This window comes from Botryllus schlosseri, chromosome 2 (assembly GCF_051294905.1).
Source record: "Botryllus schlosseri isolate E-star chromosome 2, Bs_hap1, whole genome shotgun sequence".
Taxonomy (NCBI): Eukaryota; Metazoa; Chordata; class Ascidiacea; order Stolidobranchia; family Styelidae; genus Botryllus; species Botryllus schlosseri.
This window is the reverse complement of record NC_137237.1, coordinates 14,962,504-15,034,120: the sequence shown is the minus strand read 5'-3', so window position 1 is coordinate 15,034,120 and position 71,617 is coordinate 14,962,504. Positions and strand designations below refer to the sequence as shown.

Genomic DNA, 71,617 nt, shown 5'->3' with positions numbered 1-71,617 from the left:
TACTACGTCTTTCTTTTCAAATGTGACCAATCGTCTTACTTTTGTACCACTTTTATAGATTCTGCCGGATCAAGAATCTGAATTCGTAATCGCGGTTCACAGCATTTCATCCCGGCTGGTTACTAAATGATATTACGATCTTATGAATTAATTGATCAAAATTTGCTTTTGATTCACAGGTAGAGGATGCTGTGAACGACGCATTAAACGAATTAACCGAACCATTGGAACAGGTAAAAATTGATTTTATTTTCTGTAACTTGTTATAGCTGTTGTTTAGTGGACAATTTGTTATGATTTCAAGTCCATCGGAATTCAAAGTATTTCAATTTTACATATCTTTTGACGGTGCTTTCATGCTTTGTAATTATCTAGTTATTGGATGAGCCGTTTCGAACCCTTCCGCACAAACTATATCAACTTTTTAACAAATCAGTTTTGTTCACAAATTTTCTGATAACATCGACTCAACTTGATAATTGTATAATAAAGCCGAAGGCTTTGAAATTCCGTTATTTGATACTTGGAAATCGCTTATATATTGAAGTATCCCTTTTCAAATTGGACCAATCATCTTACTTTTGTGTCACTTTATAGATTCTGCCGGATCAAGAATCTGAGTTAGGAATTGCGATTCACAACGTCGCTTCAGAGCTGGTTACTGAAATAATATTAAGATGCTATGAATTACAACTGATCGAAATTTACTTTTGATTCACAGGTAGAAGATATTGCGAACGGTGTAATTTACAAATTCGCCGAACCATTGAAAACGGTGAGAGTTGAGTTTATTTTCTGTTGACAGTTTATCGTTCTAACTATTATTATAGTAAGCAGTTTTTTTATCGAATCAGTTTCCGATCAAAGGTTGTCTGATAACACGGACTCTATACTTAATAACTTCATAATAAACTGAAGGATCAAGGTTTGGAATTCCATTATATTCGTTTATATATTATTATATTTATATATTATTATCGTTTATATATTGAAGTAGTCCTTGTTAAATGAGAAATTGCGATTGACAACATCGCTTCACAGATGATCTGACATAATATTACGACGTCATGAATTGAAATTGATCGAAATTTGCCTTTTATTCACAGGTAGAAAATGTTGTGAACGTTGACGCACACAAATCTCCCGGTCCTTTGGAACAAGTGAGAATTGATTTATTTTCTGTAAACAATTTATCGTTCCAACTAATTCTTGTCAATGATTGTACGGCCGACATGTTATGACACCCCGTCCTTGCGAATTCAAATAGTTGCCGTCTCACGTACCCTTTGTCGATACTTTGAGGTTTTGAAACGATGTAATTATCGGTTAAAAGTTTCTCCCTGGCCTTTTCTACTGCTCACACTATATTTACCGGTTAACAAATCAGTCTTTGCCCGAAACATGTTTTGATAAAATATGGACTGACTTAATACTTCATAACTTAAGAATCGACCAAACGCTGAATGTTTGAAATCCCAGTGTTTTGTTATTAAGCAATCGTTTATGTATTGAAGTATTCCTTTTCAAATGTATGACCAATCATTTTACTTTTGGGCACTTTATATACTTTACAGATTCAGTCGGATATGGAGTCTGAAATCAGAATCGGAATTGAAATTGTCGCTTCGGAAATGGTTATTGAATTAATGATACGGTGGCATGAATTGCAATTAAATGAAGACAAATCTTTGATTTACAGGTTGACAACACACTCAATGTCGAGATATTTGGAACAGCCGAACCTATTGAACGAATAACGGTATATTTTTATATTGCCTAGACAACTTAATGATTGTAAGGTTGACATATTAGATTATCTGCAGTCCTTGCGAATTTGAATTATTGCCGTTTCACATATCCTTTTGGCGTTACTTTGAAGCTTTGAAATGAACTAGTCATCGGAGAATTTTTTCCTTACCCCACATTGTATTAGCGATTTAACAAATCTGATTTTACTCGTAAATTGTCTGATAACACGGGCTCACTTCATAACTTTTGAATCAGCCAAACGTTGAAGTCTTGAAATCTCATTCTTTTCTTAGCAATGGTTTACATACTGACGTCTTATTATTAAATGTAACCAAGCATCTTACGTTTGTGTAGATTTATAGATTCCGTCTGACACAGATTCCGAATCGGAAATCGACATTCATAAAGCTGCCTCAAAAATGGTTACTGAAATAATATTACGATTGCTTGAATTGCTATTGATCAGAATTTTCCTTTGATTCTGTTAAGGACATTCTTTGCGTCGAAAAAAGCAAACCACCCAACGTTTGGAAAGAAGTCAGAACGGAATTTTATTTTCCATAAGCAATTTCATTTTCTGGATCACATTATAGTGATTATGTGATTCGCATACTGGAACATTTAATTTATATGATATTACGTTGAGGCGTTTAAACTTTTTGTCATAGATGTCCATTGCCCATTGCTTTACACAGAAATTTCCAATATCGCCCTACGTTTTATTGTTTCAGAATTACCCGTCCACAAGTCAAACTCCGCATCCAAGTAGCGGAAACTCTTCAATGGTAATACTTTGGATTGATTACTTTTATCACTTGCACTGTTCCGGATTTATTTCATTGTGCGGCTATTTAACTATTCTATTTCATGTGTGCCGAATCACATTCAATGACATACACCATCCGCCTTATCCAGATAGTCGGTATAATGAATTAGAGACAGTACGGTATCAATCTTATCAAAAGTAATTGGGATATGGAAGTCTAGTATAGAGCAGTGTTGGGATCAAGTCACTACCTTTGAGCCACAAGTTATTTCGAGTCATCGCAGATTTTGACTCGAGTCAAGTCAAGTCAATCGATTTTTGAAGTTCACTTGAGTCAAGTCGAGTCAAGTCAAGTCAAGTCACGAGTCAAGTCACAATTGAAGTCAAGTCAAGTGTGAGAGAACAATGGAGTTTCAGTAAAACGTACGATCATTGAATGGTTGGTCGCTTTGACGGGTTACACCAGCGTTTCTCGAACAATCCGACGATATGCAAGATAGAGTGATTTTATCGACCTCGATTGCTTGATGACTTGAAATTGACTCGTGAATTTTGCTCCGAGTCACGAGTCAATCCGCTTTTCTGATACGCCGAGTCAAGTCAAGTCAAGTCATTTTAGCAAAGTGACTCGAGTCAAGTCAAGTCATACGAAAAAGGTGACTCGAGTCATCCCAACACTGGTATAGAGTAAAGTAGAGTAGAGGTGGTAGAAGAAATCATTGCTGGCGCTGATGTAAAAGTAGAAGTACCGTCATAAAAGTAAGTAAACAGTTAGTATACTAGGCCTAGTTTTACATAAACAAATGAAAACTGTGAAGTAGAAATAGAATGATAACCACAAGTGTGAAAGTAGGCAATACCTAATGAGTAATCTGAAGGAGTAGGAAGACATCGTTACTGACTACCTCTCGTAATTTGTAACAATGCTATTTTGCCAGTGTCGCGAGTTATTATTATGATTCACATCAGTGGTGCTTATAGCCTGTTTAAGGCTTTGTGCTTCACGGCATTACATGTTATACGGTACAATGAATGCATTTCTTCGTCTCTCGAATGTTCATGCACTCTCTCAGGCACTCTTCTCTTCAGGCAGTCTCTGTCACGCTCGCTTCTTCATGGTCTCTTGTTGTTGCCGACTTATATAGCTCGGCCCACTTTTTGCCTGGGCTTTTCAAGTCACTGGAACTGTAGTGACGTCGGCGATGAGGAGCTCATATAACCTCCGACACGTAGAAGTTAGTCCGAACCGGGGTACGAACCACTGCCATTGATGTCGTGACGCTGGCGCTTAACCAACTGCGCCACTCGCTTCTCAAGTGTCGCGAATAAAAACTGGTGGTCCTTGCACATATTAGCATGTGACACAATAGCAAGCGACACTTGAGCATGCGACTCGTGGGCATGTAGACACATCAGCACAGCATGTTCATGTGTTCCTGTGCTCCTGTTACCATTCTAATGCATCCTCCTGCTATAGCGTCGCATGCTTAACTGTCGTTTTTCATTGTGTCGCATGCTCATAAGTCGGGCAACCATTTTCTTTGGTAAAGATACTGGAGTCACATTGCTGTAGGGCTGGGCACAATGATTCGAGTACTCGAATCTGAATCGAGCATTTATTTTAATGATTCGAGTCGAGTAGTAAAAACGATTTTTTTCGAGTACTGAAATTATACGCTCCTCGATACTGAAAGCAAATTTTCTAATGAGAATTATAGTTTTGATGCTATTTTCCACTGAGGAAGCCCTGAAACCTTGATTGGCCGTATCGCAGCATACAAGACAGGGATTTCTAGACTACTAGTCTAGATATCCCTGATACAAGACATAGTACAAAGCTACGAACGTTACTGGAAATAACACATTTCCGAAGTCATGAAATCGGCATGGTCGAAAAAATACCAAAGTATCTTTAATGTGATGGATAACAGACATTGAGTCCTTTGTGGTGACATAAAAGGTACATATTTGAACTTTGACATAGTACATACTGTTATGACGTCATAATGAGTGATACTCGAATACTCGACTTGAAGCGTAATACGTGATTCAGAATCGAATCACTCAGGTACTCGATTTTGCCCAGCCCTTGCTAGCAGCACCGCTCTATCATTTGTATAATGTTGAGTGAACAATTTAAGGATTCGATGCGAAAGAAATTGAAGAAAGCCTTTAAAGAAAAGAAAACAATAAAGAATTGCGAAAGAACGAGAAAAAAAGAAATCAATCAGAGCAGAATTTTCTTCAGGATGAGAGCTGTTGCATTAACAAAAGAGGATACGAAGTCCAGCGGCGGCTGTAACATTTTTAGGTTGCTGCGGCATCATTTTGTGCGGCCCACAAGAGGCAAAACAAACGCTGTAAAAAATAATAATGCAGCAACTTGATCAAAGTTTTATTAAAATATTTAAACACGATCTTCATGTTTTCTTTTATATACTTTGTTGCTGGCGCAGTAATCCGGCCTCAGGGCCCACAGTTTAAAGGGTTTCGGTTATTATAAACATCCTAGAAAGTCAAAACGGAAATGAAGTGATAATAATGACGAGTAGGGTTTTAAATTGGCAATTCCATTATGTTTATTACTTTCAGTGCTCTACCTGGAAGATTCGATTCTTGGGATGTTACGTTAGGTAAGTTCGTCGTCCATATGTGACGTTTAGCTACAACTAATTCTTAAATTTGGCCTTTACTCATTCATAAGAAAATATGCTATTACTCAACATTGCCTATTGATCATGACAAAACACGACCTATAGATGATAATAATGATAGTAAACCACAAGGAACTTCCGAAGAAGTTTCTCGCGAAAGTAGGAATATACACATCCATGTAGTAGGCCTACCTTAGATCGACCCGGTTTCTCATGGATTTGAGAAACAGCTAACTTCAGCTGTGTTCTGTTGTTTTCCAACGGTAAAAAACATTATTGTCTTCACTACGATACCAATGTTTCTTGCGACCCAAAAGGACGTTTTCCCGGCTTCACAGCAAAGTAACGTAATTTATTACTTCAAATGCCACTGCAATTGTCGGTTCGTAGGGAGAATTTCCAAACGGTTGCAGGCCCGTATAAAAGAACACATTCCACTATCTATCAAATCGTATATTTCGATGTCGCCGCAAAGTAATCGGTTTGTTCTCGCATACAACCAGGCAATGGGTCAAAAGCCTTCCGTCGGTAAACACTTGCTGGAAAATCCAACGTGTGTTGCCAATTATAATGAGGAAATGGGTCGCAATTTATTCCATTTGTCTGTGCTTAAGTCCACCATGAATACTATGCGTTGATCTAGGTCCTATAGTCTATGCCAAAAGAAGAATTTGTGCATCGCACATTATCTTGTTTTGTTTCGTTTGCATGTATCATATAGGAGTTTTATATATCGTCTGGGTTCCGTTATATAGACTTGTGCTGCTGTCAGTTCCGCCGTATTGTGTGAGATCGTTGAGCAGGCGGCAGTTGCAAACAGACGACGTCCCGCGAGCCCAGGAACACACCGTGTTCCCCTTACTGCTACGAGTATACGCCGTAACGGGGTCCTTACCTTACCTTGTTCCATTGTCAATCGATTTGCGCATATCGCTTGTTCTTCAGACGTTTCAAAATGTTTTTGCGCCAATTCCTGTCATTAGAACTTATGTTAGATCCTTGACGGGTTGAAAACACGGTAATATGCTACCAATGACTTACGTCTTCCATTGCATCCAAAGATGATACATTCAAACCCGAGTCTTGTGTCTTGTTACAAGTCAGATCCTGAAGTTGTGGAAGTAGAACGCACAAGTACAATCAACGCCGTAAATTTATACTTCAGTGCTAGTAGAAATTTACCAACTAATATCAAAACTATTTCAACTAGAAGTAGGAAATGACGACTTGAAAAGTATTCAAGCGAGTACTTTGATAAAGTAGATAAACCGATCGAAGGTCACTGGCGGGTGTCGAAATTGCTGGATGCATGGCAGTGTTGGGATCAAGTCACTACCTACGAGTCATTTCGAGTCATTGCACATTTTGACTCGAGTCAAGTCAAGTCCATCGATTTTCGAAGGCGACTCGAGTCAAGTCAAGACACTCGATTTTGGGGGGTGACTCGAGTCAAGTCAAGTCAAGTCACGAGTCAAGTCACAATTCAAGTCAAGTTGCCTTTTCGAAGTATAAGGGATGCTTACGTCATTGCATTTTGCTAACTGTCAGAAATAATGATTGAGTGGTCATTGATTCTGTACTCATGAACGAATATAGAGTTAAATATAAACGCAAGAAGGCGCTTTATTGCTCACATGTAGAAATGCTAAATTACATAAGTAGTAGCATAGCCTCGGATTATAGTTACCAGCCAAAATAGAGAATAGAGAAACAATACATTACCCAGTTACAAATTGATATGATACAATTCGGGCCTGCGCTAATGGTTGAGGACTATATAAAGTATATTAGAATTCAATTTCAATAAAACAAGTTTGGTTAAGTTAAGAACAGAGAACAGAAATAGACATTTTGCTATTAAATTACTTTACTATACTAGTTTACGACATCGTAAGCTGCAAGCTTCGATCACTTCGTTTCCGATCAATTCATTTGTGTGAGAACAATGGAGGTGCCAGAAAAAAGCACCATCATTGAATGATTGGTCGCTCTCATGGGTTACACCAGCGTTTCGCGTGCAATCCGAACTTATGTAAGACACAATGATTTTTATCGACATTGATTGCTTGATGACTCGAAATTGACTCGTGAATTTTGCTCCGAGTCACGAGTCAATCCACATTTTTGATACGCCGAGTCAAGTCAAGTGAAGTCATTTTAGCAAAGTGACTCGAGTCAAGTCAAGTCATACGAAAAAGGTGACTCGAGTCAAGTCATGACTCGAGTTATCCCAACACTGATGCATGTTCACGACTAACGTGAAACAACTGTTAAGTAAGCTGGGCACAATAATGGGAATACTCGAGAATCTGAATCGAGTATTATATATAATTTTAACTATTCGAGTCGAGTAGTGAGAGATGATTCTTTCGAGTATTGAAATCATGTGCTCCTTGACAATAACATGCGAACATGAAAGACTATGTTTGCGGCAGTGTTTGGTATAGGATGGGACATAAGTAGGCTATAGGCTATGTTCCCTCTAATTTTCGACGAGTCTGCGCACACTCCAAACTCACTGCGCAGACCCTTGGACAACAGTGCGTAAACGACTAAAAAATAGGTCATCACTTCAGAATTTTTGTGCGCAACTTAGATTTCCTGTGTGCAGAGACCGCGTCAGCACTGCGCACGTGCGCAGCTTAGAGGGAACATTGGCTATAGGTAGCTGATTAGCATTCTCCATTTATGCACGTCGTTGTAGGGAACTGGCGTGAGCCTAGCCCCCTCGGGTAAAGACCGTGAATGTCTGTAGAACTTTCATGTTTTAGTCATGTATTGTATCATTTCGTTGATATTGCTTTCCTCGAAGAGGGAAATAGAATGCAGTATCTTGGCAATGTGGGTAGCGGTCACATGAATGCGGTGCGCATGACATCTGTCGATCACACAAAAAGAATGTTGTGGCTATCTTTGCTGACTTTGCGAAAGCCTTCGACTCGGTCTCGCGCCCAGCCATGGCGAGGATCCTCAGACTCTATGGAATTTCTGAGGTGATAACGTGCGCCATTATGGCCCTCCTACATTGACACACGAGCGTGAGTCCGAACAAATGACGGCCTAAACGGAGAATTTACCACTTAGACTGGCGTGCTTCACGGCGACACCTTGGCACCATTCTTGTTCGTGGTCATCCTTGACTTCGTGCTACGAACGGCCTTCCCGGACAACTCGGACTTCGAACATTTAGTCACTAACCAATAACCATTATACACGCTCAACATTCTGGCCCCGTGGTAAATATCTTGGGGTTACCATAGGCTACCTCCTCTTTTAAGAGGATTTGTCCTTTTTTTGACGTTTTTGAAAGCGTCCTCGGAGGACGCCCTTTTGTCCTCTTTTTTGAGAATGTTGGTCAAATTAGCGTATTGACTTAATCCAGGCTAATGTAGTTTGGGAGATATATTGGCATAGCCTATATCGAGATTTTAGGGGGAATGAAAATTCCAATTTGACCAAGATTTCTCTATGTTCCCGTGGGCATATAGCTACAATTCTGGTATCAGATTGTATAGCTCCAATAGTTACATCGAATGAGCGCATTGACTTAATCCAGGCTAATGTAGTTTGGGAGATATTGGCACATATCGAGATTTTGCGGGGTATGAAAATTCAAGAAGTCCCGTTTGTTAGTTCAAGTAGTACTGTTTGTCTGTTGTTGAGCCTGACTTTGGATGGAAGATATGACTGAACCAGCTGACATTCGACAGTCGACGAGCATGTCCAGTGTCCACATTCAAGTCGAAATACAAAAGCAATTACTACTGAATGAATCCATCCTCAAGATTACAGGACCACGACTGACCTATCGATCTCGCCTTCCATGACATTCCACTCCATTCCTTGTTGTTTGCTTTTTTCTATAATATCTTCTTTACTTTTCGTTCAGTGTGCATGCCTCCTCTTTACATCGCCTAGGCCACGGTGGTTGTCTGATTCCATAGACTACTCCAAGTCGCTACGACACCTTCCTATCTTTTCATTGTATCGAATTTTGTGGTGTAATGAACTGATAAAAATTGCTAATAAACCAATGATGATGATGCACGTATATGCATGGCACTGGTAGTGAAGCGGGGGATCGAGTAATGTTGGAGTAAATAAATGATTGGAATAAGACTACACATAGACTGTGATATCGGACACCGGGTAGGTTACTATATGCAGGGGTGGGCAATTATTTTCTTCCGCAGGCCAAATGAGAAGTAGAAAATACGTTGGCGGGCCGAGTGAATTTTTTTAGCTATAGGCTATTCTCCAGCGTATTTTTATTTTATTTACAAGTTACATTGTTAATGAATGCTGATCAGTGGATGTGTTGATATTAAGTAATTAGAAAGTGACAGTTAATTAAAAGTATCTTTCTTTGGTCATGATTCGAAACAATGTTGAACATGATACATTTAATTTAAACCCCGTTAATCGTTTGTGGGTGATAGAAATGATGAGTCATATAGTACTCGCGAGCACTGATTGACATGTTTTACCAATTAGGGATTTGGAAACGTATCGCGTACCAACTTGAAGCACAAACCGTATAATGCGTAATGTAACAATGGCAACAAGGAAGTTTTGAACTAAATTATACGGAAAGAGTGATTTCTTGTGACTATACTCATACTTTGCCACATTGCCTATATTTTGAATCTTGATTATACATGCGAGGTAAGTAGGCAGCGTATTCATGACATAATAATGAACAGGCTTCAAAGAAAACGAATTTCTGTTCATTCAATACAGCCTATGGTTTTAGTCATGCTCTTGGAAATTCGTTTTCATGTTTTGAATTCCAAGCAACCTTTCGCGGCCGCACTTTGCCCAGGTCTACTATATAGGATCAGTGACTCACCAGTCACCAGTCGTGAACCTCACCGCACGTCATTGGTAAGCCTATCATCATCATCATCATCATTGGTTTATCAGCAATTTTATCAGTTCAATACACCACAAAAATGCGATGCAACGAATAGACAGGAAGATGTCGAAGCGACTTGGATTTGTCTATGGAATCAGACACCCACCTTGGCCTAGGCGATGTAAAGAGGAGGCATGCACACTGAATGAAAGTAAAGAAGGCAGTATAGAAAAAGAAAGCGACAAGAATAGGGCGGCATGTCATGGGAAGCGAGATCGATAGGTCAGTCGTGGTCCGGTAATCTTGAGGATGGCGAAACCAGGACCGAAACAGCACTTCGTCAGTCCCCCTCCCAAACGTTGATCTTGGGGCCCCATAGGCATGGTTGTAATGACTCGAGTCATGACTCGACTCGAGTCAGACTCGAGTCACGATTTTTTTATGACTCGACTTGACTCGAGTCATTTTCTTGAAATGGGAAAATGACTCGACTCGACTCGAGTCAATATTTGGATTGACTCGACTTGTACTCGAGTCATTACGCATGACTCGACCCAAGTCATTGACTCGGCTTATTTTATATGACTTGAAGATGAAGAAATTTGCGAATCATAATGGCTAGATCAACGCATCCGACGAATTCTGCCGACATCGCTATTTGTCACCACTGCTTTCATTGCACTTGTCTGATATCAGATATGCCGCCGTAAAAACAACAGAAAATGATACATAGTAGCAATGCATTGTACAAAATCGTCCAGTGATGAAGAGGTAATAGATCCTCCGCAATTAAAGTACTCAAGACTTTTCAATTATACAAGCAAACAATTGAATGAAAGTTCAATTAGAGCCAATGAAATGACTCAGATGATGAAGAGACTGATAAGCTCATGTGTAGATTTGAAGGCGATGATTCTTTGCATTTTTGGGCGACTAGAAAGAATGAGTATTCAATGCTCTTCAGTGTGGTTCAAAAATGCTTGTCAATTCCTGCATCTAGTGCACTAGTGGAACGTGTATTCAGTAGATGTGGATTCATTCTACGGCCATGCCGCTTTAACATATTTGAGGATCTCCTTTCCACATTAGTATTTTTGAGGTGTAACTCATTGATTTGATCTGCTTTCTGTGAAAACACACAATGCCCTTCGTCCATTTGACGTTTTGTTAGGTATGTGCATTGTGCACGTGAGTAATAATGAATGGCTAATGTTGTGTGATGTTTGTACAATATGGCTGTTCTAAAATAACTTCTTTTTTATTTTACTGGGTGGTTACTTGATAAAATTGTTATGTTGCATAAAAGGAACACTGAATCTGGCTTAATTTGAAAAAAGTGGAATCAATGATGTGAGAGGAGAATATTTTGGATTTGAAAATAAATGGAGTATTTTAGTGAGAAATTCTTTCATATAATATAAATACATAGTAGTAAGCCGACTATTTTTTCATATCCAAACCATTCTACTCTAATAACTTCACGTTTTCTAGTTGGAATTGAGTCAAATTTGCTATGAATCATATTTTACACAATGTAACAATATCATGAGATAGCCGGTAAAATTCGAAAATATCTATTTGTAATTAGTCAAAAATTTTCTTTCATAGCATTGCTTTCTACTGGTTGGAATTGAGCCAAATTTAATTTTTTAGGCAATCAAGCAATTTTAAGAAGTAGCCGGAAAATTTGAAAAAATGTTTTTGAACAGCCCCATTGTACAATTATTTCTCCAATGCTGTAACTGCGATGTAGTCTGTAATGCAATTGGGAAAACCTTTAGTATAATCAAAAGGTATCTGTTCTGTTGTCACTGCACTATATGCACATAGTTGCATGCACGCTTTTACAGCATGCTGGCCTGTTGTAAATACCTCTACATAAACATGCATCTATTGATTCTCTATCAACTAGTATCTTGACGTGAATTTGTTGGTTCTCTATATGTAGACGTGAATTCGTTGGTTCTCTATCAGCTATTCGTGAGCTATCGTCGATGTGTTCATAATAAAAACTGAATGCTTGTATTGGTGATGTATCAGACTGACAAGAGAGATATTTGATTTTAAATTCTAAGATTAGTAAAGTTATCTTTAGCATCGGTAAATGAGGTCAGGACCTGTCCGTTATCTGCCTAAATCAGTGGTTCTTAACCTTGCCACCAGCGCCCCCCAGGGGGCGCTGGCGATTTTGAAGGGGGGCGGAAACGCTCAGGGGGCGATATGGGAGGCGCTGGGCTCAGGGGGCGGTATGGGGGGCGCTGGAGAAAAATCGATTTGGCAGCAGATGATGTGGTGATAGGACATATCCTTAATGAGTATTCAGAGCAAATTAACACCGAAAACTTCGTTACATATAGCCTTCAAAATACATATAGGTTTAATTGTCCATGGGCGCCTCAATGACTGACACCGAATGTTCCTGTCTTGGCAATCTGAACCCAAGAAGACGAATTCCATCTGGCAGGGAAAAATTATATGTCAGTGATGAAATACCAATCTGAAATCGTGTGCGTCTTTTAGTTTGGTACGATTGGGCGACAGGGATATTCCTGTTGGGCGATATCCCCGTTGAGCGATTCTACATTTTTTGATATTGCAGACAGCGGGTCACGAAATAACATCATGCAACGAAGTCATACCAATGGGTTCGCCCGCCCGAATATGTTTAATTATTAGTAACGGGCCCTACAGTTTCCAAGACACCTCACAATGTTCGCTTTAAGTTTTGATGAGTCTGCGCACACTCAACAACTCACTGCGCTGACCCTTGGACAACAGTGCGTAACGACTAAAAAAAGGTAATAACTCCGGATTTGTTGTGCGCAACGTAGATTTTCTGTGCGCAGAGACCGTGTCAGCACTGCGCACGTGCGCAGCTTAGAGGGAACATTGCACCTCACTCAGCTCTACCGGTAAATGTGTTTACGTGAGCTGAGAGAGGATAAAAATTGATCTCAATTTACATGCAATTCCCGATGATATTGACCAATTCAATCATTAATTAGTGAAATTTTTTTGCACTTCGCGCGACTAGGCGAAAATAGCTGCATCAGTAAATGGACACCCAATGTAGATACCTAATAGGCTATCAGCAAATAGCGGACAGCCTAATGGGGGTCTGGGAGTGAAGTCCCCCGGAAGTTTGGTTTATCACCCGGTGGGGGCCCAGGACCAACGTTTTTTGTTTCGGGGGGGGGGGCTGACGAAGTGCTGTTACGGCCCTGGTAACGAATAATTGTACCTGCGGGCACGCCCGAATATGTTTAATTATTAATTACGTGCCTTTATTTTCCTATACAACAGCTCACTCAGTGCTACTGGTAAATTTGATTACGTGGGCTGAGAGGATAAAAAGTATATAGCGACTTATATATGTAATCACCACCTATTCATTCATGCATTATAGAAAATTTTGGTACCTAAGGCGACCAGGCCACACAAACTTTGCTGACCATCAAAATCATGATATGGGGTTCGTGGGGGCGAAGCCCTCAGAAGTTCGGTTTATCACGCAATGGGTGCGCAAGGCAATCGTTTTTAGGGGGCTGACGAAGTGCTGTTACGACCCTCCCTCTTACTCATTGTCTTTATTACATTCCTTACAATATGAAGTTGGGGGGGCGCTGGAGCACGATAATTTTTGAAAGGGGGCGCTGGAAGAAAAAAGGTTAAGAACCACTGGCCTAAATAAACACGTGCCAAGACTCTGATAGGGACAAAATGAGCATGTTTCGCAAACAGGGAATTCGATATCACCCAAGCAGGATTGAAAACATGAGTTGAACATGACTTCAATACTGTGACTTGGACTCGACTCGAGTCATAACACCATGACTCGGACTTGACCCTTTAAAAGGTGACTTGGACTCGGACTCGAGTCTGTGATGAATTGAAAATGACTCGACTCGACTCGAGTCAATACCACAAAAGTATGATTGACTCGTGACTCGGAACCATGTGACTTGGTTACAACCCTGCCCATAGGGTGATAAACAAAACTTCTGGGGGGCTTCCCCAGTGGCCTATACGTTTTTCCCGCTATTTATCGGAAGACTTGTTGTGCATGTTTAGGGAGTCAGCTCGTCTTGCCTAACCGCGCGAAGCGCAAAAATTATTATAATTCCACATTAAATCGGTCAATATGATTGGGAATTCCCTATATATATTGCTATTAATTCATCCTCACTCTGCTCACATAATCATATTTACCGGAAGAGCTGAGTGAGCCGTCTTAGAAAATGTAGGAACCGTCAATAATAACAATTATAATCAAACATATAATGAATTCGAAAATCCTGTCCGCTGTGTTACTATGAAATCGCCCAAACGTAGCCTACTAAAAATAAAAGACGCACACGATTTCAAATTGGTATTTATTCATGGACTTTATTCATTGGCAAATAATTTTTAACTGCGGGTACCATTTGTCTGACGGGGTTAAGATTGCCAGGGCCGGAACATTCGGGGCCTTTGGACAATAAAGCACACATCGAAGTTTTTGGTCAGCATAAGAGCAGTCCTTTTCGGCCAATGATTTTTGTAGCCGATCGTTCTAGCACACTTCTGGGAGTCGCATGTTACATGGCCTATAGTTCGTCATGGCGCGGTAATTGCCGTCGCCAAAATGCGCAAGTTTGTAAAAATCATGCATCATTTTTCTTGGGAAGGGTACACAATAATTAAGCTCAGGACCGTAACTGCCGCATCCCAAACCCCCCAATTGGGGGAGGCCGAGCTCGAAGGTGGCCCAAAATTATTTCGTATATATATATATATATATATATATATTCAGAGTATATGGGGTGCCATATTTTGAGATCCGTAAAAAAGGGTTACCATATTTTGAAAATCTGAAAAGAGGACACTTTTTACTTGCAATACCGGATGAAAATCTTGAAAAATGGTAATTTTTTGCACTTCAACTTTAGAAAGGCTATGGTAGCATAGTCGTTTACAGCATAGCAGTACTGTAAACGACTATGATGGTAGTATCTAATCTAGTTGCAATGTGGATTGTGCACCATTCATATTTAGTAGTTACAGATGTGACGTCATGTTGGGCCTGATTTGATTCATTTTGAACAGCAAGATGGCGCGAATTGCTCGTAGGTAGAGTGGGATAAAAGCCGGTAAGTTATTCAGTTTATAAGCTAGGGTTGGGTTGAATATTTATAGTTGTTTTTGGGTTTCAGTTTACGGTATGCGCTAGGCACGGCATCAACTTATTAAAGATTTGAGAGGCGCAAAGAAGGTTGTGCCCTGTCCAGACATGGGGTGATTACTTCACGAAAGTAATCGATTGCGATTACGATTACTTGTGAATCCCGCGATTACGATTACAGCAAAATCAGGAAGTAGTCGATTACGATTACGATTACATTTCAAAAGTAATCACGATTACATTTGTTTTGCCTCTTAGAACTAGGCTAATTTCAGAAGAGATATTGGAAGACAATATAAGGCTTGCGATGAAAAGGTCTAATGAGATAACAACTTTCTTCATAAATTATGCGTCATTTGCTTGTTACGTCATAATGTACCCATTGCCCAACTCAATGCAGGACTATTCGTCGCACCCAACGATTTGCATTCTTGCCAGGTCTGTAACTGCCACACCCCAAACTCCCCAATAGGACTGGGAGCGAGCTCTAAGGGGACTCAAAAGCATTTCGTAAATCAACATAAATTATTATAGAGTATTTTCAAGAGAGTTAATGAATTTGAAAATTTTCTTCGAGCTTTGGGATTTAATGTCTCTAAATAGCTTGATTTTGAAACGCATACCTCTCCCCCTCAAGAAAAAACAGCATACATGATTTATAGGAATAGGCATTTCGGTGGCGGTCATTACCCCGCCACGACACACGAAAAGACGTATGCAATTTCGATCAACATGCAACTCGACAAAGTGTACTACCAAAGAATGTCCTTGGCCAAAACTTTAGGTAGGCCCATGTGTCCATTGTCAGTAGCCGCGCTCTGTGGCTCGAGACTAGAACGGCCAAGACAGAAATTCCATGTAACTTCGAAGAATAAACTTACCACGTTATTTGTATTTCGACTATCAGTCCTGATACTTGAAAATAGAGCTGTAAACTGTGGAAACTGATGAAAATTACGATATTATGAATACGAGCCATTCTATATCACTCGAGCAGAGTTGAAAAAAGTGGGTTGAACCGGATTGATCGGAAAACTGATTTGTGAACATAACCACTTGGACTCGTACTCGAGTCAAACACTATGACTCGGACTCGACCCTATACTAGCTGACTTGGACTCCGAGCTGACTCGGGAGTGAATTGAAATTGACTCGGGAGTGAATTGAAAATGACTCGACTTGACTCGAGTGAAAACTATAAATGTGAGATTGACTTGTGACTCGGGACATTGTGACTTGGGTACAACCCGACCAATGCCAGCGCTTGGAATGGGGAACGAATTGCTTTTTGATCCCGATTGTACCTACAACCCACGCTAACATGGTGTATAAGCGGATGGCTATGTCGACAGATATAAATGTCGAGTGAAGAATTGTGAAATAACCACTGGCGCCCGTTTCAAGTACAGTCATATGATAATAAGATAAAGTGAACCTAAAATTCTACCTTCCACTTAATACAGATACTGCAAGCTGCGGGTACGAGCAACGGTAAAGAACGGCTCGGTTATGATGTATATCAGCAGCTGTTGATTTTAACCATGGTGATGTTTTATTTGACGATTACAAAATTTCAAATCTTTGTCCGGTGTCCGTACAATACATAGGCTACGTAGTACGTACGCTATATAGATAGGCCTACTGCTCGCCAAGTAGTAAAACGGTCAAACTGCCTTTAACTAAGCATAACCAAGCATCAATACATAAGTTACTATTTGAAACTAGGCAGACTGGTGATTATTAGGACGGGAGATAGCGTGGTGGTAACAATAAGCGCTCACCAATCTGGCGGTACCGGTTCGATTGCCGTCGGAGGTTTATCTGGGCTTCTCTTCGCCCGCCGTTGCCGTTGCCCAGAAAAAGACCCGACGAAAGCAAGCACTCACAAGGAATGGAAAGAACAGGTAGAAAGGACCGCGGCTTCAACAAGATCAAAATCGATAAGAACTGCGACATCGGGCACTCTAGGCCGAGGTGGATGTCAGATTAAAAGGATGGCAACTGCATGCGTGTCGTTCGACATCCTCGTATCTGTTCATTACATCGCATTGTACATTGTGTGTGACTTGATCAGATGAAAAATATAACCCAACGATTATTATTATAATCTTGCTGCGAGGTAGTGGCGTCTGGAGTGTATTGGTAACCTGATATAGCCTACAGCATGGCTTACACTGTTCTAACAATCACACAACAATGTACATCGAATATATATTTACTACGTGTGGATACTTCTTACGCAAGGACGAGCAAAGCTAATACTTCTGACGTAATAATGAGCAGTGGCGTTTGAAAATCAACCGTTTGCGCTATTATCAATAACCTGGTATAATATCTCTTCCTTGTTCACGAATGCTCGGTTATGTCATATTCATTGTACAAATAAAAAAGTAATCGTTTTTTCACAAAGAAATCGATTAGATATGTGAAGTAGTCGATTACGATTACTTTGGATTTTTTTCGAATGTAATCGATTGCGATTACGATTACTTGAAAATGCTGTAATCGTCGTAATCGATTACTAATCGCGATTACCCCATGTCTGGCCCTGTCTTGCATTACTTGTTGAACAACACCGGATGGCGGATACACCGTGTGTGACTGTGTGACCTACCATAAAGTAAATTGCCTGAGATAGCGAGGGCCAAGCAAAGGAATACGGCTTTTGGCTGTAAACACTGGGCCAAGTAAACGATTATATTAAGCTTACCATATTTTGGAAATCTAAAAAGAGGACCCTTTTTCAGAAATTTGAGACTTGCAAAAACCGGAGAATTCTCAAAAATCGGTGAATTTTTCCCACTGTGATCGGTTGACTAAAAGAAAAAATGTCCTCTTTCCGCTCAGAGCTCAAAATACCGTTTTTCTCTCCACATTGCTACGTGGATGACTTTCAACTTTTCGCTTAGAGTTCAAATCGCCGTTTTTCACTCCGATATACCCGCCGGAGCGTCACTTCTGTGCTAATTTTAGGCATATCACTTGCATTTTGCTCTAAATGTGACCTAAATTTTCAAAAAAGAGGACAAAAGGGCGTCCTCCGAGGACACTTTCAAAAAAGAGGACATATGGTAACCCTAGATTATACGGCACTTGGTCAAGAGTTGTATTATCAACAGAAGAGTTGAGTGGACGTCTTTGATGGTACGATTCCTTTGAAATATCCAATTCGGAGAAGTCAATTTAGTTGATTGACTTGATTGAAAGTAATGTTTTCGAAGCTGGTCCGAGAGTTAATATCTCCATGAATTATACTGCTGGCGAAGCAAGAGAGTCCATGGAAGGACAATTATTTATGCCACTGATGAAAGCTATCTTGAAGCAATTTGGCAACTTCAGACAGATGGTGTGGAGATGGATTGGCAATTCATCAAGAGTATAAAACTCAACTTCTGAATTTGCCAGTTATTTTGACCAATGACCGAGAAGGCTTTCGAAAATATTCCGATTTCTTGAACAGTTGCAAGCGTCTCATCTCGAAAGAAGGTAACCGATCCATGTTAGATGAGGAGTTGAATCAGAAATTGTCAATCAAACTTCCGGGAACTATTAGAGAAGCCTCGTCTAGAACGGTATTCGCTTACAAAGAGAGACGGAAGTTGGCAATTGAGGAAGTTGCAAAAAATGGCATATCAGCAGCTGACATACCCAGCTTTCCTCCATTCAAGACGTTCACCGAACATGTAGACAGAAGAGGCTTACATTGGATCTCAATCTGTTGTTCGGGCCGCAGTATTGGACCAGATTGTTGCCAAGCAAAAGAACCTCAGCAGAGCCGCAACAAATATGTTTTAAACAAACACGAGCATTTGTCCCAAATATGAGTAATTGTGACAAGAATGAACAGATAAAGGGTGGCCATAGCCATACAAAGCCATGCTTATTCTGTCAAAACCTGCATTTACTCAATGCATGTATTCTCAATCTTGCTTTGAGGGCAGGCAAATTATCAGCGGAGTTCGCTTTGCGATGATATAGTTGAGCCATTAACACTTCAAATTCTGCGAATACCTCTTCACTTTTTATGGTAGTAGGTGGTAAACAAAAGTTGAGACCATGAGACAGTACAAACTCTTCAGTGGACGTGAGCTTGTAGTCCGATAAGTTAACAATATTTTTCCCGTCAGGACTAGCATTGTTACCAAAGCGTTGGGTAATAAGACGGCTCAACTATATCATCGCAAAGCGAACTCCGCTGATAATTTGCCTGCCCTCAAAGCAAGATTGAGTGATTTGTGATTTGGCACATGCCTATTGTGGATATCCTATTGATTCGGAAAATTTTTTAATGACGAAGGAATGTTTTCGTGCCATAAAAGCATTGCGACAAAATCCAGACATTCACATTAGCAAACCGGATAAGGGCTCTGGGGTTGTAATCCTAAACAAACGGGATTACATACTCAAAATGGAAGCAATCTTGGGTGACGAATCAAAATTCAAGACACTTGGTCCCGCTGCGGAATTCGATAACATCGCCAAGATCGAAAGACGGATACAGCGCCGACTATTCAGCCTCAAGAAAAACGACTCAATAACACCTGAGGTCTACGCCTCCATCAGACCGGTCGGGGCACAAAGGCCACGTATGTACGGACTGCCAAAAACTCATAAAACCAACGTGCCCGTTCGACCAATTCTTTCTATGGTTGGATCGGCGCAGCACAAGCTCGCGAAGTGGCTTATCGGTATTTTGGAACCAGTGCGTTCCATGTATGATTCACATTGCGTCGCTGATTCGTTTACATTCGCGCACGAGATGAAAACCACCGACCTTTCAAACTCGAATATGTTTCTCGGTTCATATGATATCGTTAGCCTCTTCACGAACGTGCCGCTGAAGGAGACCATTGATATCTGTGCGGACGCGCTATATGGTGGAGGTGATTTAGCACCACCTTCCTTCTCGCGTAAAGTGTTCGTTGAACTTCTTAATACGGCTACTTGCTCTGTTGAGTTGAGTTTTAACGATACCATCTACATGCAAACCGACGGCGTAGCTATGGGTAGCCCTCTTGGCCCGATTTTAGCCAATATATTTGTGGGATTCCATGAAAACAGACTTTTCGCGGCAGATGAAACCAAGCCTCCATTCATGTACCGTCGCTATGTCGACGACACCTTCGTTATCTGTCAAGATGAGACGGAGTTCGATGACTTCTTTGATAACTTGAATTCTCTACACTCGTCTTTAAAATTCACATTTGAAAAAGAGCGTGCTAACTCGCTACCATTCTTAGACGTTCTAGTGGAAAAACGGGGCACTAGCTTTGTCACATCGATTTACCGGAAGCCAACGTTTACAGGGCATTATATACGCTGGAATTCTTTTAGCCCGAATCGCCGTAAACTAAATTTGATTGGCACGTTGGTGCACAGAGCCTTGATGATTTGTTCGGATGAAAAATTAAACGCGGAGCTAGAATATATCCGCAAAATTCTAATCGATAACGGGTACCCCGAACACATCATCAAGAGTTCTGTTGACAGAAAACTCAGGAATTTCAATCCGAACAAATCACAAAACACGAACACACGGTCTGAGGAAAATGTATATATACATTTACCGTGGCTGGGCCCCATCTCTTCCCGGTTTGAAAAGCAATTGATTTCTGCTGTAAATCGCTGTTACGATAATGTAAAAACTAATGTTGTGTTTACCACCAAACAAATGCTTCCTGCAACGCGCAAAGATGTTCTTCCTGCTTCTCAACAAAGCAATATAGTCTATGATTTCAAGTGCCACTGTGATTGTCGGTACGTGGGAAGAACAACTCAGCGCTTGCAGGAACGCATCAAACAACATGTTCCTAGCGTTATTAGATCACGCACATTGGACTCTCGCGAAGACGCAGCTTTAACTGATCTGCGATTACTAGAACGTAATCAGGCCATGGCTATGAACTCTGCCATCGGCAAGCATTTGGCTGAGAATGCAACTTGCGCTAAAAACTATCGCGATGAAAGATTTTCTATATTAGGCAGAGGCCGCACTAATTTCCATCTGTCTGCACTGGAATCGACTTATATTAAAATCCACCGACCGCGCTTGTGTCAGCAGAAGGAATTTTTAGTGAATCTAAAAATTTGCCACTAGCTGCGCTCGCGGTTTGCCTGTATTTCATGTTGTTTGTTTCTATGACGTCATAATTGGTTGTTTGCAATGTAGCTAGATGCATGTTTTTGAAATCCTCCATATGCTGACGATTGCCCTTGAAAAGTGTCAGCTCGAAAAGCTTCGGGTTTTAATATATTTTATTATGAATATATTATTAAAATGTATATTAAAGTTCTGTACCCCAAAGAGTCTCTTCAAATCACTCAACTATATACAATGTACATGGTGTTGAGTGACTTTGATTCGCGTCACAATGCTGGCGTTTCCTAGTTACGTGAGACAGTTGGCGGTCCATAGCTACATCGCACAGTTCCAGACGCATAGCCTGATAAATGGTCTCGGGCTATTCATCCGGTTATGATGTTGTCGATCGAATATACCACAAGATGTTTAATATAGCCTACAGTATCGCGAAGCTTTTCGCTATAAGCACACGATACAAAAATATTACACAACAAACCGCTAGGTGGGACTGTTCAGTATTGTTATGACGTCATAGAAGCATACAGTTCTCATCACCAGCTACTTCCAATGTAAATGTAAACAATTTGGTAAACTTTGGTGAGCTTTCCTTGCGCGTACACTGTACACTGCGCAATTGCATTTCTAGGAGCAGATTTGTTGGGTTTCCCCCGTAACCGTGACAGTTAGACAGACCCAAAGATTTATTTTTATTGAAGTAATCCTTATAGCCTTTTGTGTATACGTTGCAATATATATGTTAGTAGTTAGTTTGAGCACCTGAAAGAGGACAGTTTTGTTGACGGGAAGGTCATCATCATCATCATTGGTTTATTAGCAATTTTATCAGTTCAATACACCACAAAAATGCGATACAATGAAAAGACAGGAAGATGTCGAAGCGACAAGTAGTCTATGGAATCTGACACCCACCTTGGCCTAGGCGATGTAAAGAGGAGGCATGCACACTGAATGAAAGTAAAAATAGTATAGAAGAAGAATGCGACAAGAAATAGGGCGGCATGTCATGGGAAGCGAGATCGATAGGTTAGTCGTGGTCCGGTAATCTTGAGGATGGACTGTATAGGTCGGGAAGTAAAACGAATGTTGAATTTTATTATGATTTACATTTCCTTGTTACCTTAGGCAAAAGTTACAAAACCTTAAATGATATTCATTATCAGATTCAGCCCATAAATACTTGCGGTTCCGGTTGCCTTAATTTTTGCCTATAAGTAATGGTTTTTTATAACGAGATATTTGAATTGTTTTCACGAAATATAATTGAAACTATATACAGCCGTCAAGATGCTCGAAACTGACACATTTTTGCATGTAAAAAGGCCCAGATGTTACAGAGAACAATGTTGAGAGAACAAATAACTATCAAGGAGGTAGGACTGGTTGGGCAATTTGTTGGGAAGCCCTTTATAAACCAGCAATTCATTATCAACATCATCAGCCTATAATTAAAATTTTTATGAAATCAATACACCATAAGATTGCATTACAATGAAAAGATAAGAGGGTGCTGAAGTGAGTTGAAGTTGGTGGTGGTGCAGTGGTGTATGAAAGGGAGATGCAGCTGTATCGCCAAGTGATTTTGAATTCTTAATGAATTGATTATTCGAGTTACTTCATTTGATACTTTTAAAATGATATTCTATACATTTTAATCACCATCCGTACGATATGAGAAACCACTATACAGTAGGCTATACAAGTTAAGTATATATAGAGATCAACGTTACCAGTAGATAGAGCTAATTTTCAGATATAACAGCCGTAAAAATCGATGATATGACAAATAGTTTCATCAAAATAAAGCAACACAGATCTTTTAATATCCCATCGCAATAATACCTTTCCCAATAGTAGCTATATAAAGCCACATGCAATGCTCCCTCTAAGCTGCGCACATGCACAAATGCACAGTGCTGACACGGTCTCTGCGCACAGAAAATCCTAGTTGCGCACAAAAAATCCAAAGTGATGACCTTTTTGTTAGTTGTTATGCACTGCTGTCCAAGGGTCTGCGTAGTAAGTTGGTGGGTGTGCGCAGACTCGTCAAGAATTAGAGGGAACATTGTCCACATGCCGTCTCTACATTAGGTATAACCTGCGCAAAGACGGGTTGAGACTCAGATTAAAGACATGTCCGAGATCGCTTAGGATTGGACGAGTCTTACCAACATGGCGGTGTTTTATTTGGAAAGATAAATGACCCATGACATTGATGTTGAACACATTATATTGATGAGTTCGGTATGGGTCATAGCAGAAGGAAACAAATTTTTTAAAGGGGGTTAGGGTTACTAACTTCCTAAAAGAGGACGTATGGTAAGCCTAATTAGTTTTAACATGTAGTAGCATGTACGTATGTCGTACGTAGGTTAGTTATTTATAGTAGCGTAGCATTTATGTTGCTAATCGGCTCCATGTTGCGACGTAATGTATCGAATAAGAAAAATAGAGATTACTTACCAGAGTAGCCTCCTGCAGTTGTTGAATCAGTGCCACTCCTTGTGTTTTTACACTAGATTTAATGTATTTTGACTTTTACTAGTGTTCTAGCTTTGTCGAAATTCGGCACACCTAGAGTTTTTTTCATGAAAAAAACATTTGAATAAGGATGATATATTGACGTGCTTTGAAGGGATGTAAAATAGGCTTACCATATTTTGGCCTAATGTAAAATTAATATTTAGCCACACCTGTTCATTTGGCACAGGAACCACTCCAATAGGTACATGCCTTGCCTGCCGGGCACATTAATATTTGTACATCTTTACTCGTGTCCAATGGTATTTATTCCTTTGTTGCATGTTGTTATTCAAGTATCTGCCTTCAGTCAGGATTGCTGTTTAATCTCTAATCTCCATCCCATGTATGCTGCGCACAAGATGTTGGAATTGGCGAAACGTACCAGGCAAAACTATAAGAAAAACTTCTTTCGTGAGATGCACGCTGTTCAAATTGGCACACATCCCAGCTGCTTCTAACGATGTTTGGAATATACCTTTGTCTCATATTTCTGAATACAGTCAGGCTCATGTCTATAAAGTAAGCATATTTTTTCTTGTGAAGATTGCAGAAATGGCAGATGAATTCGTCATTTGCTATGTTTTCTCGCAACACTATAGGTGTTATTCAATGCATTTTGCTTGTAGTTTATGATTTACTCAATAGTTTTCAAGACTAGTGTATTTTGTGCTGATCTAGTGTTATTTAGTTGACAAATTCAGTGTCTGTTGACAAACCTCGAGTGGCAACACTTGGTGCCACTGACTGCTGTGGGCACGGAATCTTTGGTTTCACAAAAATGACATCTTCCAAATTGAAAGCATCGTCTCTCATTTCTCCGGATGCCCAGAAGAGGTTAGCAATTTTGATCGTAGTAGGAAGGTATCTTTCTGTTTCCCTTGCAAACAGCTTGCTTTCACTATTGGCTCCATATCATACTATTATGTATTGCTGGTACCTAGCTTACGATGTGTCCCGAAATCTTGTTGCAACCATAGGAAACTAGTCTAATTATTGGGCTCCGAGGACCTATAGCCGGTAGGCCACTATCATTTTTATCAGTTTAACTTTGATAGCCGCTACATTCAGATAAAGGACATTCATAACTTATTTCAGTACCAGAATGTGCTGGATGGAAGATACGTGTATATCAGTTCAAACCATCACGGGATTTCAATCCTGTAAACTAAATCACCGGGTAAGTCAAAGATTTCATGAACGAATCCCAGATTGCAACTAGTATGATGTTGATGATTGTAAGTATATTTTTCCCGAAATCATTTATTCTATCTTCATATTCCAGAATGCTCATGTAATAATTGTGATATCAAAGCGCCGGTATCGTGTGTTTTTCAACAAATCACATTCATTTTAACAAGTTCTGCAATGCAAAATGTACAAAATTAAAGGACTGTCTGTACCCTTCATTCAGAATCATCCAGCACCTAGCACAAGCCCATATCACGTTGACTATAGCTCTTCAGAGGTATGTTATGTCTGTGCAATTGTATATGTTTACTGAACTCTGTCGTATATTATACATTTCTTCATTGAATGAACTCAATTACATTTCCATTTTTCCATGTTGCAAAATAATTTAATGGTTAAGTGGGAACCGAAAAAATGGGCATACGACCAACTGTAATCACCAGGGAGTTGACTAAAGAAAAGGGCAACTTTTCGGCTCGACCTCGAAATTACACTCTTACAGCTAGATTTTCATGAGTTGACTGAAAAAAAAGGTCATTTGTCCGACTTGACTCCAATATATCCGTTTTAACGTGCCATCGCCCGCTTCGTTGTTTTCGCTCCCTTCGCCCATTTTCTCTCCTCTATCACCCCCTTCGTTATTTTCGCCCCATAGTCCGCCAAATCGACCACGTTGGGAACCACTGGTCTAACCCAAATATGCACATACACAGACTCAAACCTAAATTCACTATTTTCAAATAAATTTGCCATTGACCACAAACATTATATATCTCTAGCTGAGTCAAAAACGCTGCTGGCTTCATGGCTGTGAGGACCATGTATGAGTCTGGAGCCTTTTTCGTATAATCACAGAGCTTCACAAGCATATGTGATTTCACAGTCACCTGATATAGCAGTGGCCCATACCTACTTACTCTCCCCTACAACTTATCTTCATTTCTGGGTTCTCCTGATACTCTTTAAATCCTTAATCCAATCGAAGTTACATTATGGCATCCTCTGTTGGGGGGCTGCCAGTAAAACTGCACTCAAGCCACTGCAGAAACTACAGCATAAAGTGCTCCGAATCATAGCTAGGGCCCCAAAGGGGCCTGGCTGCCCATCCAATAAATCGCTGCTGAAGAGATTCGGCGTCCTAAACATAGAAGATATGCGGAAACTAGAAATCGCCAAGTTTATGTATCAGTTTCACTGCGGTCGTTGCCCCGAATATTTCAATGACGTCGTCCAAATATCATATGATCGACCGAAAAGATCATCGCTCCATCAAATATGCCGGACCTGATGTGTGGAACAGTATCCCGCCGGCCATCCGACAGTCGACGAACATGTCCACATTCAAGTCGAAATACAAGCAATTACTACTAAATAAATACAGTCCATCCTCAAGATTACCGGACCACGACTGACCTATCGATCTCGCTTCCCATGACATGCCGCCCCTATTTCTTGTCGCTTCTTTCTTGTCGCTTTCTTTTTCTATACTGTATTCTTTACTTTCATTCAGTGTGCATACCTCCTCTTTACTACGCCTAGGCCAAGGTGGGTGTCCGATTCCATTGACAAATCCAAGTCGCTTCGACATCTTCCTGTCTATTCATTGTATCGCATTTTTTTGTGGTGTATTGAACTGATAAAATTGCTAATAAACCAATGATGATGATGATGATTGTGACTGTCTGTCCTTACGAAGTAGTTTGGCCTGAAAAATCGTTTTTGACTTAAAAACTGACAAATGTTTACATGAAAAACTTTATTTTAACGAAATCTGGCTCTATGAAGAATTCCAGTCTAGTTACATCACATATTTTGGTAGAAAGATACTTTCCTACATTCTCGGGTAGGTGTCTGTCCTCTAAGTAGCTTGCCAAGAATAAAGAGTAAGAACGTTCAACAGCAGCAGTTGTTGGCTGACAACACCAAAGTTGTGCGAACACTGCTGGTGACAGACCTTGTTGCTTCATTCTGACAATGTTGTCTACATCACAGTTTTTCATCATGCTCTTCTTGATATAAGAACCATGCAATGCCCAAGCATTCTTGATTCAGTTAGGATATTGCGGTACGTTGACCATAACACCATGTCAACCTATTTGTTTGATTTGCCCGTTTATGATTCACAATGAACAGACGATGGGCCGTCTACAACGGTGGGCCCATAAAGTTGGCTACAAGCTGTAAATATCAAGTGATAAGCTCAGCGACAGTGTAAAATCTACGACACAAACGAAATGCAGGGGCCAAAATAATTTTGACATTTTTTTGACCTAACGCTTCAATTTTGAGAAATTTTTGACGCATTTTTACATGTCAAAAAAATCGCCCTATTCAGTAGGCCTACTTTACAGCGGTAACGGTAATGAAAGTCTTGATTCCCGCTGATGTCCTTCTGATACACTTTTGCAGCATTTGAATAAAACTAATGTAGCTGTCTTTCAGAGCTCAACAACAGAATCAGCGAATCCTAGATGTTCAGTAACTCTTGGTGGAGCAAAGTTTGTGAATAAGACTAGTAAAAAATCAGATAAGGCATTAAGGGAAGTTGAGAGTGACAAGAACAGACTGAAGCTGCGACAAATGAAGCCAGATTTAGATTCTCGAGAATATAAGGAAGAAACAGCCATGTTACTGAGGAAGCCAATGGAAAAAATAGATAGGGAGAAGAGGAAAATGGACCGCAAAAAAGTGGAAGAATTTCTACGAGCACAAAGCAAAGAAGACAAGCTGCAAATGAAGAAGGAGAGACAGATGGAGAAAGCCAAGCAAAAGGAGAGAAAAGAAAATTACAAGAAAGGAAAAAAAGAAGCCACAAAAATTGAAGGCGAAATTGCAAAATTGCACGGAAAGCAGTTTGATACTGAAGATGAATTCAGTGATTTGAATAAATTACACCTTAGCAAGAAGAACGAATTGAAGAAACAAGAGATGCAGAGCAAGAGACGGGAGGACCGACTTATTCGCAAAGAGACAACCATTCAGAAATCGTTGAGAGAAATTGAAAAAAGGGGAGAAAGGAAAGAAAGAAAGACAAGGAAGGCCAAACCTTATAAGCAAAAGAATGGTAAAATGTTTGTGCAACAACTCTCCGTAAATGACCTTGGACATTCCTCTTTTAAATTTCAGATACAGATCCATCGGACAGATGGGAAAGAAGAATATTGAAAGGGATCTTGCCTAAAAACTTCCCTTCTGTTCGCAAAGCATGGGGACAAAGTAATGATACCAGTGAGTATTAACTATTCAGTATGCAATGCAGTGTTTTTCATATGAATTACCCTCTTCGCCAGAATGGGTTTCATAGTAATCGCCCACAAAACCCAAAGGCTTTTGTAATACCGTACCAGATAGCGTGATTGAATAATTTCCTCCTCTTTGTTACATGAACCATTTTGCCTTGCAACATTCTGTTTGAGTAGCGGTAGCTGAGTAATGAATATGGCGATTTTTTGGGGGGAATTGCAAAAAAGCCAAAATTTTGTCAACTACTACAAGTATTCGGTCAAAAAATTGTCAAAATTATTAACCCTACTCCCGCGGTCAGCCTCAAGGTCAAATTTTCAAACAAGTCCACGCGATTTCTCGAAAGTGAAAGATAAATTTGTTTTTCGTTTTCACGTGACGTGGTACATAATCCTTCCCATAGTGAATGACCACGTGGTTGTCTTACTCTTACTTATCAATTTCGGCATTCAAACAAGACATTAACAAAATGTGCAATTTGCAACTGCACAAGGCCATCGGAGGTAAATATATTGCCTTGTTTGACATTTCTCATAGGCGCGCGATTTCTCTTGTTGCTTCATTTCCTATCAATTTGAAATGTGTTCTACACATCGAATGTCCGATACAGGTTCGTCAGTATATGGGCATATAATCAACATCTATTCATTGAAGTCTACAGTAATTTCGTATAACCTATAAAATGGATGATTCAACTGTCTGTACGATGTTGTTATTACAGGCGCGAGTACCGTACTCCCGTAACTTACACACCCATGTCTGTAGTGTTTAGCACTGGCGTCGGGTAACTTATATAAGACCAACCTTCGTGATACTGATCTTGTTGAAGTGTTATGGACTGCATCTAACTATGTGTGTGACATTCAACTGTATAAGGCAATCGTAAGTGAATGTATATGGCCTTATGCGGCAATGCTGACACGTGCGCAGCATTTTTCTCGTAACTGAATATTGCTTTATTTCACACCAATTTGAAGCGTGTTCTATCCAACTAATTCCCGATATTATGGTTTTAATGAACTTTTGCGATCAACAACTACTCTAAAACGACAACTGTGTCTGCTTACGACGTGTAGAACGGAAGATATAAGGGATTATAAGATTAGCATTCATTCAGGCGAACTGAGCTACACATTGTATTTTGTGGGAAACGTTTTTTCTGTATTCAACCTGCATTTTGAACAGATTATGTGGTGAGGCAATGATTTATATATAGCTCTTCGTATGCGCATTGAAAATAGCTATTTATAGACGATAACTGTAACCGTTTATGACCACTACAACGCAAGATGTCGTTAATTGATTGAAGCGTGTTTATGAAAAACTGTGCATGGATCCTATAGGATCCACCCGCGGGTAAAGGGTTAGCAAAGACAAAAAAAATTTTGCAACCTGCGTTTCGTTGATATCGTAGATCAGTGATTCCCAATCACGGCTCCGAGAGCTGCATGCGGCTCCCATTGACTTCGGAATAAATCCCACAATAATATTAAGAAATCAATTTATATTCAAAAATTACCCCTGCTTGGCTTGGAGTCTGGAGTTTATAATTAAGGGTAGATACCAATTCCTCTGCTGTCGAGTAGCGATTCTTTACTCAGAATTGTTGTCATTGATTTCAATACTCACCTCACTCAAAAAAGTATACTCACACTCAAATGTGCTTGGTAGCGGTTACTAACGACGCAAGCACACCAATACAATCCTTCATTCCAAGTTCGAAGACTGACTTCAAGAGCAAGTCGGTTGAGGCCTTATTAGCATCAGACATCCCTTTGCACACATGTAAAAATTTGTCATTTTTGAGTCAAGTTTTTTCAGGTCAAACTACTTCGTAAGGACAGACAGTTCCAACCAGAAATGAAGAAAAGTTGTACAATTGTAACATTATGTGCGAAAACGCCTAATTTACATACATGAGAGCAAAATATTTCACTGCAAAATTTTCCATTTTTTAGGTAAAAACATCACTTTACTAATGAATTTGCACGTTTAAAATAAGGATTGAAGAGCAGCGAGATTCAATCAATGTCGCATTTGTTCATGCCCGTATCTTGTCTGTTAATTTTGACAAAATTTTTACCTCGTGTATATAAATTAGGTGTTTTGACACATAATGTTAGAATTGCACTACTTATCTTCATTTCTGGTTGCAACTGTCTGTCCTTAGGAAGTAGTTTAGCTTGAAAAGACTTTATTTCAACAAAATCTGGACCTATGAAGAATTCTCTCTCTCTCCCTCTCTCTCTCTACATCACGCATTATGATGGAAATAATAAAAATTTGCTGTAGTACAACAATAGATACTTTCCTGCATTCTCCGGTAGAACGTGTTTGTCCGTCCTTACTAATTAGCTTGCCAAGAATGGAGGAAGAACGTTTAACAACACCGGCAGTTGTTTGCTGGCTACACTGGAGTTGTGTGTACACTGCTGCTGACACACCATGTTGCTTCATTCTGACAATGGTGTCTACATCACAATTTTTCGTCATGCGCTTCTTGATATAACAAATAAGGGCCACGCAATCTTGCTTTAGTTGGATATTGCAGTACGTTGAGCATAACACTATGTCAACCTATTTGTTCCATTTGACCGTTTATAATTCACGATGAGCAGACAATGGTCCGCTAACAACGATAGGCCTGTAAAGTAGGCTATAAGCTATAAAATGTCAAGTGATAAGATCACCGACAGTGCAAACATCTATGATACAAATGAAATGCAGGTTGCAAAAAATTTTTGACTTTGTAAACAATTTTGAGTTATTTTGACCTGTCAAAAAAATCACCCTACTCACGTGATTGTTACATCTAACAGTGTCGTTCTTACTCCAGGTAATCCTGAAAAGTGGGAAATCACTTGTTCTCCAGTGGAACCTCTCAAAGTATTCGAACAACCAGGGTTTGAAGAGCGATTGACTGCTACCATTGAAACAGGAATACATGTAATCATAGAGAAGCAAAATATGCTTGGTATGTCATGAAACGACTTGTTGCAAGACATACTAGTTGTGGATCTTCATTGGATTCGACATTATCGCACTGGCTGTTCTTTCAAATGATGGCCCGGAATTCCTGCAAATCTTTCACACACACTCATAGATGCAAGGCGATTGCTAAGTATCAGAGAATAGCCAATTAGTAGTAGGTAGTGACCAAAAACTTGCATATAAACCAGGATCAAACTATACTGGAGTATAATAATAAATATAAATGATAAAGTTAAATCCAACAAATTATTATCAGCATAATCCGTGTTTTCTGTCTTAAAACAACACATGTTTTTGCATGAGCCATTTCCCTTTATAGGTCAAAGAAAAAGATTTATCAAAGACCAAATGAAATGGAAACAGATGCAGGCATTTGGCATATTGGTGAGATGGTTTTCTGCTTATCATTTAATTGAGAAGAATGATGGTCAGGCAAGTTTTTGTTGCAGTCGAACCCGAGGAAAATTGCATTTAATTTTCACAAATGTTGCACTAAAAAGTTGCATTTATCGACAAGCTCCTTGAAATTATTAGGGTATGAGATACTTAAATTTTCCGTATCCAAGGCACTGTAGCAAAACTCAATGTTGGCGGCTTCAACAAAATCAATAGCCTGAAAAAATTGGCCCAGTGAAAATATAATTTTCGGCTGTCTAGCCTGAATGTACGTGAAATCAGGAAGCACCTCAAATTTGAACGACAGTGAAATAATGATGCGATCTATTTACATGTAGTGCCAAATATTTCCAGAAAAAAGTTAGTTGCATAAGATGTCGACAAAACTTGCAAAATGTTGCATGAAAAAAATAGAGGAAAATTGCAATATAAGATTCTTCCAAACCGCTGAGAACACCATACTACATAACTTGTGGGTATTTAGGAAGCTGACAGAAGTTGTGAAAAAAGTTGCAAAAACTTGCCGGAATGGTGACCTAATAGGATTGTAGTTTGATGCGGATTCTGACCATATCAATGCCTTCCATTGAGGTTGCTGCGTGTATACATTGATATACACCCGAAGTGTCACTTAATTGAATGCATAATGGTGATAGCAATTTTTGGAGCTTGTATAATTTCTATTATAGATACCCGCTCAAGATAGTCACTTTACTTCGGAGATTACCGAGCGTAAGTATCCACGTTGGTCTTGAACTTATTTGACCATTTAATGAACTTTGACAAGACTGATGGTAATGTATTGCCACAATGACTCTAGTTATAATATTATGAATCATGATGAAAATGCTTACTGCTTGAAAATGTAGCATTGCAAAAGGCTGCAAAGCTTTTGAGAGATTCGATTGAATCTTGTGTATACTGGGAAACATTATTTTTGCTGGATTGCTATTTTATAGAGCATCCACAATTTCTAAAACCTTTTATCAACTGGCGTAAGCCACCCCTCCGCGACAGGTATAGACTACTTAGAGCAGTGGTTCTCAACTGCGGGTCCGCAAAGCATTTTCAAGGGGTCCGGGAAACCTCTAAATTTGTAAAAGGATTCATAACCTAAATTGTAATCATTTAAATTAGAAAACGCATGAGACAGTTTCGCTTCTTAATTGCTAAAACTTTAGGGCTCATATCATTCAATAGTCGTCTGAGATGAAATATCCGACTGCAAAATCATTTTAATTGTCAAATTGCCAATAGCCTGCCGATGCAAACATATTGCTTGTTAGAGATGTTTTGTTGGGGTTTGTGGAAAAATGAAATTTTAGAGATAGCAAGGTCGAACAGGGTGACTTCGAAATGTTTGCAAAACATTTTGGATTTGGAGTTGTCAGTCTCAGCAAATTAGTAAACGGTCATTTGAAATAGAAGTTCTTGAATGTTTTTCCTAATCTGTCCCAACGAAGGAATTGAAACCTCGCCACGAAATCCATTTTGTCCTGTTTTATCCACTAAATAACTTCAAGATGGGATGCTGGATGCTGGACTCACACCAAAACTTTGTGGAAATGGATTTTCGGCACTTGTTCATATCAAATTGAAGACGTGGGTTTTCGAGACAATAAATACAGCTGCAAAATTTGCTTCGAAATAAAAGTCTACCCAATTTCTACATATAGTGTGATGTTATTTTCTAAAAAAGTCATTTTGTGGCTGTTTATCACTAGCCTACAATTAATATTCGCATAAAACAGAAGACGGTTGCACGATAATTGAGCTAATTTTGAAGGAAAACTTGAGGGGGTTCGCGGGGTCCGTGATGGTCCTAAAGGAACCACTGACTTAAGAGAAAATGCGTTCAGCATACCGTAATGGATATATTATTGCTGTGTTATTTCTGCAGTAGAAGTGGATGTGGAGATCCCACAGAATGTTCTGTCCGATTCTGAAAAGACTGAACTTCATCAATTCCTGAAAACTTGCAAAAAAAGAAAGATTTCTGCTCTCAAAGGATGGAGCGTGTATTGGGACTATTCCCTGCACTGTGCTCTAAATGGTGAGTTATGATACCATTCTGTGATGTGGCCGTTTGCAATTTGAATTTGAAAGCTTCTTTTGTTGCCAACCAATATGGCATGAACTCAATGCTATTACAGAAATTTCTCATAACAGGAAGGTGGCAGCACTTCTATTCTTGGTGATCCTTCTTGGATGCCACATCCTTCTTGGCTGCGGTGTTGAAATATAGGCAGGTTTTCCAGCAACATAATCAAAAACCACACAACTAAAAAATTAACTTTTTTCTTCACATACAGTAACTCGTATTTACACGAGCCGCGTCATGTCACATTACATACATTCTACCAGAAACAATCTCCGCAGCAACTCCTTGTTACTAGAAATTGCTTCATTCATTTGGCGACAGCTCAGGTCTGGGTTTACATATCTGGAGTCTGAATAAGTTAAGATTGTTTTTGAATTGAAAGGAAAGGACGTAGTTTATTTTTGTCCTTGATGTTTTTAGCTTTCAATACAACATCCATTGTAGCAGTATATTTATTAAACTCGAAGACTTTTCGGGTGCCTCTTTTCAAGAGTTATCGGCACACTAAAGGGATTTAAACAGATTTAAAAGCAAAACCAAAAAGGCAAAGTATGACGCAACAATCAAAATCACAGACCATGAAATTCGCATTGTATCAATGGCAACAATAACAAACTACGAAGTATACGGACATACGGTACTATAGTAGCAGCACAATTTGTAAATAAACAGTTACACGCACGGAACAACACGCACTAATGAGAAATTTGTAGGTTATAAAGGGAATCTTTCTGTCTGCGGCCGTTGTGATCCCGTTGGGCGTAGAGAAAAAAAAATGGCTATCCGGACCACATATTAAAATGCTCCATCTCTAGGGTATTGAAAAAATCGGATACAGCTCCAAAATATGGCCCAGAAAAATGCCCGGCATTTTTACACCTACCTTGGCTAGGTAACGTGTCTAGCCGATTTGAAAAGCTTATTAAATCGGCTGTTCACCGTTGCTACTACAGCGTTAACACGCATGTAGTGTACACGACGAAACCCTTGTTACCCAACTCTCGAAAAGATGTACTTCCTGCCTTTGATGCAAGTAATGTTGTTTACCAATACAAGTGCCACTGTGATAGTAGGTATGTAGGACGTACTTCTCAAAGATTGTTTGAGCGTGTCAAGCAGCATATCCCAAAATTGACTCGGTCAAAAACATGCGCAAATGATCGCACGGAGCTCGCACGTCAGTGCAAATTTGCTGCAAAAACAGACTGCTATGATGATTACCAAGCATATGCTTTGTCAATCGGTCAGCATCTGAGCGAAAACCTTGCCTGTGCACAGCACTATGATGACAATATGTTCACTGTCATTGCGCGTGGTAGGTCTGTGTTTCATTTAAAAGTGTTGGAGTCTACTATTATTCAGTTAAGCAAACCTATTTTATGCAGACAGAAAGATTTCCTCTATAACCTACAAATTTCTCATTAGTGCGTGTTGTTCCGTGCGTGTAACTGTTTATTTACAAATTGTGCTGCTACTATAGTACCGTATGTCCGTATACTTCGTAGTTTGTTATTGTTGCCATTGATACAATGCGAATTTCATGGTCTGTGATTTTGATTGTTGCGTCATACTTTGCCTTTTTGGTTTTGCTTTTAAATCTGTTTAAATCCCTTTAGTGTGCCGATAACTCTTGAAAAGAGGCACCCGAAAAGTCTTCGAGTTTAATAAATATACTGCTACAATGGATGTTGTATTGAAAGCTATATTCAAGTTCTGTACCACGAACCAGCTATTTGATGTTTTTGCAGCATATACACAGACTCGAGACGACCGATTTCGAATCGTTGGGCGAGGCCGTTCACAATTCCATTTGTGTGCCTTAGAGTTGACTTTTATCAAAATACACCAACCAAAACTAAACTCTGTCAACAAAAGGAGTTCGTGTACCACCTAAAAATAGTACATTGAACGCTCTCTCATTCACGAAATTTCATGCTGGTGACGTCATATTTTGTGATACGATTGTTGATATACAATCTTCTTTCCAATTCTCTACTAGTTGCTGACGATTACCCCTGAAGAGTGTTAGCCGAAAATATTTGGGTTCATTTCAATCAGGGCTTTGGAGCCGGAGCCCCGGAGCCATGCATTTTCACCGGAGCTGGAGCCGGAGCTCTACATAAAATTTAGCCGGAGCTGGAGCCCGTTATTTGAGGAGTAGCTCCGACATATTTCATAAAATGCTATTATATATGCAACAACCACATCTGCTGATTTATCATAATTGAACACCAGGCCTGAATTTTAATGCTATGCACACTTGCACAGCAATGGCACGGAGTAAATTGCGTTCTAGTGCAACTATTATGTTGTCGACAATTGACAAGTATTCAGTATGAAGTCACAAGCCGGCACGGCGGCACCTATATGTATTTGTTGCTACATCGGATGTTACTGACGATGGATGGACTCTAGATTACTATAGATAACTAACCTATTAGTAGATTAGTAATCTATATTGACCAGGAATGGCCAACCTTTCCTGCTAAAGGGGCACATGCAATTGACGAACGAGTGCGCGGTTCACTAGCCACGCCAAGCGGGTAAAATTTTCGAAGTTTATAAATAAACTAGGTGAGTATTGCGGGTCTATTGCATACCACCCGCTAGGCTCAGTTTGCAAGGACACGACTATTCGGCGTTTGGACACATCGATATTGAAGGTCTTCGATAATATGCGACACTCATTTTGTGCCTACATTTCACCGTCGACGATTTTTATGCGAGCTCAAACGCGAAAAGACTCAATCGGGCAAATTAGGCGTTTTTTCATTTTCAGTAGGGGGTAGGCTACCAAGCAACAAATCGTGTGACAATTAAACACGCGAAGCGTGAAGAAAAATTTCGCCTCTATTTTAGTTTATTGTAATGTACGACGATTTACTGAAAATGTGACTGGACCCTGGATCTGCCAATGCGTCGGAACTGATATTTTAGTCATCAACATCCCAAGTGTCGCAGCCATAGAATTGTAATTTTTGGTTGGCATTGCAAGTTCACAATCTGAGCAATTCATTTTCCATAATATAATAGGACATTACCTCGCGGGCCACGCAAAACCCTCTCGCGGGCCACATTTGCGGGCTACCCCTGATATAGACAGGGCCATTCGATAATTTCAGAGCCGGAGCTGGAGCCGGAGCAGTGGTTATAATGCGGCTCTGGAGCTGGAGCCGGAGCTAATGTATGATAAAAGAGAGCTCCGGAGCTGGAGCAGTTTAAATTTACGGCTGCTCCAAAGCCCTGATATCAATATGAATAATGAATATACATACTATTCAATTGTATATTGAAGTTCTGTACCTCCAAGAAGCTCTTCAAATACACAGACTCGTGATATTATACATATTCACAATCTGTGCGCATATGCATACCATGAGTGCATGATGTGCATATGCCGCTGGACAAGGAAGGTGCAGATATAGCCTTGCACTGCTTTCCAAGTCTTGCACCACCCTTCCATGCTATCCCATTAATGCATGAGCACCAAGCGGGGAAGTAATGGATACCAGTGTTACTAATCAGGCCTTTGGTCTGACCTGGCCGGGAATCGAACGTACCACCTACCGGCCTAGGGGGGCGAAAATGACAAAGGGGGCAATAGGGGGGCGAAAATGGACAAAGGGGGCGACAGGGGACGAAAATAGCTAAGGGGGCGGTAGGGGCGATGACGCGTTGAAACGGCTAAATTGGAGTCAAGTCGGAGAATTGACCTTATTTTAGTCAACCCACAGAAATTTAGTTCCAAAAGTTTTTTTTTAGGCAACCCGCCGATGATTACAGATTGTATACCGATTTTTCGGTTCACAAAATCTGGGGGGCGATGAACGGCGTTGAGCTTGAAAAGGGGGCGATGAGTCAAAAAAGGTTGGGAACCACTGATCTAGGCTGTCTCTTTGAGGCTTCCACTCTCTTTTCATCCGTCCTTCAATGGGTCTTTCTCTGGAATTTTCTGTGAGTGGGCCGTAAGACCAGCGACACAGGGGAGGAATAACCTAGATCATGGTTGTAACCAAGTCACAAGTCAATCTCACTTTTAACTCGAGTCGTTTCCAATTCACCACCAAGTCCAAGTCAGTGAGTAGAGAGTCGAGTCGAGTCCGTGTCAAATTATTGTGATTCCAACCCGAGTCCAAGTCATTGTGTTCACTCTTTAGTTTGAGTTCAATACGGCTCAACCCACTTTTTTTCCACTCTGCTCGAGTGATACAGAGTGGCTTGCATTCATAATGTAATTTTCCTCAGTCCTAACAGTTTGTGGCCCTATTTCCCAAGTATCAGGACTGATAGACGAAATACCAATAATGTGGTGATCTACTATTTTTCCAAGTTACAATGAAATGTCTGTCTTGGCCTTCCTAGTCTCGAGCAGAAGTGGTCAAAGTAGTCTGGAAAGCTACTCAAGTAGAAGTAGCGACAAAAAATCTGCTTAAGTACGAGTAGAAGTAGAATTGACTGGCTTTAAATATACTCAAGTAAGTAAGTAGTTTTGAAAACAGTCTTAATTCGTTCGCATGCAAATTGAGATATGCCGAAGGTGCAGAGAGCTTGATTCGTATCGATGCATCCCAGGAGGTATCAATTTTCGACAGAATAAGCATTCTTTCGCATCATGGGATGCAAATTATAGTATTGATATGAAAATGCGATACTAACCCTTTGTTTACTAGAAGACCCCGTCTTAGAGAATATCATGGCATGGTGCCCTACCCCATATTATAAGGCCCCAAGTTCAGGTGAAGAGCAATACGTAGAAGTTGTATCGTATACGGTTCCATCACTTTGGGCGATTAGTATACGTTAATAACAAATATTGAGGATCGTAAAAGTTACATTTAGTGTAGATTTATTTTCGGAAAATAGAGGCATTACTACGCTTGCTTTTATGCTTCAACATGTATGTTCTACAGACAGAAGAACTGAAAGTAATTAGAACTCAAAGTATGATACTCGGAATTGAAAGTGAAATACAAATACCCCTTCATGTCTTTTGTCCGTAAAGCTTCAAATATGATCTGCTAAAACAGGTGTACCGTTCAAAAAAGCCGGATTTTCTGGATTAGCAGGACATGTCATGGGCTGCTAGATTACGATATGATAGGTAATTGCTAGATTGCGAAAAAATAGTTCCAAATGTTATGGTGTGCTATTGGTGACAATGCGGTGTGAGTGGAACCAAGCAATCTGGTACATAAATTAGATTCACTGATACTTTCGAGAGAACATATTTACCACTCCATAACTACTGTGCGTGAAGCACATCAAAATTTTTGGGCTTTACTGGACTCTTATGAATATTAAGTGTTGGTACTCCGAGAAAACAGTCCCGAAATTCCTCAGGATATCTTTCTTATTGGGAGATTAAACTACTTCTACTTAACAAAATGAAAATAGCGAAAAGTAAGTAGATTACAAAATATTACGAAGTAAATGTAGAGAAAATCAGATTTACTTGAGTAAGTATCAGAAGTAGAGGAAAACTACTTGAGTACTTCCAAAAAGTAGAAGTACTTCGTTACTGACCACCTCTGGTCTCGAGTCACATGACTTTGTTTGGGTCATGCACAATGACTCAAGTACAAGTCGAGTCAATACAAAAATTGGCTCGAGTCGAGTCATTTTAGGCATTTGAAAAATGACTCGAGTCAAGTCGAGTAACCAAAATATCGTGACTCAAGTCATTACAACCCTGGTCCAGATAAAATGGGGTTGGATTGACCAACTGTGCCAACTGAACTTCCAATCATGTTCTTCTCTTTGCAGGTAGCCGGATTCCCAAAATGGATATAAAGTCGGCGATAGAAGGCACAAAGTTATCAGTTCATGAGTATGCTGAAAGAACCGCTGCCAAAATGATGAGTGGTCTTGATGAGGTGACAGCAGTTTGATTGTCTCGGTAAGTGGAGATCTCCGTTTCACCACATCTTGTGTCGTGTAAATCGAATTTCACATGATATTTGGCATACAATAGCAATATGATCATTCATTGATGCATCATTTTCCACGCTAATAACACAGCTAACAATTAATTTATCAGGCGGGTTCAGTTTTTTAAAACATTTGTTGCCTATTGTACTGAACAGTTTGACTTGTGAGTGTACTTAGAACACAAACATGAGTTTGAAACGTTGGTTCTAAATGTGCAGTTATGCAGTGGCTGTCAATCGCATATATTACTGACAGAATTCATTAATTTTAATTGATTTTCCTTCTAGTTAATGGAAACGAACTGATCATCGGGGTTACGAACCACTGTCTTTGTGTTTAGGATGTTGGATGCATGGTGGCTATAATTACTGCATCGATGCTATCCTCGAAAGCTTACGTACATTCAATTTATGAAGCATTTTTTCCAGTAACGAAGTCATTTTCGGTCTGCTCTAATACGTGTATTATTTTTTAGCTCGGAGTTCACCTTGGAAAGTGAAAATGCATTTCATGCTTTTACTCATATGTGTTATCGCATTCCGGTACAATAAATGCAATACTTTCTTGCTATGTAACGGGAGTCACCCATTCTTGCGTATAATCTTGATAACATGTCAGCACTGACGGCGCTCCACCACCAAAGGGCGAGCCATATTAGCCAACATTAAATTGGTCAGGTATTCATCATTTATTGTTTGACACAATACGATACAGGTGACGCACTCAACACTCGGATAAATTCATTTAAATATATATATGATGCATGATAATCGATGTAGAGAAACAAAACAAAAGTTATGGGCTATAAATTCGGATCCTGTGTTGCTCGGTCTACTTGTAGGGAGAGTCGACGAGTCCGAGTAATGTTCCGGTCCTCCCGAGTACACTTTTGTTTTGAACTGAAAAGATTTGTTTATGAAAAATACCATATCATTTCAAATAGCTAACAGAAATAGCACTGCTCGCTAAAATGACCGACCGAACAATACTGGGTGAAAGATAGATTTCGTACAAGGCTATGCTGTATGCTACCGAGTCGTGCTGGGAATTGCGCGTCGCATTTATTATGGTTAATATGTAAATACATTTCAAGGAGTAGTATCGACAATGTTGTTCAACACAGTGGTAGGCTGCTTGAACCCTGGGTTGCAGAGCATTTCGTAATGCGTCGCGACGACGATCTGATAACGAAACTAAAATTTGACTATTTTTATATTGAAGAACGCGCGGGAATGACCTTAACTTGTATAAACGGCAGTTGTATTATTTTTATCCGCTCAAGACACAATGTACAATGCGAAACTCAATGATGCAATGCGATGTAACGAATAGACAGGGAGGTGTCGAAACTACCAGGTACAGTGTCTCAATGTAGCATACGCCTCGGTCTAATACACGGTTGTAACCAAGTCACAAGGTCCTGAGTCACAAGTCAATCTCACTTTTATAGTTTTGACTCGAGTTAAGTCGAGTCATTTTCAATTCACCACCGGGTCAAGGCCAAGTCAGTGAGTAGAGGGTCGAGTCCGAGTCATAGTGTTGTGACTCTAGTCCAAGTCATTGCGTTTACTGTGTTCAGTGTATGGTTCGATCCACATTTTTTCAACTCTGCTCGAGTGATATAGAATGGCTCTCATAATATCCTAATTTGCCCTTAGTAGCCTACTAACAGTTTCTGGCCCTGTTTTCCAAGTATCAGGACTGATAGACGAAATACCAATAATGTGGTGACTTTCCTATCCTTCGAAGTTACAATGTCTGTTAACCGTCCTAGTATCGAGTCATATGACTTGGTTCGAGTCATACACAATGACTCGAGTACAAGTCGAATCAATACACAAATTGAGTCGAGTCATTTTCCCATTTGAAAAAATGACTCGAGTCAAGTCTAGTCACCAAAAATCGTGACTCGAGTCATTACAACCCTGGTCTAATGCCCGATGTGACAGCTAGTGATCGATTTTTTCGGCTGTCTTCGACCGCATACCTTTAGTAGTAAATCGGAGTTTTTCGAAATTTCAAGACGCATCTTCGCGAGAACACAAGATCATAGATGACAGTACAAATAACGCAATCTTCGAAAATACAGTGGCTATGTCGCCCGGTCGTTACGGTAATTCCACTCATAACAGACGCAAACCAATTAAAAAACTGCTTTTTCATGGCAACAGTAGTTTGCGTCACAACTTCTTGAGCAGAAGTGCGGAAGCAGTCTGAAAGTATCTAAACCCGCTAGAGTACTCTGAAACACGCGAAGTACTTCGTTGCTAAACACCTTCAGTATTTCGCAGCGCTGTACCGTTACAGTTTTAATGTTTGCATCGCGATCCGTAACAGGATTTTTAGAATATCTTGTTCATATATTTCTGGGACACGAGATTTCGGCTCTGGCCACTTCGCGGAGCCAGAATATTATGGGGATCTACATGCGATGGATATTTTGGGCCTCTGTTTATAGAGTGGGTCCTTTTGGCTTCGTGGTGTCGCATGTTGACCCAAACTCGATTTGTTTTGGTACGACATGGCGCCGAATAGTCTCGCCCCGTATATTTCTTTACATCCTATTGTTTGAAGTGAAGAAAACGAATTTGGATTCACTGCGTCAGTATAGCTTTTATGTGTAACTCACATTTCTTTTTTGCCGAGTCGTCGTACCAGTATTTCAACCCTCGCTTGCTGTGCTCGTAGAAGACGGTGCGCTTTGGCGGCGCTTTAATACTGATATAATTCACAATCTTTTCCTGCTTCTGTTGTTGGGACGGTTCAGCAACGTTATCTTTGGACGATTGGTTATTTGCAGGGGATCTTCCTTTGCTATTTCCTATAACGCGAACATTGCACTTATATAGGCTACTATTACAAAAATGCTATACCATTGGGCATGTCAATCATCAAAATGTCGATACGCCATATAGACTATTCCGAAAATGTTGAACGCCTAACGGGAAAGCCACGGATACTAGTTTTAGGCTACTGATCAGGTCTTTGGTCTCACCCCGCCGTGGTTTTAAGGCTTCCTGGATCAATATTCCTGACAGAATGTTTGAACCATATCTAAGAAAGTCTCAAAGGATCGGGTAGGTAACAGTTAACTCAAGAATGATTCCATCTTTCGTGAGATATCTATTGGAGCCATTAATGATGTGAATGCACGGTAGTGTGGTCTCGACAAGTCGGCGAGTCGGATTGGAAAATCCAACAAGCAGGCCGCGTGGGTAATTTGATAATGTGTGTGTACTGTGTAGTAGCTTATGCCTCTAAGAACGGAACGGTAAGCCTATACCTTGCGAGTCCAATCGACCTTCGCATGCAGTCGGCATCGATTTGTGAACTCTAACAAGTCCCCGCCTGGCATGTTCAAGGAGGTCTACATCGATGGTGTCTTGACACAAACTCAAGCCGCAGTTTCGTTTCCCCGTCATTCTCAAATGCTATGTAGAACTGTCATAGAGATGAAATTTGCGTAACAATATCCATGTACTTTATACTGATAGATAGTCCGATAGGTTCAAACTATTGTCTTACAAGCGGTCGAGCGCCGAGTCAGTCAATGGCAGCATAATATGATTCGATCATTAATCCGCTCTTGTATTGTCGTGAAAAGGTATATTGGTATTTGGTACGTCATAAGTGCCCTCAGATTCATTCCAAACCTTATGGAATGTAGTAGATATTGTACCTTGGTTAGGTAAGCTCACATAGCCGGTTAGCGGCTACTACCACGTCGACGGGCACATGGACACATGGACACTGGACAGCCATTTGAAATTGCGCGTTCGCTACATAGCAATAGGCCTAACTCAACCAATTTGATTGAGTACTTTTGGCCTCCTCAAAGGCACTGCTTCTATATATAACTGTGACCTTGTAATTGAGCATGAGCATACATTACCTAGCCACTTTGGCATGGCAGACGACTTGGTCTCACAGCTTTGTTGCTTCGATTTACACTGCATCTTAGGCATTGTATGAGGACGTGGCCTCATACGGCAATAATTTGAACAGGTCTGCTTTTAACACACTATGACCAGTATTATGAATAGCTGTTTTTTTATTCTCGTCGAGGTTCTAAACACCGGTTGTGAGCTGTTTAGTTGCAATACTCGAATATCAAGCATTCCATACAATAGCCTCTACTACACGCGTGCCAGCAGCTCCTAAATAACAGAAATAAGTTCATTAATTACCGAAGACGACGATTTGCGTGAAGATCAAACTCTCAATTTATATTGTCTACTTTACCGTTACCTCCCGTAGCTATTATGACCACAACCACACTGTGTCGAGTAGGTACGTCAGATATTCACATACCCTAAAGAGGTTCGCCCTGCGCTAAAAGCGAGCCACTCCGATCATCAAGCCCCGACAAGCCATTCGTATTGTTTCCCCCTTCAAGTCTTTAAGCCCATTCACACAGTAGTGAATGAATGAATCAACCAACGACTAATGTTGACACAGTCGCCAAATATTATTGTTAGGCTGTCAAGATGAACAAAAGTTTGTTTCCAAAGCATAATGAGCAGTGGTAAATCTAGTAATTCACTTCTTCGACGCATAAGAACATTAGTAAACACACGATTCCCAAATGAGATAGTAGTTGTTGGTAAATAGATCACGTCGCTAGACCTTTGCCTCGTTGTCTCGCTTTCCTATATACTCTTCGCTGGGAAGCATTGCGGGATGCTAATTATCGAAATATAATATGGGCTTTCTGATCTAATCAAAATGCCTTCACACACGTCTTTTTCACGAGCTGCCGTCGAGTTTTGATCTTATTACAAAGCGTTCGATGTGTCGTGAAATGTGGGAGATGTACCGCAGCCTACGTAATCTGAGTTTTGAAGTAAGACATATATTCGACTTCACACAGAAAGCGCCTGATTTCTAACAAATCATTTGGCGAAAGACACACGCATCCTACCAAGCCAACAAAATACTCTTGACATTTTTATATTTGAGTATTGTAACTGATGAATGATACTACAAACTACATGATCATAATAAATCCGTGACGGCAAAATTTTCATTCTCGCTGTACATTGTAACCACTTACAAGTTATGGCGGGACCTGCGATATTCGAATATCGTATTCAGAGAGAGACATGATATTCTTTCTCGCCTGCACCATCGAGATGCTTTGGCGACGGAGTTGCGATACGGCCCCATGAGGTCATCTAGTCTGCGCCCCCGTTTTTTTTTCTCCTCCATGCTATCCGTGATTGCTGAGCGCCTAGCAGGATAGCTGCGGATACCATTTTTCGAGTCTTTGGTATGATCCGGCCGGGGATAGAACCCACGACCTACCGCTCGAGAAGCCGGACGCATAACCATTACACTATCTCGCTCAATTCTAGATATTCCAGACCCATTTGGTCCAGATAATTAAACATTTCCGCGAAACCACCTATGTTCCCGCAGTTTGGCCAACAAACAAACTGTTCTAGATTTTGACAGTACATGCATCTGGAAACCTGAAATGTCTATTTGCACATGACTACCCTAACAATACTGACTACGTCACGACGGATTGCGGAAAAACGTAGCGTCTAGTCATGATTATATTGTCATTCCCGTTGGATTTTAAAGACATGGACCCTCATCCCTCAACGGCCGTCGGCCCTTGCTACAAGAAAATTAAACCCGATGATTTTGCCTGCGATATGCTCAACCCAAATTACATATACACACAAAAGTAACGAGAATAATCATGTGATTTTATTAACAATAAAAACGGCACATTATAGGTTATCAGAAGCTCAATTTCGATGTTAATCACAAGTCGATAGCGTTAACCAGGGCTGTGGAGTGGGAGTAACAAATTTCTTCTAGTGCCCCTCCGAGCTGTACCTGGGCAATATCAAACGGATTGAGTTTGTCCGACTACTCTAATGCGAAGTCAACTGCTTTTAAATGTCGTTAAATATAGCAAATATAATAGGAGGCATTATAAAAGCAATTATTACCGTTATTAGTGACATTGTTGGTAACCTGGTTTATACAAATTATGATCAATCGAAGTGCATCTTTCTAACCAACAAAAAATTACTGATTAATCGACATATGCGTGCAAAATTGTTCATTGTCACGGTATCAGAGTGGCTATATTGCCCGGTAGTTGAGGAAATGTCACTCATAAAACAGATGCAAATTCATTCGAGCACAACTCTTCACTTAACAAGATCAAAAGCAGTCCAAGAATACTTGAGTAAGTCGTTCCAATAGGAAAATCTCATTCGTGTACTCGTATTGTGATTTTCTCATTAGGAGTGGATTAAAAACAATATAATTGTATCCCTTGCGTTTCATTTGTACCTCTCCTAAACAGGACTGCACTTGTTCTGCTTTTAATCACATTCAATTATTTAAGTATAGGGTATTCTTTTGGAATTTTTTACAATATGAAAATCGGTTGCCCGACATACGAGCATGAAATTAACCCTTATATATATCGTAACCCTAACCCACCTCTAATCCGTAATTTACCCCACACGCTCATGTGTCGCATGCCGAGGTCAAAGTGTCGCATGCTATTATGTCGCATGCTCAATTGCTCATATGTTCAAGGACCATGAAATTCATCTGACTGTCAGAATCGAATTGTATGAAGAAGATCAGATCTGGAGTCGCAAGTGGATGAGGTCACGTTTCAAGAATTGGATATAGACTGCACCGACTCCACGGCCCTGCTAACTACGCTAAGTATAATAGAATGCGTTGGTCTGTAAGACCGGGCCAGAAAATCTGTCCCACGCTGATCTGTAACATTTGCCACTGCTCCACAATCTTTCTGGTTGCATCCTGGACAGTGGCTTGTTGCGCGACTTGAACGAGAGTTCAATTCTTCCTGTGACCGCCATCATCTCCATCGTAGTCGGAGCCGCTACCGTCATCAATAGACGAGCTGTCGGGATCCGATTGGTCGATATACCTCACGGCGGAAGTGCTGGCCGCGGCGTATTCGTCCTTGATGATGACGGCGGTGGCTTTCTCGGCGGCCGTTCGTTTGGAATGCTGTACCGGAGATGGCGAGTGCTGGGTAGACTTGGCGTCAGCATACGGGCTGGATTCGGCTGGTTATGAATAACATAATATCAAAATGAACAATGAATAAATATACACCTAATATGTACGTACATTGTACAGTAGCCCACTTTATAGTATGTGACCGCCCTACCAAATCGGTTTTTTGAAATTACCTTCATTCGCTACTGCAACTTGAAGTAGCTTTACATGTCTTGGAAATCACAATTTATACTTGTAATTGAGTAGATATCTGCCATATTACTTCTCCTTTAGTAGCAACACAGACTACTTTTACCACTTCTATAACCGATACCGATTAATACTCCAGTATCAAGTAGATTACTCATGTTCAAAAGGCATGTTTTTGAGCAGTTGGTTTCTTCTGCAGTTCTGAACCCACGAGAGGTCTATATCTATGTCTGTTTCATATGGAAGCAACGGAAATATCAAATATACATAACATAACGGCTTCATTACACTGGAATAAAAGCTAACGCCAAGTCAAACTGGACACTGCCAGGATAGAAAATTGCGGCGAACAGAGGTCGGACAACCTAATTTGTGTCGTGAATTACCTGATCTTGTTTGCGAGTCAGACTTTGGCGGAGTAGGTTTGCTTGCTAGCTTCAACGCCAGTTTTTTCTCTTTCCCCATCAGATTTCGCATCTTTTGAAGGATGAACTCAGGCAACTTAAAAACTTGCATCTCCTCTCTTATGACGTGCGGGCTTTCCCTGAGAAAAGGGTGACATTCGGGTAACGTCCGCAGCACTATCATATCCAGCCGAGATCAAAGGGGGATTCACCTTGAGTAGCATATTTTGTCTTTATGACGTCACATAGACTTCGTGGAGCACGTTACTACTCTTTTTCATGGCTTGTTTTTTCACTGACACATGGAGGTGGCGGTGTAATTAACCATCGCATAGAAGAGGGCGACCGCGATCGCCACAGAGAACTGTGCACGAATGCTTGCTTTTCGATGGCTTTACTAGTCCTATAACCGAGTGTGTAGCACGCGCTAAAATAATCAGACCTAATTGCTAGCACGCACGTCATTCAGTTAGTTACTACACAGTAGGCCTACACACCGGGATAAGACCTTGAGCACCAGAGAAAATTGTCAGCTGATATCATTAGGTTAACTTCATTAGGTGAACTTCACCAGGTTACTATGCCTACTCAATTCTCTAGTTCAGCGCCAACATGGGCCTGTATTTTTAGGGTTGTAATGACTCGAGTCATGACTCGACTCGAGTCACGTTTTTCAGATGACTCGACTTGACTCGAGTCATTTTCTCAAAATACGGAAATGACTCGACTCGAGTCAATTTGTGTATTGACTCGACTTGGACTCGAGTCATTGTGCTTGACTTGGACTCGAGTCATTGTGCTTGACTCGAACCAAGTCAAATGACTCGAGACTCAGACGGCCAAGACCGACGTTTCATTATAATTTCGAGGAATAGTACAGTAATCACACTATGGGGATTTCGTCTATTGGTACTGGTACTTGAAAACACGTCCAGAAACTGCTAAAAATGACGAAAATTAGTATATTATAAATGCGAACCATTCGATATCACCAAACGGAGTTATAAAAAGTGGATTCAACAAGCCTTTAACTGTAAACTGGGAAGTCAACATAATGACTTGGACTCGACTCGAGTCATAATACCATGACTCGGACTCGAACCTCTGCTCGGTGACTTGGACTCGGACTTGACTCGGTGGTGAATTGAAAATGACTCGACTTGACTCGAGTCAAAACTATAAAACTGAGATTGACTTGTGACTCGGAGCCTTGTGACTTGGTTACAACCCTGCTGTATTTCAACGACAGCAGGCCACCTAACAATCGGGAATGTGGATCACTAGGCTTGTAATTTGAAACGTAATCTTGTAATGGAAGAAAGTTACCAAGTCAGCAACTGCCACAGCTGAAATGTAGCTGAACAGCGCAGAATGCGTACGAAATTAGCTTAATATAATTTTCCTTTCGACTGAATCGGCGCATAATTTGATCATTTGTTACGGTATTTAACCTATGAAAAATGCAAAGTTGCACACACTTACTTGTATTCGTTCTCTAAAAGGTCATATATGTCATCAGCGATGAGTATGAAAGTCTGCAAATGGGGGAGTGTTAGTTACTGCCGGTGATGGAGCCGGATTAGAAAATGTAGCAGAGGAAAAGTTCTTGGATGGCGGGCATATCACTTCGAGCAAAATATAGACTTGAACTAAAAAAAAAAATTGCGGTGTACTCGGTGATCGAATGGCACATATGTGGGCCAGGAAAAGCAACAAGTTCCGCTGCATGGGATACTTCTGAAAGGTGATGCCGTCGAGACTTGAAGAACATTGATCACTCACATTTTTCCCTCCCGTGGCCATCATGCAATTGTTTTTCACCATCCACTTTTTATCTTCCGGATCGCTAGAATACTGAAATAAAGCAGAAATCCATCGATCGCCAGAAATGCCTCCAAAACTAACAATATTACATAGATTACAGAACTACAAAAACTTTCCCACTTCAAATTGCTGCTGGAGTATGTAAACAACTTAACATTCTTGAATAAATATTGTGCTCTGACTTAAAATGAAACATATAACCAAATATACTACATAAGAGACAACATTCAGCGACCAAACAATGCAGAAACTACACAAATGAAATCGAAAAATAGCAGGCTCGGCGACTCCACATCTCACTGTGATGGGAATTTCTTTGAAAACTTCTGCAAGCATCTTTTATCTGGCTGCGCATTCAAGAAGATGTGAAAGCTTTCAAGAGCTTCTACGATGCACTGAGACATTGACAACAACATGCAACAAGTCATACAAAATTTTGAACATCATAAATGGGTGGAAAGTAACATCACAGTAGATAATTTGGGGTCGTATTGGCCATAATCTATCATGATCCGGGAAAATAGTCTTCAAGAAGAATATATTAAAGATGCTGACTGCCGAGATAAGGAATTCAAGTCGAGGTCCTATATCCATGCAAGATTATCTGCATATGAAACTGAATCCAACCACATTGATATACCAGAAAATAATCGCGGACATTCATAAATGTTCCGCCCATATTAGTGGTACAACACATGATCCGCCTAGACATAAAAAAATATACATGCTATAGAGCAGGGGTTCTCAACCCGCGGACGGTTATTTTGCGGCCCGCGACATCTTTCATTATGAACGCAATTACTACTGGCACAGTATTGTTATAGAAGACCAATGTGTCATATTTGTCGAAGAACAGTTGTTGTAACGAAGCGTAGAAGCTTAAAATTATGCCGCGATCGTTTCTTCTGGAGTTATACATATCGTCTGATATTAAAGAAAACGTTGTTAGTTGGGTGTCATGCTCAGCAGCCACATTTCGAGGCATTGTTAATATTGTCGACGACGTTACAGAAGCATTGTTCAAAATTACTTGGAATATTGCAAAACCCAGGAATATACTAGAGAAGATGTGACTTCAATAAAATTTTAAGGTACTGTCCGTATATTCGCTGTTTCCGGAATTTGACAGCAAGGCCAACATCACTCGACAAAGTTCGTAGCTACAGTTGTGTGATTGAACAAACGAATAGTTACCAGAAGATTACAGCAATGCAAGTCGAATTTTTATCGCATGTTCTTGAACATGTTGTCACGTAGACTACTTTAGCCTAGCATTGGACGAATCCACCTACTTCACACACACTGCTAAGCTAATTATCCAGGTGCATTTCATTACACTGGACATATTTCTGGAGGAAATGCTGACTGGGCAAACTTGGGAAGGGGACCAGTGAAAAACATTAACTTGACAAAGCTGACTTCTGTAACTATTGGCGCAGCGCTCCGGCCATGGAAGAAAAGGAGAAGGGCTGAATGGTTTCCTCGGAAATTAGTTCAAACGCGTGACTTCTTCTCATATAACTGAGAGCTAAAAGTGATAATGGCCTCTCAACGAAGAAGTTACCGTAATTTTATACTTGCTCGCTCACGCACTGGAACAGAGAGTTCGGTTCTCTGGTGGAAGGGTTTGGAGGTGCATATACCGACTTGGCAACGAATGCAATGCAGGAACGGCCAACCCTTGGCCCGCGGGCCAAATGTGGTCCACGAGAAGGTTTCGAAATTAGTTACATTAACATCAGATAATTGCAAGGCCAACCAAAATTTGATTAGCCTGACCATGAAATTTGATGATGACTAAACGATCAGTTCCAACTCATTGGCGTAGCCAGGGGCAAGTCGCATTTATCGCAGATCTTTGTATATAACCATGAAGTAGAATATTTCGCATTTCGCTTGATTTGTTGTCACTCGATTTCTTGCATTTAGTATTGGAGCCCCTCCTGAACATTATAAATTCGACTAATTTTTAGTTTTGAATCTAAATATATTCGCAATTAGGAGATAACGTGTCATCCAACATGCGACTTCGCAGCTCAGATCGTCGGCGATGAAACATTTGCAAAAATGATAGAGGTTTGTTCACGGAAACCTTCGGTATTGCTATGTCTCAACGCCGAATAATCCTGTCCTTACCAAATGAACCCAGTGGTATACAGAGGCGACCCCCAATATATGCTAGTAACATATATATTGATCGAATTCATTCACTACCTTTAAAAATATTTCACGCTTCGCGCGACCAGGACATGGTTGCACACTGCACAGTTAAACACCGAGTTTTCATGACATAATTATATAAATTATAACGCGTAGTAATATAAGTTTTGTTTTCAACGTTACCTAATTCAGTTCGCTCCAATCGGACGACTAAGGTCATCAACATTCAAGTGGCCCGCGCAATGGTTCTTAAATGTCATGTGGCCCTTTGGCCGAAAAGGTTGGCTGCGCCTGCTCTAGAATGCATTAAAATGTAAGAAATACCCGCATACGACTGATAAATAGGCTCCAATACCCTAAATTTAATAGTAGCCCACAAATACATGGTGAATATGTTCTGCGGCCCGCAGCGTCTTTTGATGGTAAAATGCGGCCCGTTATACGAGGGAAGTTGAGAACCCCTGCTATAGAGTTTGAACTTACTTTGAACAATTCCGGATGCTTCATGTATATTCGTCCTCGAGTAGCGCCCAATCCCAGAGCTCTACAAAAATATTATCCACGAATGAAAGAAAGCGTCAACGCAACAGATATACAACACGAACTTGTTTGCCCTGGTTCCCATGATGAATTTGGTTTCAGTCGTCAGTCTGTCTGGATCCCACTGCAAAAGCAAGAGGTAAGAGTCAACAGCAATCAGCCTTTGACATTCGCGCACCAACCCAGGCTGATACAGCATAATAAGGAAATAACATCTAAATTAGAAATTCGATACGACAACGGAGGAAATTACCCAAGCTACATCCGCATTTAATTGCAAAAATAGGATTCAATAACTTACATTCTCGCGGGCTGCTTGCTCACGTGCATGAAGCGGGCTGCCATACCTTCGAGATGTGTTTGGGCGACTTCGTTTCTGTTGAAAAATCATATTTATAGATCGGACCGACAGCGTTCATTGATGTGTTTTTATCATTCAACAATCACAGAAGAGATTATGATTTGTGTACTCATCAGACAGAAATTACAACTGACATATACGGGGATTTCGTTCAAGATTTGATATTTCCAAGTAGTACAAGGGACGGATAAGCACTGTAAACTGTCCGCTTGCAAAACCCGCTATCAAACGAAACCAACACGCAATAAGTGGTATGTTGCATCTTATAGGTGAAAATTCATTGTCAAGTTCAGTCGAACACTGCAGCTTGCATGTATCACTTTCATTACTCCCAGCATATATCGCAGGCAGCTTATGCATGCAAATTTACAGTCAACATCAAGGTCCTGACTTCTTCAATTCGTTTTCGAATAATGTCCATTATAATTTTGATCATAAATATTTCTGATGACAATTTTGACCATGCACTCGATCGTCCAAGTAGTACACATAGGGCAGGCCAGTTTTTACCACAGTATTTACTGAAGCTTGAGCAAAATGGTCAATACAATGTTACAAAATCAAAACTAAATCTTACAGCTCTGGGAGTTGGTGACAACGATCTTCGCGGAGAGCTTTTCGCGAGCCTCTGAAAATAAACGCACAAGTGGGAACGCTCGTTATTAATAGAGCGCAACAGAACCACATACCTTGGACCACGGAAAGTCTGGGCTAGGCACTCGTTTCACCATCAGACGATTTGGTAACGAAGAGGCAACTGAATATAAAAAGACAAGCTGATCACAATCGCAATATCCATGTTTCTTTTCTGCCTGGGCACAGCAATACAAGTACTTGAAAATACAAGACACTGACTTCAACACTATAAAATGTACGAGGTCACAAGAGCTGGGGTCAAAAATGAAGACCGGCACGTGACTTGGTCTGGGCAAAACCAACCGACCTGACCGATTCGATTTCAAGTCAAGTATCAAGCTTTGAGTCAAGTACCACAGAGAGCACCACTCAATGTGTACAGTGTACTGTAGTAGATTATCAAAGAAAATTGCAAAGTTCAAGTATGTACCTTTATACGATCACACAGAATATAATGCTCTGGGTTGAACTTTGAACACTACTCGAAAATCCTGTGTGCTCGGCAACAAAGCAACATGCAAGACCCATTTTGCATGTGGATACTAAGATATAGCGGTAAGTTACGTCATCAAAATAGTTCTTTAAAAGGGGTGTATAATTTCAGCACCAATTCTACTCGACTTGTTGAGCCAAGTCCTACACCTAACCCCAATAAATTGGTATCTTAGATGTATTGCACTTGGATATTTTGGTACCCGGTACTAATTAATCGCATTTAGAGAACAATGTAAAATGTCTTACCAACAGAAGCTTTGGATGACGGCACGCTAGTAGGAACTTCCGAGGATTCGGGAGGCGTTTGAGTGACATTAGCGGGCTTGGCGATTTCAAATAACGTCTTACAATGATCCAAAGCATCACAACATAATTTATACACCTGAAAGATTGGTTAAGATTTCAGTGCAATATCAACAGGTTTGAACAATAATCGTAGACAAGGGCTGGGCCAAGGGTTCTTGAACTTGTTGATCGCGGACCCCTTCAAGTTTTGTGGGCGGTCGGGACAAGCTGAACTCTATTCAGGCTTACCAAGTCTAAAATAAGATAACAGATCATCGACAAGATAGTGACAGTCAGCCGCGTAGCCAGCCAAAAAATATAGGGGGGGTTTGGATTTTTTCAAATTTACCGATATAGTATCGATTCAGTAGGGTTAAGTACATGCGTAAATGACGATTATACAAGCTTATATCGGAGAACTTACGCGTATGATAAGCTTTTTACAAAGTCCAGAAGTGCTGTCAATTAGCGACATGAACAAAAATCCGTTCGGGTACATTCAGTTTTGCGACGTCACTCTAGCCAGTATGACATAACAATCGCTAATCAGCGCATAAACCTAACGGCATTGTCTCTAAACTATCAAGAGATAGGGGCCAGAGCCTGCGAGGCCCAAAACACGATGTCTTGCTCCAGGCCTATTGCAGATGCGATTGTGTAGGCCAGTGATGATATCGTGCGCACCAGGCCTACTGCAAATGCGAATGTGTAGGTTAGTGATGGCATTGTACCAAGGCTGTGGAGTCAGTGGAGTCGGAGTCTGGGTAATTTTCGCTTGATAGAGTCGGAGTCGTGAAAACTATAATAGCTGGAGTCGGAGTCGTGGGGAAAATACTGACTGGAGTCAGAGTTTGTGAGAATGACCCTGACTTCAACTTCCCTATCATGAAAACATTTGCTTTCAAAGAATTTTCAATATAGTTTTTGCGTACCACCAATCACTGTTATTAATAACCATACAGATCAAGTGTGGCCAGCCCGTGGCACGCAGGCCAAATTTGGCACACGAGAAGGTTAGGTGTGGCCTGCGAGGTAATTCTCGAAATTATTTATGACATCAGGTGCAATTGCGAGGCCAACCAAAATTTGATTAGCATGACCGCGAAATTTGATGATGACTAAAACAACAGTTCTGACGCATTGACGCATCCAGGGGGCCAGCCACATTTATCCCAGATCTTCGTTTATGACCATAAAGTAGTATATTTCATAGCAGATTTATTTGACTTGAAATTTTTCTCGGTACTTCGCATGATTCATTGTCACTAAATTTCTTGCATTCAGTATTTGAGCCCCCTTCTGAAAATTATAAATACATATTATTCACAGAATTGAGTCCAACTATATTCGCAATTAGGAGATAATGTATCGTCCAACATGCGGCTTCGCTTGTGCACTCGCAGCGAGATCGTCGACAAAACATTTGCACAAAATGATAGAGGCTGATACCGTCGATTTTGCATGTCTAAACGTTGACCATACAGATGCGACCCCCGATGTATGTTAGCAACATATTGATATAATTCAGTCATTATCTTGCAAAATAATTTCGCGGTGCGCGCGACCAGGACTTATTGCGCACTGCACAGTTGCACGACATATTGTTATTAATTTTAGAGCGTATTAATATAAGTCTTGTTTGCAATGTTACCTAATTCGGTTCACTCCTATCAGACGACTAAAAAAGGTTATCAACATTCCAGTTGCCCGCGCAATGGTTCGTAAATCTCACGTGTCCCTTTGGCCGAAAAAGTTGCCCACCCCTGATGTAGATAAAATTATACATTACTTGCAAATTACAACTCAGTTGCACAGGGAAAGAAAATCGCAATATGCGCTTTCGCAATGCAGTCAAAATTGATGCAATTTTTGGAATGATACCATGATACTGTGACAGAGCAAATGCATCGGCTGGTTTTGTGAAATTGTAAAAATGATGTATATTTGACCAAACGATGCTTCCCACTCGACAAAATTAAAAATATTTGTAGTGTAGCTTAGCTGTTTGGGTCGAACAAATGATTAAGAAAGACTGCAAGTCCCAATCCTTGAATACTTGATTAAGTGCATGTAGACTAGACATGGGCTATGGTCTTTGACTACTTAACTAAATTCCATTGAAGACCAATGTCTATGAGTAGTAAGAGTGTGTGTGCTTGTAATCAGTATAGTGTGCGATGACAAAATTAGTAGGTTTAATCTCTTTATCAGTTGCTGACTCATACACAAGAGCTACACTTGAATTTTTTATCTACATTTTTATTGTACAGGATTGGATATCTGCCATATTTGAATGATCCATACATTTCAGGATATTAGAGAGTCCATGTAATAAAAACTTAAAAAAGGATATTTAGCAAATCTTTCTTTCATGTTAATTGCATAGTGGATAATTCGAGCTGTGCCACAATGAAACAATTTAGCATGCCACCGTTAATCATATGTTTGCATATGTTTAATGGTTGTATGATAGTCATTCAAATGTGTGGAGCCGGAGCCGGTGGTAAAATTTACCGACACCACAGCCCCTGCATTGTACGCACCAGGCCTATTGCAGATAAGATTGTTCAGGCCAGCGGAACTAGGCTTGTTGCAAGCACGATAAATCAAGCTAGCGACAATCAATGACCTAGCTCTGCAAACAATGACCTATTTTTGGTGTACAAAATGAAAAACTATATCAGTGGGAGATCTCGTTATGTTGTGCGCAGACGATTCGCTAATTGGCAACATGTTTTACACTAATTGGCCATACCCCACACGCAACACTGGTAATACAATATACTGAACTCCCAACCCCCCTGGCTATGCGCCAGGTCAACGTTCCCATCACGATGTCATTCTCAAAGGATAATCTGTTTTTGTAGTTTCTTGATGACATATTGCCCTTTCAGTGAACCCCTAAAACTAGTTCGAGTACCCACAAAATGTCTGTGGAGTCCAGTTTAAGAACCCCTGGCCTTGGCAGAGATGCCAAACCATTAAATGTGCTCATACACACTGGATGTGGTCAAATATGAATTATGATTAAACCACATTCTGATTCATGGGTATTAAAGTACGGTAATATTATATGTACCGGTACAGAAATATTGATCAATATATAAAGATAGTCCCTTTATGACACTTTATTACGGTTTAATCATACTTATAAAGAGTTGATACCGTCAGAAAATTTCACAAAATTTATCATATTAAAACAGGATGAGACCAATTCTCATCAAATATCGATAAAAGATGAAAAAAATATTCCTTACCATAGTGCTAGCATTCAAATCACAATCCGGCGTAAAATTGGAAAAAGGTTCGGCTTGCATGTTCGCAACAACGTTTTCAGCAGCATCTCGATAAACCTAAAACCACAAGAGAATATTCTCAGTTTGTAGAACGGAAAGGCAGAATTATTATAATTGGATGGACCATATTTCACAGCTAACCATAAATGACTGACAAGGTCTGCCGCTCACTCAAGTCAAGTATAAAAATAGGTCTACATATTAAATTAGTCTTTATGCTATGTTATATAGTTGCCTATATTGACAGCTAAGAACACTTCCTGTATCCCCTGTGTAAACCCTGATGAGTGTCAGCCGAAAAGCTTCCAGAATAAATATCAATATATTATTTAAATGTATCATGAAGTTCTGTACTACAAAGCGTCACTTCCGGTATGGTAGTTCAATTTTAAAGTCAGCAAAAAACATGAAGATTGCAAAAGAGGAATCACCGAGTAAAAAAATCGGTTGACTCATTTATAAACATCATAGTTCAACAGTACAGGAGTGCAAATATATAGACAACTTTTGAAACTTGTTTGCATACAGCCTCCTTGCCTTTTAACAGCAGCGAAGGCATAGGGGCTTAGTAATGTATGACGTAGACAGAGTCACTTTTATTCGCCCTTCGACTATTACGCGCATGGAAATGGAGCCAGATCTCAAGTCCAGATCTGGAAACCATTTCAAGTTTTTTCACATCAACTATACAGGAATCCAATGGACATTTCGGTGGTGTATATAACCAGAGTTCGGATTTGATATGAAATAATAGGTTTCGCCAGGGCTGGGGGTCAGATTCAGAGTTAGAGTAATAATGAGAAAAGACTCTTATTTTGATTAATGATTAGGCTACCATACTCACTGATAAATACTTTTTGAATACTTCAACAATGTCATAATTGATGGCAGGCTGCAAAACCGTTCTGACAAGATCAAGAGATTCTGTCGCATTTGCTCTGCACCGCGGCATAGCACCGTAATGACTTCCTCTTTTTCGTAGGGTATGAGGATTATCTTGTTGGTAGACACTAAACGGTTGCTGTGGAATAAGTAGAATTTCATAAGAAAATACCGTTACAATCTCATGCACTCCCTTTGTCTAGTGACGTACAATATCCACCATTGTTGTATCGCGATGCTTTTCTGCCTTAATTGGGGCGGCTGTAGGCCAGAATGTTGTTGAAACATATCCCCGAGGAACAAAAACTTCGGCAGTCATTCTCTAGAATGGATACAGATGCCCACAGATCTTCTTGGATGTAAATAAACTAATTCTCGAAACTCTAAAAGATTACTTGATTGCCACCGCGATCACACGAGAGAAACTGCTGTAGAACAGAAAGGGGTAATTAATTAATTACCGACGGCGCCACGGCGACACCACAGAAATCATAGCATAATCATGATTTTTACTGAGCCCTGAGAGCATGCTACTAGTTAAATAAGAAAAATATGAAATTACATCGCATACGATTCGCTATTTTCTCCTCTTCCTCGCGCACTGTGTAGCTTTCGATCACAAATCACACTCCAATGCCTCAGCCGGATCCGCGAGATTGAGCAAATAAAATCAACGAAGGCTTTCTCTATAGAAATTAAACATGGAACGGCAACGACCGATTTTGCAGCTTCGTTCCGCTTCGCCGGGGCTGGAGTGGAGAATTGTTTTGCGTAAGCGACTGTAGGATTTCTGGCAATCCAAAAGCTATCTTCCAGAGCGCAGAAATTACCGAATCTGGTCTTGATCGAAAGCTACTGTTGCGCCGATTCCGAAAATATACATTAAAATAATTATCAGGCACTGATCCACCTAGAATCCGTCCTTCAAGTCTGAAATACCGGCATTGTTCGAACAATCGGAGAGTCGCAACGGGTCATTGTTATGGTCATTGTGTTGCGGTTACCTGATTGTTCTAAACGATGCCGATATTTCAGACTTGGAGGACAGATTCTAGGTGGATCAGTGCCCGATCAATATTTTAATTTATATTTTCGGAATCGGTGCAACAGTAGCTTTCGATCAAGACCAGATTCAATAATTTCTGCGCTCGGGAAGATAGATTTTGGATTGCCAGAAATCCTACAGTCGCTTACGCAAAACAATTCTCCACTCCAGCCCCGGCGAAGCGGAACGAAGCTGCAAAATCGGTCGTTGCCGTTCCATGTTTAATTATAGATAACTAACCTACGGATAGATGGGCAAGACGAGAGTCACGGTCGAGTGATGCGACAACGGCAGATTTGTTGTCGCTTCTTAGCATGAAACGGGAGCGTAATTGCTAAGCCCATAGATGACGACCCGAGCGCTCAAATTAAATAAAGTTGATCTTATTTGAAAGCTACAGTCGCGCTGATTCTGATAATATACATTAAATTTTCATCAAGGCAATGGAACCACCCCGAAATAGCCTTCAAAATATGAAAATCGGCATTGTTCTAAAACAATTGCAACGGCGCAGCACAATGACCATAACAACGGTCGTGCGTGGTTGGGATTGTTTAGAACAATGCCGATTTTCATATTTTGAAGGATACCAGTGGCGGCTCGTCCTATAGGGCAACTGGGGCATTACCCCACCTAAAATTCTGTTCAATAACAATTCTTTACCATTTATTGACGCACAACAATCTATATATACCGAAATCACAGCGAAAAACGTATTCTTCTTGTCCTTTCGCTTGTAAATGCCCATATATAGCGAAGTCTCTGCGGAAATCGAATCCTCTTCTGTGTTTTCGCTTTGCGAATGCCTAGCCGGGGCTTGCCCCAGTTGCGCTCATAACAAGCTTTGACTGTCTATTCTCTCAAAGCCGCGCACAATAAAGAAACGGTGATTTACTCTCTCCTATTCATAAAATTACCGAGCAACCGGGGCTCAATAGGTCTGTGCCCCTAAGGTGTGATGTAACAATCGTATCTATCTGAACTCGGTTACCGTCATATGCGTTTAGTCGACCTTTGCTGGTATAGGTCGATTTTGATGGTGTTTCACACCATGAAAACCCTTGAAACTTGGTATGTCATGTCGTGATGGTGGTATTTAACATTGCCCCAAGTTTCAGGGTTTCTACTTAAAGTTTAGGGTAGTAAATCCGTTTCCGAAGTTGAGTGTGTGCTGATCCGTCATGTATCGCAAACAGATTTTACTCGAAAGCCGGTATTGGTATCCATTGATTTTGACGATGTTCAATACTGAGATCGGTTATGACATTTGGCACGGTAAGTCTTAATGTTAGTATCGAACGCTGTACCAAGTTTTAAGTTTGTCACTGAACTATGTTAGTGGTAATTTCGTTTCCTAAGTCGAGTGAGAGCTGACTCGTCATTTATCGCTAACAGATTTTACGCAAAGCCGGTATTGGTCTCTATTGATTTTAACGATGCTCCTTACCTAGATCTGTCATGAGATTTTGCACGGTGTGTTTTGATTTTAGTATCGAACGCTGTGCCAAGTCTCAAGGTTGACACTCAATGATTAGGGCAGTAATCTCGTTATCAAGGTCGAATATGGTAGAGATGTGCTCAGATCTGACACTTTAGCCTACAACGCATTGCGGATTTCACGCAAAAGCCGGTGTATCTGTGGTAGCGTTAACTGTGTTCCATACTGAGATAGGTGACGAGATGATGATATCATTCTCATTTGCATTCAAATATTTACTTTGATATTATATTCTCCAATGTCAATTTCACCGTGAAATTGTGGCCTTCAAGTCATTTGCTTACAACCCCCTGTCAAGCGCGATAGCTATTTCGTTTTCGATGTCGGCTAACAGCTGATCACTTGATCAGCCTATTCCTCAGTATATTTTACGCAAAGTTCGGTCTGTTTGCATTGACAGTGTACCATACCGAAAAGGGCCATGAGGCTACTTCTCGATGATGTCATGTAACCAGTGGTGGCTTTTGGGGTGGGCGAGGTGGGCGGTCGCCCGGGGCCCCCCTGGTCGAAGGCCCCCCCCCCTATTCGGATTATGCGCTTTTTTAAGGATAATAACGAATAAACAAGGAAATCCGTGTACCAAGCAAGAATATGATTCCGTACGGATGTGGCAATCATCATCAAATCTCTGCATTTGATAGAAAAGCACCGTATCCCAATGATCATCACGTCTCTGCATGCGGTAGAATTGTCTCTGCATGCGGTAGAATTACTTAGTCTTGATGTAGTCTATCCTTATACACATACAATAATAGACATAGCCGAATCCAACAGCTAAACCTTACCGCGAGTAAAGGGGGTCTTGGGGGCAGAGCCCCCCAGAAGTTACGGTTGGATACTTATAGGGGGCCCCCCGGTAAGTCACGCCCAGGGCCCCCCCCCCCCCCGTTCGTAAGGCCTTCACTGCATGTAACAGTGTACGGCTTTCACCCACGTATATATTCGGTAATATATTTTCCAAAGGCGATTTCGCAGCAGACCTATAGAAAGTAATAAAACCATATGTGTCGTGTTCATAGTCTCCAGTTTCAAGGCCAAAATCTCCTATGCTGTACCGAGACCGAGTTTCCGAGACTGCTATTCTTGGTTCTTCAGAATGATGTTTTGGATTCAATATGACAGGCCCAATGTATGAGATAACAATTGGGTATGTGTCCGAACTCGTTGACCTTTCCAATTAGGCTTACGCAATCTCTCGAGTTATAGTCATTTCCATTTCTGCAGATAATTAGTCAGGTCTAGTGCGAACATGAACCGCGTTGAATCTTTGTTCCGTACGCCGTTTACGCAGTTACCACACTTCAAGTCACAGCTCACCGGCAGACCTCTCGTGGCACATACGTTAAAATCACTGTTGTCGGGAAATTCATGTTACCGTAACATCATTAAGATACTTGTTTACGTTGGAAAACGTCACTGTGACGTCATCTTGATAAAAAGTCGCTTGCAGCCCTTGCCCCACCACCCGATATTGTCACGAGCCGCCACTGCCCTATACCTAGGTGTTGGAGGTATATCTACGCTCTACTTCGCCGTACGATCTGTCAGTCAGTGGTTCCCAACCTTTTTTCACCCACGTACCATTTCGAGGTTTTATGCAGTGCTCGAGTACCACCTACATAAGTTACGCGCGCTGACGAAGGTCAAAAATGTTTCCATCGTTGATGACGTCATCATGACGTATTTGACGTATGCGAGGCGTAATAGTAAATACTATTAAATTAGGCATTATCAGCCAGGGTTAATGGGATGCATGAAATTGTTTTTCACCACCAGTCACAAGAAGAACAACATGATAATGAAAAAACAGCAAACAACAAACGTCAATTGTTTTAATGCGATGGCCGCATTTGCTTATTTTCCACTAGCCCAGGGGTTCTCAAACTTCTTTCGACACGCCCCCGTTTATGATGGTGAAAAATATCGCCCTCCCCCTCATCGTCAGATCACAAAATGCGCCCAGAATGCTAGCAATCCCAACGAATAACTTTATGGCATGGAAGGCTATGACAGTTGATAAGAGAATTCGTAAATATGCAACTAGGACTATATGCATAGCCAAAACACTGAACTGGAGGCAAATCGCGCGAAGCGCGAAAATTTTTTTCAGTTGGTCGCAGTTCGCGCCCCCCTTTCACATGCTTTCACGCCCCCCAGTTTGGGAACCACTGCACTAGCTGGCATATGTTTGCTCACAGCGCATCGAAAGTCATGCAAGCTGGGCGCAACAAGTCGGTTTCGTTTCCTCGACTTGATAGTCATCAGAGATGAAAATCCTTGCTCGCACTCCCACGTAGAAAGGAAAATTAGAAGCTGGGGAATAGCGTGAGAAGCTAGAGTCGATTACGAGGAGGCCTATCTGAGCCTGAAGTTTATTGAAGAACAATCTTTGTGTTCAACCCCACCTTAACTAATAAAGTCCATTCGGTCGAGAGAAAAAAAAAACAGAATCTATACTCGCGTACCACCTGGAAGACCTTCGCGTACCACTAGTGGTACGCGTACCACAGGTTGGGAACCACTGGCGTAAGTGGTCTTAAAAAAGTTTGGAGCGTAAATGGTATCTCTGGAATCATAATGAAGCAATATCGGCGTGGTGTAAAATGACCATTGACCACGGATGTCGAAGGTTTGAAAGAGTCAAAACCAAGTATCCGCTTAGTTTATGAACAGACGAATACCTCCTTTGGTATTACTAAGCCCTAAACTACATTCTTCTGCACCCGGAATTTCTCACAATACCGTGTACTAGAAATCTTCGGAGTGACATTGAATATGCTACAGTCAAGTATATCTAACGGTGAAACTGGTTCAACATACCAGCTACATTTTCTTCGACAAGCTTTCCCACATATGAACTAACCTCAAGCCTAGTTCTCTCACACACACCTAAATCTAAGATCAAATGCAATAAATGTAATAAAATATTGTGTTGAATGTACAAATTTATTTCCCAATTCACGCCGAGTGGCAACAATCTTGCAAGAGCGACGGCAATGAAATCAACATCCAGTTATCCATCAATTTCCCATCATCAACCCATCAGGACAGCCACATCATATTGTACGGCATATGACAACAACGAAGCAATGTAAGCAAAATCAAGAGTGTCAATCGAAAATATGGCCGAAAGATGACACAACTGACATTTCCTAGCGGTTAAAACAACGATCAAGTGAGAATATCAGGTAATAAAATGTCCTAAAAGGCCGAATAAAACTTGAAGAAAAATACAGTAGGGAAAAAATAAATTACACTGAAAATCAAAAGTTTGATGATTCCGCTTCAACCAAACCTAACACCCCTTAACATAGACCCATGCAAGGATAACTCGGTCAGAGAAAGTGAAGCAAAAAAACTGGAGCGTGTAACGGCCAGTCGAATTAACCGCAAGGATCCGTCTCAAACAATGATTTTTGACAATGCCAAAACGAGGCCCTCTATTTCGTATCGCAACGTCGTCATCAAGAAAAATTAGTGACGGCTTCAAATCTGTAATACACGACATCGTCATATTACGTCTTTGAATCATCACAGACGGCGATTCAAAATCACAATCAATCACAGGCATAGAACGGGCAAAGATAAATATATACCAACACAAACCCGTTCGGGTTTGAACACCCAAATTCAAATAAATTTTCAAACATAATATGGTAACACATACAAAGAAGCTGTACCACCAGCAGCATGTTCCAACTAATCTCATTGAAACATCGGCTATGTGGTCGCATGTAAATACGAACAGCCCCAATTTACGGTACAAAATACCATAACTTGAACCTAATATGCAAATGAAAAACATTAGTGTCTATAAAAATATCCAATAAATTAACATAAATATTCGTAACAGCAAGGATTACAATTCATGGATGACAGCACAAATTCACATTGAAAGTAAACATATAAAACGCGTTTCAAATCAAGACAAATCCGCTAGTAGTGACATCAAGGTCTCCTAACACCAGGGCATATGGTCTGAGAGAGTATGTTGTAGTCATTGTTTGTTACATAACAATGCCCTCATCTAAAACCCAGGTAATATGGCTTGGGAGATGTCGCATATAGCATTGTCATTACCCGACCCTACAAAAGCCTCCTTCATCAGAGCTAGGAAGCTGATAAGCACCCAATATACAACATCTTACAGTGGCAATAGCAATGGGAAGTAAAGGAGAAATCGTTGACATGAAAGACGCAATTTTAGAAAAAAATCGAAGATCACTCAATGGACTGGCAGACGATGGACATTTACCTCCGTGGCCTTTCACATCAATATCACACGATCTCGAATCAAAGCCAACAAGAGGCAAAAGAGTTTAATTTTGGACACGAACATGATGTCGTTGAGGCCATTATCCAAACGCGTTTTGTGCGTGTCTTTTTATCACAGACAATTCTGCCAATCCAATATTATTTCTAGCCTCACTGCATGTGTCACCATCAAAACAGATGTTGCCAGACAGAGACAGATATACTAGCAACACCACGTCACTAGTCAAGAATAGTAATTTTCAACATAAATACAGCGGTTTGAAGACAAAAGCTCGAAAAAAACACGCCTTCCGCCTTCGAAATTGACATTGATTCGCATTCTTGTAAGAAACGAAAAGAAAATTTGCATTGGAAGCTTGACAGCATATGCCAAGCTTCGCCATGGAAAAGGTAACCCACGGTACATATGCGACAAAAATGCAGAACGCACACAACACGATAAGGCTGCAAGACCACAACAGCGAAGATGCAATAGGAAAATAAAACGATAGCAATCCAATAACGATAATTGTCGTCCGTCGTATCACGTGTCCGCCTCACAATTTAGAGAACCTTGCCCAGACTTCACCCGGTAGCAGCTTGAATGCGAACGCCAGCAACGCGCTGTCCTTTCGATGCTGCGTTACGAATCGACCCAGTTTACGAATTGGGAGGCTGGTACTTTGCATCTGCAGAGACAAAACAATTTGAAGAGACTCCTGGGTGCAGACTTGCACAATTAGATACCGTGATCCTAGTTATCTGATGAGACTGATTAGAGCAGGGGTTCTCAGCCCTTTCTTGGCCGTGGCCCATTTTCCGGTTTAAAAATGTGCTGCGGCCCACCTCTAATCTCAATGTCATAATCCTGCTCAATGCGTGGTAATCGACGGCGCCGATATGCCTATTTCTCTACAATATGCGCATTTTTTTTCTTATTTACTGATGAAATTAAAATATAAACATGTCGAGGCATGAAGTCGCGAAAATTTTTTCAAGTTGAATGAATATCTTCCAACAAACGACCAACGAAATAATCTTGGGCCCCTTCTAGCTGACACGGTCTCTGCGCACAGAAAATTTAAGTTGCCCACAAAAAATCCAAAATGATGACCTTTTTAACCCTATCTCCGCGGTCGGCCTCGAGTCCAAATTTTACCGCTCTCACGAAAAAGATCATAAAATCCGAACAGTGGGACTTGAACCAACACCCAATATATCGTTGTAAGCAGGAAACAGCTGCCTAACCAACTGAGCTACTCGGATTGATCAGCTGGGAGAGCTGAAAGCGCTATGAGAAGAAGTGTTTCAGGTTTTGAAAAATTAGAAGAGAATTTTGTTACTGAATTTGCCACTACGTCATACATAGACGCTCTCGGGGTGAAATCATCGCCTGACTGATTTCACAGCAATATCACCTTTCTAAAATGTCCTGAGTGAGCTTCATACCGTAACACAGTCGAGTGTGAAGGCCGTTTATGTAACACGTGCTCAACGTCGCGCATCTTGCAAACGAGGCTCACACACGCGGCGCGCGTTGTTGTGATAGTCTGGCCGTCACAATATCATTGTATATAATCGGTAATTGCCTATCAATCAGTTGTACGATTTATTGCTATGCGTTGAAATAAACCTTGCTCTTTGAACAACAACAGATGAATCCATGGTGGTTGAATTGACAGGTAGTGATAACCTGCAACTCCTCCATGCTTCCTCAGGCACAGCTATGCCGTCAATATGGTTTATTGTGTATCGCATGCGCATCGCGGCATATATATTCAAGTAAAACGATATATTTACGTTTGGCACAATACAATATATTTCAATCATAAGTGGAATACTGACAAACTACACTGCTCAAGGATAACATATATAAAACGGATGATTCAACTGTCTGTATGATGTTGGTATTACAGGCGCGAATACCGTACACTCGCGCCAACTTCCACACCCATGTCTGCAGTGGTTAGCACTGGCTTCGCGTAACTTATATACGATCAACCTTCGTGATACTGATCTTGTTGAAGTGTTATGGACTGCATCTAACTATGTGTGTGACATTCAACTGTGTAAGACAATCGTAAGGGAATGTATATGGCCTTATGTGCCAATGCTCATACGTGCGCGGCATTTTTCACGTAACAGAACATTGCTATATTTCTCACCAATTTGAAGCGTGTTCTATCCAACTAATTGCCGATATTATGGTTGAAATGAACTCTTGCGATCAACAGCTACCCTAAGACGACAACTGTGTCTGCTTACGACGTGTAGAACGGAAGATGTAAGGAATTATAAGATTAGCGTTCATTCAGGCGAACTGAGCTACACATTGTATTTTGCGGGAAACGTTTTTCTGTATTCAAACTGCATTTTGAACAGGTTATGCCATAAGGCAATGGTTTATATATAGCTGGTCGTATGCGTATCGACAATCGCTATTTCTAGACGATCATTGTAACCGTTTACGACCCCTACAACGCAAGATGTCGTTAATTGATTGAAGCGTGTTTGTGAAAAACTGTGCATGGATCCTATAGGATCCACCCGCGGTGAAAGGGTTAAAGTCGTTTCGCACTGTTTTCCAAGGGTCTGCGCAGTGAGTTGGTGAGTGTGCGCAGACTCGTTCAAAATTAGATGGAACATTGGTCACAGCCAGTGGAAAAAGCCGCCGTTTCTGCCTCCCATTTTCGACTTGAAATGCTGACTCCATATGTACCACTACGTCTCATCAGAGTCGGATGAAAAGCTTTATGTAGCCTACGTATAATCAACTAATATGAATTTATTTTTTAGCGATTAACACAACAAATACTACTAAACTTGCATTATTTCTAAAATTTTCCGAATAGCCCTGTGGCCCACCTCAAATGCTCTTGTGGCCCACCCTATGAGAACCCCTGGATTAGAGTGAAATGTCAATGATAATCTACCTACAGGGGTTCGCAAAGGGTGGGCCATGGCCATGGCCCACTGGTGTACCACAGGAGCATTTGAGGTGGTCCACAGAGCTATTTGGAATATTATAGAACTAGTGACAATTAGGTTATATTTGTTAAGGTATGGAGTCGCAATCTACAAGTCGAAAATGGGAGGGGAAACGAAGGCTTTTATGCCCCGGCTACGACAACCTACGGCTAACGGCAACGAAAATAGTTTCGGTTATATATTAACTTGAAGTTAGTGCTGAAGTGAACAAGTATTCCAGCAGGGTCGTATGTCGTTGAAAGGGGTGTGCAATAAACTCGGACAGAAGTGTATTTGATGTAGATTTACGGTACCTTGGCCGGTGGTATTATTGTAATATAAAAAAGCTATAATCGCAATTTATTATCAATTTATCTTTTTACCGAAGTATACGTCACGATCTCAACGAACCGTAATGTATTCAGGATTTAGCGCAGCACATTAATGCTCGGAGTCAGTTCAAAATTTTCGGCCTTGAAATCATTATACATAATGTAAGAGTCACATGAAATGATTGCACCATTGGATTCAATGTTCTGATATCGCAACTTCAGTAGATACAGGACATACTATAGGACAGACATTGTACAGACCGCTTAGACGTTGAAATATTCTTTCTCCACATCTGTGCACTCTGTGCAGTAACCCAAAGAATTGTTTGAAGCTGGTTCACACAGTGGATGCAAGGATTAGATTATTGGGGTTCACGACGCGAGTGAAACAGCGGCCATCTTAATGTAAACGATCTCCCAGAACCGTAACTGCCGCACCTAAAACTCCATTCGGGGGAGCTCAAAGGGGCCCAAATTTCTTTGGTCGTTTGTTTGTTGGAGGAGTTTTATTCAACTTGAAACTTTTCGTCGCGCTTTATGCGATTTCATTACTATGGAGGTCTACATTTGTAATGATCAGTAAGAGAAAAATGCGCATATTTTAGAGGAATAGGCATATCGGCGCCATCAATGACAACGCCATGAACGGGACAACGACTACAGGATAAGAGGTGGGCCACAGAACATTTCCAAACCGGAAAATGGGCCACGGGCAAAGAACGGCTGAGAACCCCTGACTAGCACCTATCTGGTTTGGGAAACATAAGATTGAATAATATATCCATACTGAAACAAGAGCTGCTTAGAGGTACAGAATTTCAATCTATAATAGTATATTTACACGGAAAAGAACCCGAATGTTGACGGTAGACTCGTCAGCAACTAGTAGAGAATCGGAAAGAACATTGTATATCAACAATCGCATCACCAAATTTGTGAAATGTTTCTATGCTCTAATTTTAATACTAATCCGAAGTCTGATTTTCCGAAAAATGCTACAAGAGAACTGTATAGTGCGAAACGGAGCAAGGTTGGTGTACTGATATTTAACATTCTAATGCTGATGAGTAAGAACTGTGATATGTTCTGAGCCGACCTTCATTTTTGTTGCATTGTTATCTATTTGGAAAAAGCAGTGCAGCTATAATTATAATTCTAATATGATTTGGAAAAGCTGAAAATATTAGTTAGAAAACTTTTATGTACACAATGTACAATTGAATAATTTATTCAATAATATATTCAATAGAAAATGCAACCCTGAGGTCACGCTGACTCACACTGCTGCGGCACGTACGACACGGGCGGGTGCTGGCCCTTCTGTTGCGGCACCACGTTCGCCATAGACGCCGAGGTCTGCATCGGCGCTGTGATGTACTGGGCCGGCACGGGCGTCTGGCCCAGGTGCGGGTGGTGCGACTGCGACACGAAAAACATCTGCGGCTGAGCGCCCGGTGGCGGCTGTACCATGGGTGGTGGCGCGGGGTGGTTGACGTTGACGGCGTGAGTCGGCTGCTGCTGCACGGGCTGGGACGCGGGGCTGGTCGCCGTGGCATGCGCACCCTGAAACAGAAACGACCAATGAATAGTTAATTTGTTCATACTTTTACCAGTAAATCAAAGTTGTCAACATTCAAAATAGCAGAGTGCATCTTCGCAAGTATAGCGACTTACGCAAAGTGACTAAAGACACCATAAATAGTGCAATTTTTAAAGATAAACTGAAACAGGGGCTATTTCGTCCAGTTCGGACAATCTCGCACATGAAATTGTTGAGTAGAAGTATAATAGTCTAAAAATATAACCACTCACCTGATTGGGGGTGTGAGCGGAATGGGGTCTTGCTTGCGACGGCATGTACGCTTGCTGAGGAGGTACCGGCACTAAAGACAAATCACAGTCCATAAACAACTCTCTACGTAGAGCGGCACAGCGAAACAAAATACCTTGATACACTTGATGTTGGCCCTGCTCGGCGGCATATTGCTGCATATGCGGCGGCATTGCCACCCTGGCGTTGGAATGCAGCATGGGCTGCGGCCCGGGGCCCTGGTAGACCTGTTGCGGGTTTTCAAACGCGGCAAACTGCTGCATCTGCGAAAGTGAGACGCGTCGAAAAAGGCTCAATCAAACATAACGAACGGACTTTAGCGACAAGTACCTGTTGCTGAGACGGCATGGTGGACACCATCTGCGGAAGATGGTGGTAAGGCTGGAAAAAAGTACAAGGGTTCAGGTGTAGCCGTGGTTGGTACTCCAGTAGAAATAGAACCAAATACAAGTAGAAAATTCTAAGTAAGTGAAAAAAAGTTAGTATTCCTGGCCAATTTTTACCAAAAGAAAAAAACTGTCGACTCACGAGTAAAATTAGAAGCAACTTTGTCAATTTCTACTCAACTGCAAGTATTGATTTCCGAGTGTGTTGAAAAGTATGTATTCAAGGTCTAGTTTTCCCCAAAACTGAGAAATGTAGTAGGAACGTCACAAAAAAATGTAGTATCAAGGTTACAAGTTTATACTGAAGCACAAATATCGATCTACAAGTGACGAGAAAGTAACCAGGCCTACATTTTGCCTAAACATTTGAGAACTGTTGATACTCGTGTAGTCGAGATATCGTCGCTAATTTCTAGTCGAGTACAAGTCACTATCTCCAAGACAAAGTATTCTAGGCCTGCTTTTGCCCAAAAAAATAAAAGCTATCGTGCGAAACTACAAGTAATTTATAAATATAACCACTTTTGTAAATAGTGCAAGTACACAAAACCTACGCAACAAGACTCCGCTAGTAACTACACATCCATACCTGCGCTGGGAACATCACACCCGGCGTGTGTTGATAAATCATACCCTGCGTGTCTATAATGGAACCTGAGAAAAAGCGAAACCGCGTTTACACACAACCAGAGGTAGACTTTCGTCTTTGCAAAGACAGCTAGCTACCTGCGTGGTACATCGTGGGCGGCACGAGTTGGTGCATCGGCGACAGCATTTGACCGTGCGGGACGTAGGGCGCCTGAAAAACAAAAGGGTCTGTGATGAACCGGCACAAGACTCGGGAGACCCGGCGTACTTACTTGCTGTACCTGCGTAGTAGGCTGCGTTGTCACCGCCGTTTTCTGCAAGAATAGAGACTTTATGTACTGCGAGCTGACACGCGCGGATAAGTTGGATACACACAACGTACACAGCAGGTTAGCGGTTTAAAATAACCCGGCATTCACGATTTCGCTCCTCCGTAAAGTAGCACTAGAAACGCTCAGTGACAAGTTTTTGTACTTTTTCAGAGTAGCCTACTCAAGTAGGTTTTGCTTACTTGTCTGACTAGGCCTGTTTTCAGACTTCCACCTCTACTCACTTTTAAAGAAAAACTGCTAATTTCTAAAACTTGGACTTGCAAGGTAGTTTTGGGACAGGCTCGCATCACTATTACGAGCGAAACGCCGATGACAACCGGTCAACAACACAGCCTCTCTACCACGGTAAGGGTAACCGAATACGTTTTCAAAAATTTGTATGTCATTGGTCATTTCCATTTAATCGCAAAGATGAACCCTGGAATTCGGATAGCGGGCACCTCCGATTAACAGCTAAAAGGGTGTCACGTATGAGTATAACCCACCGACTCGAGACTTTTGAGATCTTCATTTATCGACTACTCATAGTGTAGCTGTCTTTGAAACAGCTACTTCTACTTGTAATTGAGTAGCAAGCAACCCTGACCGATTAGACAATCCCAAGAGTAGCACTCACCCCCGGCGCCCTCGGTTT

General features: G+C 40.8%; 5 protein-coding genes across 12 annotated transcripts in view; 2 read left to right on the top strand and 3 right to left on the bottom strand.

Moving 5' to 3' along the window:
• The window catches only part of LOC145433773 (uncharacterized), a 5,896-nt gene extending 964 nt beyond the window's left edge, over positions 1 to 4,932 (top strand). Inside the window, exons 1-9 of the mRNA XM_080310978.1 lie at positions 1 to 118; positions 180 to 233; positions 598 to 657; positions 722 to 775; positions 1,107 to 1,160; positions 1,575 to 1,634; positions 1,700 to 1,759; positions 2,481 to 2,534; positions 4,657 to 4,932. The exon at positions 1 to 118 is cut by the window's left edge and continues 964 nt beyond it. Coding sequence (XP_080167104.1) covers positions 1,587 to 1,634; positions 1,700 to 1,759; positions 2,481 to 2,534; positions 4,657 to 4,902 — 408 coding nt within the window. The 5' untranslated portion in view covers positions 1 to 118; positions 180 to 233; positions 598 to 657; ... (1 more) ...; positions 1,107 to 1,160; positions 1,575 to 1,586 and the 3' untranslated portion in view covers positions 4,903 to 4,932. The remainder of the gene's footprint in view (positions 119 to 179; positions 234 to 597; positions 658 to 721; positions 776 to 1,106; positions 1,161 to 1,574; positions 1,635 to 1,699; positions 1,760 to 2,480; positions 2,535 to 4,656) is intronic.
• A 19,040-nt stretch (positions 4,933 to 23,972) lies between these two features.
• LOC145433770 (uncharacterized) lies at positions 23,973 to 40,230 on the top strand. Of its 6 annotated transcripts, none has more exons than XM_080310973.1 (11): positions 23,983 to 24,327; positions 24,904 to 24,985; positions 25,220 to 25,273; positions 27,439 to 28,060; positions 28,123 to 28,224; positions 31,076 to 31,213; positions 31,550 to 31,614; positions 32,316 to 32,358; positions 33,530 to 33,679; positions 39,491 to 39,623; positions 39,996 to 40,230. In XM_080310973.1, exons 1-10 carry the CDS (start codon positions 24,269 to 24,271, stop codon positions 39,613 to 39,615), a joined length of 1,440 nt encoding a protein of 479 aa, XP_080167099.1. In that variant the 5' UTR covers positions 23,983 to 24,268; the 3' UTR covers positions 39,616 to 39,623; positions 39,996 to 40,230. The 6 variants fall into 6 exon arrangements, with proteins under 6 accessions (XP_080167100.1, XP_080167099.1, XP_080167097.1 ...); XM_080310971.1 differs by having other exon boundaries at positions 23,993 to 24,327; positions 33,527 to 33,679; positions 39,491 to 39,620; positions 40,130 to 40,230; XM_080310968.1 differs by having other exon boundaries at positions 23,993 to 24,327; positions 33,527 to 33,679.
• A 94-nt stretch (positions 40,231 to 40,324) lies between these two features.
• LOC145433772 (uncharacterized) lies at positions 40,325 to 43,096 on the bottom strand. Its single transcript, XM_080310977.1, has 3 exons — positions 42,939 to 43,096; positions 42,285 to 42,476; positions 40,325 to 40,554 (listed from the first exon to the last, which is right to left on the bottom strand). The coding sequence occupies exons 1-3, from the start codon at positions 43,075 to 43,077 to the stop codon at positions 40,487 to 40,489; spliced, it is 399 nt and encodes a 132-aa protein (XP_080167103.1). The 5' UTR covers positions 43,078 to 43,096; the 3' UTR covers positions 40,325 to 40,486.
• A 2,252-nt stretch (positions 43,097 to 45,348) lies between these two features.
• On the bottom strand, positions 45,349 to 58,426 carry LOC145433771 (deoxynucleotidyltransferase terminal-interacting protein 1-like). 2 transcript variants are annotated; one of them, XM_080310976.1, is made up of 14 exons: positions 58,313 to 58,426; positions 57,962 to 58,072; positions 57,713 to 57,889; positions 56,830 to 56,925; positions 53,534 to 53,669; positions 52,846 to 52,913; positions 52,734 to 52,784; positions 52,097 to 52,171; positions 51,861 to 51,919; positions 51,739 to 51,799; positions 49,054 to 49,125; positions 48,754 to 48,806; positions 47,254 to 47,411; positions 45,349 to 46,725 (listed from the first exon to the last, which is right to left on the bottom strand). In XM_080310976.1, exons 2-14 carry the CDS (start codon positions 58,067 to 58,069, stop codon positions 46,490 to 46,492), a joined length of 1,350 nt encoding a protein of 449 aa, XP_080167102.1. In that variant the 5' UTR covers positions 58,070 to 58,072; positions 58,313 to 58,426; the 3' UTR covers positions 45,349 to 46,489. The 2 variants fall into 2 exon arrangements, with proteins under 2 accessions (XP_080167102.1, XP_080167101.1); XM_080310975.1 differs by lacking the exon at positions 58,313 to 58,426 and having other exon boundaries at positions 57,962 to 58,178.
• A 4,794-nt stretch (positions 58,427 to 63,220) lies between these two features.
• The window catches only part of LOC145433765 (uncharacterized), a 22,580-nt gene continuing 14,183 nt past the window's right edge, over positions 63,221 to 71,617 (bottom strand). For both annotated transcript variants that reach the window (XM_080310963.1, XM_080310964.1), the window contains 9 exons: positions 71,600 to 71,617; positions 70,924 to 70,965; positions 70,790 to 70,862; positions 70,653 to 70,717; positions 70,008 to 70,058; positions 69,793 to 69,940; positions 69,659 to 69,729; positions 69,127 to 69,409; positions 63,221 to 65,236 (listed from right to left, as the gene is read on the bottom strand). The exon at positions 71,600 to 71,617 is cut by the window's right edge and continues 104 nt beyond it. In XM_080310963.1, coding sequence (XP_080167089.1) covers positions 65,208 to 65,236; positions 69,127 to 69,409; positions 69,659 to 69,729; positions 69,793 to 69,940; positions 70,008 to 70,058; positions 70,653 to 70,717; positions 70,790 to 70,862; positions 70,924 to 70,965; positions 71,600 to 71,617 — 780 coding nt within the window. In that variant the 3' untranslated portion in view covers positions 63,221 to 65,207. The remainder of the gene's footprint in view (positions 65,237 to 69,126; positions 69,410 to 69,658; positions 69,730 to 69,792; positions 69,941 to 70,007; positions 70,059 to 70,652; positions 70,718 to 70,789; positions 70,863 to 70,923; positions 70,966 to 71,599) is intronic.

Excerpts from the sequence above, each read along its gene's own strand:
- LOC145433770 (XM_080310971.1), top strand. The coding sequence starts at position 24,269 with ATGTTTGGAATATACCTTTGTCTCATATTTCTGAATACAGTCAGGCTC. Across the intron at positions 28,225-31,075 it reads GGGACAAAGTAATGATACCA|GTAATCCTGAAAAGTGGGAA; the intron begins GTGAGTATTAAC and ends TTCTTACTCCAG. Across the intron at positions 31,214-31,549 it reads AGAGAAGCAAAATATGCTTG|GTCAAAGAAAAAGATTTATC; the intron begins GTATGTCATGAA and ends TTCCCTTTATAG.
- LOC145433772 (XM_080310977.1), bottom strand. The coding sequence starts at position 43,077 with ATGACGGGGAAACGAAACTGCGGCTTGAGTTTGTGTCAAGACACCATC. Across the intron at positions 42,477-42,938 it reads AGGTCGATTGGACTCGCAAG|GAAATAGCAAAGGAAGATCC; the intron begins GTATAGGCTTAC and ends TTCGCGTTATAG. Across the intron at positions 40,555-42,284 it reads CGACTCGGCAAAAAAGAAAT|TTCAAAACAAAAGTGTACTC; the intron begins GTGAGTTACACA and ends AAATCTTTTCAG.
- LOC145433771 (XM_080310976.1), bottom strand. The coding sequence starts at position 58,069 with ATGACTGCCGAAGTTTTTGTTCCTCGGGGATATGTTTCAACAACATTC. Across the intron at positions 52,785-52,845 it reads CAGACTTTCCGTGGTCCAAG|AGGCTCGCGAAAAGCTCTCC; the intron begins GTATGTGGTTCT and ends GTTTATTTTCAG. Across the intron at positions 46,726-47,253 it reads TGACTCGCAAACAAGATCAG|CCGAATCCAGCCCGTATGCT; the intron begins GTAATTCACGAC and ends ATTCATAACCAG.